This window comes from Euprymna scolopes, chromosome 2 (genome assembly GCF_053919585.1).
Source record: "Euprymna scolopes isolate OS-2025 chromosome 2, ASM5391958v1, whole genome shotgun sequence".
NCBI lineage: Eukaryota > Metazoa > Mollusca > Cephalopoda > Sepiida > Sepiolidae > Euprymna > Euprymna scolopes.
In genome coordinates, this window is record NC_136483.1 from 111,672,300 (window position 1) to 111,737,284 (window position 64,985).

Below are 64,985 nucleotides of genomic sequence, written 5' to 3' on the forward strand. Positions count from 1 at the left end.
GCGTAAATGCACAAGACTTGGAAAAATAAAAGCAAAGTAACAATAAACAAAAGGGGGGGGACAAAATAAAAAAGGAGCAAATTAAACCCGAAAAGTATATGAATTTATTCCAAGTTTTATTGAAAAGAAATAAAATGCAGTTTGCTTTTATTTTCCAAAACAAGTGTCAAAAATTAACCTTGAAGTAACAAATTATAAGAAAAAAATAGGAAAATATTCGTTTTACCTAAAAAAAAAAGATCTTGACACATAAAAACCTGAAAGGCAAGAAACATGTAAAAAAGAGTCTTTAAAATGTTCTCTTTTTCTTTCAGCCTTTTTCTTTGAGAGACACTTTCTCAATCTTCTAGAAACTTCTGGTTCTAATTTTTTTTTTCTTCTAAAATAAAAATGTCCTTCCATGAAGGGAACTTAAATTGTCTTCTAAGACAGTCTCTTCCTTTAAGTTCCTCAAACAAAGAGAGAATTTCCTTTCTTGTGAGAAGTCGTTCTTTTGTTGATCAACTTGTGAGAAGTCGTTCTTTTGTTGATCAACTTGTGAGAAGTCGTTCTTTTGTTGATAAACTTGTGAGAAGCCGTTCTTTTGTTGATCAACTTGTGAGAAGTCGTTCTTTTGTTGATCAACTTGTGAGAAGTCGTTCCTTTGTTGATCAACTTGTGAGAAGCCGTTCCTTTGTTGATCAACTTGTGAGAAGTCGTTCCTTTGTTGATCAACTTGTGAGAAGCCGTTCTTTTGTTGATCAACTTGTGAGAAGTCGTTCTTTTGTTGATCAACTTGTGAGAAGTCGTTCTTTTGTTGATCAACTTGTGAGAAGTCATAACAATGGTCCTCCAAACAAGTGGCTAGAAATCCAACAATCGTTAAAGGTCACAATCCTACTTCTCAACTCAGGCTGTTCATATACAGTCTATTTTCTCCATTTGCATGTGTGTGGCGAGATTTTGCGAGACCACAACTTATAAACCTAAAGGTGCTATCTTTAATCTCTTTCTTTATTACCTGGCGTCACCCGACACACACATGTGGTAAAACTTCTGTTTCCTTAACTTAAGACAACATGACCCCTCCCCTGATCTCTAGATCACATTTTGTATTCCCTCAAGCACTGTGGCGGTCATCTTTCCCTACTTGGCCTCCGGGGTGTCTCACCACTCTCTTGCTACACATCACTTTCCACTGTTTCACTTTCAACTGGCCTGATATCCAGAATATGTCTTGGTACTTTGTCTACCGCAATGTTGTTGCTTGTATTACTCCTGGTTACGCATCCTCTGCTCCACTGTGTGGTACATGGTGCCCCTGGGATTTTTACCCATACTTCATCCCCGAGTTTGATGGTCCCTGTTGCCTCTGTCTCCCTGCTTGCTGGAAGAATCCTGGGATGCCTCCAGGAGTACATGAATATCGACAGGTATGGAACTATCTCCTTGCACTTGTCCCGATCTAGGTGACATATTGTACCAGTAGACAGCTTTCTCGGGCAAAGTGCTCTCTCTCTCTGCCACTGCCTTTATTGTCCAGTGGTTTCTTTCCACAATCCCGTTGCCACTGAGTCTATAGGCAGCTCTGAAGAATTGATGGGTATTCCATTTCTTCAGTACATCCGCCACTGCTACCAATCTAAATGTGGTACGGTTATCGGTTAGCAGCTCTTCCACCAGACCTCACTCCAGAAACACCATGTCGAGGGCTGCCACTATTTCACTGACCGTTTCACCTCGCAGCCATAGAGCAAAATGCCCAGGGCCACAGTCGATCATTGTTATGTAAAGCCCACTCCTGTAATGGTTTACATTAACTGCCAGTCTTTCCCAGGTCCCAGTTACACTTAGTTCTCCAGCTTCATGCATGCTTGGAGCAGGGTCAGTTGACTGACACCTGTTGCAAGTCCTGACTACTTGCTTATTTATTCCTTGGTAACACTTGGGTCGACTTTTCTCACCAGGTACAACGTCCTTTCTATCCCCATATGGTGCAAATCGTGCAACTCATGCACCCCAGAATTATTCAGATCAAACGCTGCAGCAACATTCTCATTTTTGAGCACAAGCCAGCTCTTTCTCACTCTTGTGAGAACATCCGCTCTGTTCTTCTCAGAGGCCACTTTGATTACGCACAGCTTCAGAGAAAACTCCTGCATCAGCTCAGCCAGCATCCCAAGCCTGCACTTCACCAGCATCTCTGCTGTCCCTTTCCATCTTTACTCTCTTATCACTTGAAATCATCGATTTTAACCAGGCAATTTTCACACAGATGTCGTGTAGTCCCCTATCAAGGCCAGATTCACTCCTTTGGTAACTGCATCCAATTCTACCACATTGATATGACTAGTATCTTCCTTCTTCCTCAGCCAGACTGTGTACTCCGCAACCACTCCACCCATTTCCAAGACGACACCTGTTGCAATGCTGCTTGCATCACACCACACGACTCCATCCAGTGTTTGCAGCACGTTCCATGTTCCCCAAACTGGGTCTTGCCTTTCCTCTTCTTTCAGGACTTCTTCGATTAAGGTGGCTGTTCTTCCTCCCACTTTATCGTCCCATCCTCTTCCTTTGGCATGGCTCTTGATGTAACTGCATGCTTGTCTAAGCCAGCCGGCAATGGGGTAATACCCAATCAGCCTGCCACATATGGAAAAAAAACTCCCGTTTGTTGAGCTCTTTTTTCATTTGCGGGATCTCATGCCCTCTTTGAAATTCCAGGCCACCTGACGCACTTTGTTTCAGTTTTAGCCCCAAGGCTCCTTCCAATTTTTCAAGTGCCTTGGCGACCAGCCTGAACTTCTTCAAGTGACCCACCACTTACTTTGCAGTCACTAGAGTTTCATTTACGAGAATGTCATCGATGTATGAGCTCATAGCACCATCTCCTTTCCCATTCTCTCCAGAACCTTCCTCAGAATGGTCGACATGATCCTGGGTGCCGAGTTTAACCCAAACCCCACCTTCGTAAGGCAGTAGGTTCTGCCTTTATATCTGACCAACTGGTACTTTGAGAGTTTCTTGGCAACGTGGAGTTGCAAGTAGGCAGATTTTAGATCAACCAATGTAGTTGCACTGTTCATTTGCCTCCATTCTCTAATGGTTTCACTGCATACATCTACAGTGTCACCCCTAGTATGGCACTCAAGATGTTGGTTCAACTCTCGGAAATCTAGAACTGGTCTGACCTTCCCTTTTGTTGGTTGCAGAACAGCCATCAATGGCAAGATGCCTGATTCAACATCATCTGTTCACGGCAACAGTGTGCCCTCCTAATCCATCTGTCCACTTCTCATTCAAAATCCTCTCTTGCTCCTCCTCTGAGCGAATTATTGTAGCATGACACCCTGCTTGTTTGCGTTGGCATGTTATTCTTCCACACCCACTCCACTATCCACTGATTCCCATCGAATCCCGCTTGAAAATCTGGATCACTGATCGGTATCCATCTCTTTTCTTCGGCCTCTTTGAGCCCTTCGTTGACCTACTCTGTCACTGCGCACCCTGCCGGTCCAAACCTCACGCCATTGCTGCTGACTGTGACACCTCCATGTTGGCATATTATATCTATTCCAATAATTGCTTGGACGCCAGGCACCAGTTGGTTGGCGACAACCGCATGGACCCTTATCTGGTAATCCTCAAGTTCAATCATGACAGTCCTCCTCCCTTGACACTTCACTTGTGACTCACTGAATGCCACTACTTCGCCCTTCCCTTTCCATCCTCCAACCAGACTTGTGTGCACCATAGTGGTACAGCCAGTGTCGATCATGGTCACAACTTTTTGTCCTTCCACAACAATCTTTTGCTTGGGCATCTGCTGTGAATGCGCCATTATTCCTGAGACGGGTGAGCCGCTGGCGCTTCAGCTCCCCCTTGCCAGTTTCCCGGACTCATGCAGTTCACTGCCATGTGACCACTCTGGTTACACCTGTGACACACCATCTTTTTGTGGGACCTCCTGCAGTCTCTCTGCAAGTGCGGGCCCCCGCATTCAAAACATGCACCTCATGGTCTCGGACGATTTCTGCTCACATCCTTCCGGGCTGTTGCCGCAGTTCCTACGGACCTAGAGGGTTGGCTGCTCACTAATATTTTTGCAGTTGAGATTAACTCGCTCACCTCCAAAGTCTCGACACCCGGGATCTGCTGCAACCTCTGGGAAATCTCCTCTAGGAACCCGGTGACAAACGCCATCTTGGCCACATGACTTGCTGCCTGATTCCTTATTCCTGATAGCTCCATCAATCTTTTAATCTCATTAGCATACACATCGACGGATTCCCCCATCCACCTCATTTCTTTTAATCTGGTGAACGCCTCAAGCGGCCCCTCAGAAAATGCCTGGATCAATTCAGCTCCAAGTATAGGGTTAGTGCATCCCCCTCCAGGAATAATGGAATCACTGTGGCAACATCACCTATCTTTTGGAGCTTCGCCAATAGGTTCATTTTCTTTAGCCAAGTCACCACATCACCTTCGCCACTGAATGGCTTTATCATATTGTTCAGGCCAGTGGGCATAGCTGGAAATAGCTTGTTCTTTTGTTGATCAACTTGTGAGAAGTCGTAACAGCAGTCCTCCAAACACGTGGCTAGAAATCCAACAATCAGCAAAGGTTGCAATCCTACTTCTCAACTCAGGCTGGTTTTATACAGTCTATCTTCCCCATTTGCATGTGTGTGGTGAGATTTCGCGAGACTACAACTTATAAAACCATAGGTGCCATCTTTAATCTCTCTCTTTATCACCCGACACACACACGTGGTAAGACTTGTTTCCTTAACTTAAATCAATTTAATCAATTGAAATGAATGGCTCTCGTCTTGGGGTGGCCTCATGTTTTGACAAGCTTCTGCGCTTGACCGTTACTCCTGATCTTAAATGGAACACATACATAAAATCCGTTGCCAAGGCCACTGGAAAAATAGTGGGATCCTTCTATCGATCCAGTAGATATCTCACTGCTGATGCAATTCTCTATCTATATAAGAGCCAGGTACGTCCAAGGATGGAGTACTGTTGCCACATCTGGGCAGGAGCTGCTAGAAATGACTTATCCTGCCTTGATAGAGTTCAAAATAGACTTCGTAGCCTCGTAGGGGATGTCCTATTCTCTTCCCTGCAACCTCTTTCTCATAGAAGAGATGTTGCGAGTTTGTCTCTGCTGTATCGTTATTTTCATGGTAAGTGCTCGTCTGAGCTCCAATCTATGGTCCCCCCTTGCAAGACTTTCACAAGAAACACCCGTCTAGTAGAAAACACTATCACTAATTTCCCCCACTCTTTATCTGTGCCTAAACCTAAACATAGATTCTATGAACAAAGCTTCTTTCTTAGAACTACACGCCTGTGGAATTATCTTCCGTTTTCCTGCTTTCCAGCTGACTACAATATGGTTGTCTTCAAGTCTAACGTAAACAAGTTTTTGATGAACCGTTCCATATAAGTTAACAAATTTACCAAATTCCCATTATTAACGATTACTATATTGTCCAATTTCTACTGTACACTCTTTAACCCTTATCCTTGAGTGGCCTCTTGGCCCTGATAAGTGATGATACCTATGTAAAAAAAAAAAAAGACAACAACCCCCTCACTGACAGCCAGATAGTAATGATGATGATGATGATGCAAAGGATTCCAGCCACACCAGATCAAGAAGTGCTGGCTTTCCACTCTACAAAGGCCGAAAGGGCTGAACCCCCACCTCCATCCCGGCACCACTTGATAGTGCTAAAAATAAAATCCTGAAACTATCTGCGCCTAAATCTAAACGCAGATTCCATGGATAAAGCTTCTTTCCCAGAACTGGCTGTGGAACACTTGTGCAAGCCTTTTCTTGTCGCACACAAACATACGCGCGCATGTACACACGCGTACATATATTCACGTTCACGTACATACACTCACATTCACGTGTATACACACACACGCTAACGTACACACACATACGCGCACACGTACGCACACATGTGCAACTACAAAAGCAAGAGACCTAAGCTTTTTCCCTCTTTCGACCTGGCTCCCGACCTGAGTGGTCAAAGGACCTACCGCTCCTTCGGGGCGCGCTCGCACTTTACGTCCCCTGCCACTATGTGTTGGGCCCGAACCAACAGACAGTACGTACACCTTACACGCTTTCCCTCTCCATGGCCTGAATTGACTTTCTCACTCTCTCTCTCTACAACAACAGACTTTCCCTTTCACCAGCTAACAGGGAGAGACGTACGCCAAACTAAACATGTGCTGTACCCTTTCTTTTATTTGTTTCTTCATGAAATAAATTCTAGTTCGTTTATTTCAATTGAATTGAGAAAGAAAATGAATTGAATTGAGAAAGAATTAAAAGAAAATGAATTGAATTGAGAAAGAAACGAACAACGTGTTAAAACACGTTGTTCGTTTCTTTCTCAATTCATTTTTCCTATTTTGTACGACTGGGGGATATATATAATATACTATAGTCCGCCACACACTGTTCTGCTGACCTGCTTCCCGGTTGAATACAATATGGTAGCATTTAAGTCCAATGTAAACAAGTTCTTGCTGAGCCGTTCGCATAAGTAATCAAATTCTACCCAATTTACATCATTAACGATTGCTACACTAACACCTTACATTCATTAACTTTTATCCATAAGTGGCTTTCGGGCCTTGATAAATAATAACTCCCAAGTAAAAAAAAAAAAAATTTATACATTTTTAATATTATTATAAGAAATTGTAATATAATACTTAATATAAAACTAAATAATTTTATGAAAGTAAATGTTCGTTCATGAAAGAAATTTATTCCTCACATGGAAAGAGGGGGAGCATTGTTAACTATTCTGTGCTTTCATCTAACAAGTTAAATAAATTTCTTTCTGCCTGAATACTCACCTATAAAATTATGACTTTTCAAGGTTTTCGAGTACGCTGAAAACGAATATCACATTTAAATTTGGCGCAGACAAGTAGTTTTGTGCGAGCCTTTTCTAGTCTCACACAAAAACACGCGTTCACATTTCAAGCTATATTACTTGTCGCATACATACGCGCACACAAATGTACACGCGCACGTCCACACACGTACATATATTCACGTTCGCGTACATACACTCACATTCACGTGTATATACACACACGCTAACGTACACACATGTACTCACATACACGCACACAAGGACAATGTCACTTCCCCTTTCGAAGGAAATCCACACGTGCGCAAAAGACACACCGGAAATACCTATAAAAGGAAGAGACAAGCTGTTTCCAGCCTTTTTCAGACCAGCTTTCGAGCTGGTCAGTCTACGGACCGACCGCGTGCCTCACAACACTTGCTACTATGTGGGACAAAAAGCTAACAGACCGTACGTACACTTTATACACTTTCTATCTCCATGAATTGGATTGACATTCTCACTCTTTCTCTCTCTATCTCCCCTTTGCTTTTGGTCCATCAACACATCATGTGCACGACTCTCTACTGAGCTTAACCCTCTCTTTCTACAGGCCGGCTTGCCACTTCGTGTTTCTCTATTGCATTCCCCTTTCCTTCCACGCGCATAGTTCTCAACGGCTGAATGAACACGTGTACACCCAAGACTTTCATTTCTCAACAGAAAATAAACGACATGTTTATTTTATTCCAGCATGTGAGTTCTTTGTTTCCTTCATTCAATTCGTTTCATTATTTTTTTTTGTGGCGAGTTTAGGGTATTTATATATCCGAGTCCGCAACAGTTTCCTGGATATTAAGATATTGTGTTTTCAATGCATTACTTAATAAATGTCAGTGGCATTCGCCATTCTTAACATGGGGAGGAGGGAGGCTTTTTATAACACGCATGCGCATCAGTACTTTTCAGTTGAAAAAAAAACATGCATTACATTGAATAACGTCTTAATATACCGAAAAGTACTTGTCTGCGTCAAATTTAAATGTAATATTCATTTTCCGCATACTCCAGAACCTTTAAAAGTCATCAATTTAACTGTGAATGCTAAGGTGGAAAGAAAGTAAAAAAAAAAAAAAAAAATCCATTGAATTTGGTCGGAAACTGATGAAGCTTTATATCAAGAACTGAATCTGACCGAACGCTGACTTTGAGTCGGGTCACGACCTTGTCGAGCACTCTTGTAATTCACCACTAATTTTTATTTTAGAAAATATGTATATATACACACACATACATATTAAAAGAGTTTTAATATAAAAAAATAAAATAAAAATTCTATTAGTTTAATAATTTTTACTGCATGACACCGGAAGTTGGAGTAAATCATAATAAAGTAGTTTATTATTCATGATGTTTTATATATTAAAAAAATAATAAAAAAATAACTTAATTGTATTATTTATATTTAAATAGTCTAGATATTGACATTTAAATATTTATTTTTATTATTATTTATAAGTCAATCATTTTCTGCTGCGTAATACCGGAAGTTGATATCTCGACCCAGCGAAAAACATTATGAACTTTCCAGGCATGGATTTCAATCTATCCTCCCAAAATCGCAAGCCTGAGGCCCTTCCAAGCCCTGGAGGACCGATTGAGTTCATCAAAAGTTTGTGGTCGGACCCTTTTAAGTGGTAGGTTTCCAAATTTACTGCATTTTTAACATGAATTAAAAAATTTAATTTATTATAATCATATTTTTCGGTAGTCGCTTTGCATAGTCTGCTTTTCTCCATGTTGCTTTTCAAAATTGTATGATTTGAATTTAAAAGTGTAAAACGGATATTTGCAAAACTATAGATATATAAATTAAGCCCACCAATAGGATAAATGCTAGTTTTAATTTATTATAATATAAAAAAAATGTCAATTTTAATTTTAAAATATCGAATATTTATCAAAAACATTAATCTTTAGTAGCGGGTTTAGCGTTTTTTTTTTTTTTTTTTTGTTGTTTTTTTTTTACTGCTAAAATTTCTACCCTTTTTTTTTTTGTCTCCCACGTGTGAAAATGAAAATGAGATTCAAGTTTTAAAAAATTTAATTTAATTCTTTTACGATTACACGTTTATTATTATTATTATTATTATTATTATTATTATTATTATAGTTTATTGTATAAACTGAACTTAAATTGGTCCCTCTGTTTCTGACTACATGGCATTAGACAGAACGGATAATCAGTTTTTTTTTGTTTTTTTTTTGATGAATTCAAAATGATCGCCATTTTTTAATACAAAAAAAAAATGGTTATCCGTTTTGTCATACGTTGCGTCATCAAGAATGATCACTAATACTTTCTAGTCATAAAGTGGATGATGATGTTACGTTCATTTACAGTAAACTCTCCCATTAAAGTTAAAAGTATTCATACTTAAAAAAAAAAAAAAAAAATGTCTTCGTATTTCAAGTGTGTTGCCATGTAATCACTCCCCCACTCGAAGAAAAAAATAGAATCTCATGGTTATTTTTCAATTGACAGCGTGGGGGCAAAATTTAAGATTTTTACCAAAATGTTTCGATAAAATGGGGTGAAATTCTTGTAAACTTGTTTATTTTTCCAATTCTCCCATTTTGGGGAGCTAGAGTCATTCACATTAAGAATTGACCTTGAGTGCAACTTCTACCTCCTTTTAAATGCTTTCTCTACATTTAAAAAGGGAAAAATTTGGCAGGTGAATGTTTTGTTTTTTCAATTTTAATTCTCTTAATAGATATTTAATTTAACAACGCATTGTCGCATTACACAAATTATTAAAGACCAATCTAAAAAAAAAAAGTGTGTAGGAGAACACGTGGCTTGAAATGCCTGCCCTTAAGTAATTAAAAAAAAAAAAAAAAAAAAACGGGGGGGGGGCGAAAACAACCTTAACCGGACTATTGTATTGAATTTTTTTTTAAAAAAATGCGCTTTAGCATAATTAAAATCAAAATTATCTGGATAGGTAGAAGAGTACTAATGTACACTATCTTTTGTAGCGTTTATTTATTTATTTACTTACTTTTCCTCCATTTTTTGTAAAATATTGTAAAAGAAACTCTAAACCTGTAATTATTTTTTTGTCGTAAATTAAAGTTTAAAAGGCAAAAATTAAGTTCATTTGTGTTCCTAACAAGAATTTTCGCACACGCCCCCGTCATATCAAAGAACCGCGCACGCGCGTGTGTGTTACGTTCTAAAGGTCAAATAAAAGTAAGGATCATTCTTGAAGGATCGAGATCGAAATAATTGTTTAAAAAAAAAAAAAAAAGTTGGTAATTTAGAATTCTTGGAGAAGGAAGTGAACATGCATTGTGGGGAAGGGGGGGGGTCATATCCTCTGTAAGTAATGTGTGCAAGAACAAAGTAGCGCTTCAAATTACATTTACTTTTTATTTTGATGAACGACAAAAACACATGGTTACCATTTTTGGTGCTTGTTTACGTTGGTGATCTTTTAAACCGGTATTTTTTTTTACTACCTAACCCAGCGTAGATTACCTCCTAAATGAAATCAAAATCTACTTTTTTCATTAACCAGCGCATTTCAGGTGAAAACATTATGTACTTACGTATCATGGCGAAATTAGTATAAATTCCAAACATTGGGATGAATGGTCGATAGGGACTGCCAAAAGTCACCACACAGAATTACCCCACCCTATATGTAACACGATGTAATTATAAATTAATATTATCACTATAACTTTTGTACCATTTAAAAGAAGGGCAAAATAAACCAGTAATAATTAAACAAACATTCTTTTTCATCGAACGAAAATAATGAAATTGCGAGACGAAAATCGTGTTTACATTGGCGCTTTAAAATAACGTTCCCATGTAGTAGACATTCCGAACGTGAAAACATCCGTGTTTAATAAATCTAGCAAAAATCAACTAATGGTTAGATTTTCGTGAAATTTCCGATACTTATCCATTTTAGAATTAAATTACATATAAAATGCAGTTTTCGTAAAATATACGACGGGGAAATATTATTTTTAGTGTGTACTGTTCCCCTCCCCCATAATTATTTTTTCGAAATTCGAACAAAATATATTTAAATCTATCGAAATTTCTATTTATTATGAAACATAAGAGTTCAAATTAGTAAAAAATATTTATTTTTTAAAAATTTAAATACACATATTGAACAAAAATTTACCTTTAAGTTACAATTAAAAAAATTGATATAAACTTAATTGTTTTTTTTTTTAATAGCATTTTTTCGAATTAATATATACTATAATCAGTTGAATTGCTTAATGCTTCGTAAACATTAATCGATTTTTAAAAGATTAAAATTCCATTATTTCAAAATGTTCCGTTACAACATAGATTGTGTTTAAATTTTGTTTTAAAATAAACATGACTCTTGTCAGCTATTTTATTGCCAGATTAAAACCAATTTGAAAATATTATTGCACAAATATTAAGCGTTTTGTAGCCCCCCCCCACCTCTTATATTTTGTTTGTCTCTTTTTACCGAACAAAATATGGAACCCCGTAGCTAACCAAAAGAACATTCAGTAAAACCGTATTTCATATTTAATATACAAATGTTTATAATATTATTAATCATTAAATTGTGTAAATCTTAAAACCTAACAAAATTATAACAAAAATTATTAATTGCAGTTTGAAGATAAACAAAGGTTTTAAAAAATCATTAAGTCGCTTCTGCTTTTCCATAGTTTGTATAGTTAACACAAATCTGACGTCACGGAAACATGCGGTCCAATCTTCACAATCATTTGGCAGTCCCTATTGAACGTGAAAACATACCCGTATTTAATAAATCTAGCAAAAATCAACTAATGGTCAGATTTTAGTGAAATTTTCGATACTTATCTATTTTAGAATGAAATTACATATAAACTGCAGGTTCTGTAAAATATACGTGCCCCCCCCCCATATTTATTTTTTCGAAATTTGAACAAAATATATTTAAATCTATCGAAAATCATAAGAGTTCAAATAAGTAAAACATTTATTTTTTTTTAATTTAAATGCACATATTGAACAAAAATTTACCTTGAAGTTGCAATTAAAAAATTTATATAAATTTAATTTTTTTTTTTTAAATAGCGTTTTTTCTAATTAATATATACTAATCAGTTGAATTGCCAAGAAAAAGAAACTTCCTAAAAATTAATTTTTAAGATTAAAACGATTAAAATTCCATTATTTCAAAATGTTCCGTTACAACAGATTTTTAATGAATTGTGTTTAAATTTTGTTTTAAATATTAAGTTTTAATATAAACATGGCTCATGTCAGCTATTTTATCGCCAGATTAAAACCGATTTAAAAATATTAAGCATTTTGTAGCCCCCCCCCCCTCATATGTTGTTTGTCTCTTTTTACCAAACAAAATATGGAAGCCGGTAATTAATCAAAAGAACATTCACTGTTGAGAAGAAAACCTTTACTTTAATAGTTTATTCCATCAAACTGCTAGACTTTGGAATTTTCTCGCTGTTTTCTGCTTCTCTGGCTGTATTTAACTGCAGAAGTTTAAATGTAATGTGAACAAACATCTTGTTGCTAAACTCGCCAGAGTCCATCATTAGTCACAATCCCAAATAACAATGCCTTACATACAAGTGGCAATATGCCTTGTTTAGGGTGAAAAGAGTTTAAAAAAATAAAAGTACTTTAAGCTGAAGTTAAAACCTGATCACTTTTATCAGTTTAATATACGAAGTGAAATCTAAATGAGTATATATATATATCTGTCAAGAATGGTCTATTAATTGATGAAAAGCTATACATTATCACAATGGCTGGTGGTATATGCTATAGTCATCAAGACAGTGGTTTCCCTATCACAGTTCACTTTCCTTAGTAGTCTAAAAATATAACACAAAAAATATACTTATCGCAAATTCCCAAACGTAATCACTAAGCAACTTGCCATATTTTTATATATATTGCACTCTACTTATATATTGAGCACTCAAGCACTAAAAGAATATATGTATAACAATAAAAGAATATATGTATAACAATAAAAGAATATATGTATAACAAATGATTTTATCTGAAACATATGCATCTTGTGTTAACAGAAAAAAAAACTATCAAAGTGCTTGATTATAAGCCAAAAAAGAACCTTGCCAAACATCCTTGTTGGTTCGACAATGCCCTTTGATGACATTTGGGTGACTTCATCCATGAAGTCATTAGTCCTGTATTGCTACCAGGCTGGAAGAAACATTGTAGTGGCTAACTCAAAATCTGGTTCAGGACTTGAAGCAGGATGCTGAACTGATTTTGGGCTCTCACCTCTACTGGGTCCATTGCTGGAACTGCAAATGACTTGCACTCATAACAGAAAAGGTCTTGGACCTGGTCAGTCAGTGTTTGGAATGTGTTAATCTTGTTGGAAAGTGCCAACCCAATCACTCCAGAATGAATGCTGCAACCATGACCAAAGCAGAACCAAATATTTTATTGTGTACCCTGGAGATGTTCAGGATTTGTTATCTAATCATACGTAAATTAGGGATAATTCTGAGTTATGACAAAATTAGTCTCATTATTTGAATTCTTTGGCTACTGTTTTCCTCTTAAATGTTATTTTCACATTTCTGTTAATGTAACCTTCAACCTTCTACAGGTGTATCTTGTCAAACTCTAGTCACAAGGACCCGTGATATAGTGGATAAAATATTTGGTAAAATTCAGTTGTAAGTTACACTCTACTGGAGGTTAAAGGTTCAGTCCTCAGTGCTAGTGACTCTCAAAATATGATTGCAAATTAAGACTTCTACCCAGTCATCATGTAATGAGAGCATGCTACCTCCATGGATTAAATAAAGGGTTCCATTTGAAATTCCATACAGATTCCCGAGTTCGACAAGATACATCTGAAGATGGTCGAAGATTACAGTAACTAAAACATCGTGAAAATGACACTCAAAATGAGAACAGTAGAATCCAAGTAGTATGAATAGTCAATCCTCATCTTGAAAAATTCAGAAACTTAAAGCGCGGCCAAACATGCTAAGCAAAACTGATGAGTCTGGATGACCAGACAGATGAAATCTGGGTACCTCCAGCAAGTGCAATAATGTATAATCTAATTTATAAAACTCGCTTTGTCTGTCTGTCTCCATATTTTCGAACTATCTCTTCCGAAACTAAAAGTCACAGAGTGGTGCTAGGAACCTTACAAATGATGGGGTTTTTTTATGGACAGTGTTTTTTATGGGTCTTTAGCTGGTTAAAATAGTTTTTAAGGGGTCCAAAATGGGTCAAAATTGAAAAAATCATGAAGCATTTTGTACATTCATCTTAGTTTATTTTTAATTTTTAATCAGTTTGTATGCGCGTCATGTTGGTACACTGGTAACGTCACCAGCTTTGAATGCTACAGTTTTGCTTTTGGTTTCAATTCTAGCTGATGGCACCCAGATACTTTTTTTTTTTAACTTTTGAAATCATAACTGTATAATAATATGTATGAAATCTAAACAAATTAAAATATCATTTAAACATATTTTATGATCTGGGGAAAAGCCATCCCCCTCCCCTGCTAGTGTGTGTGTGTGTGTATATAAAGCAGATACAACAATGTATAGTAATATATAAATGAATTTCTTGAAATTTACACAGAAGTTTATGCAATAGCTCAATAGTGTATGATACAACTAGAGCTAATAATTTATTAATTATTCAGAAATTATTCCTGATTTCACCCAACACATTATTAGACAATGATTTCTGCCCATTCTAAAAATATATATTTTCATCATATAAAAAATGTGAAAAACACTTACGAAAAGACTTCATCAGTGTATGTTACACCACAATCAGTCCGAAGGCAATAAAATGTAATTATATTCATTTAATTTATATATTCTTTGTTCACAATTTAAACCTATTCACTTGCAGTTAAAACTTCAAACTATATTATGACAAACAAATCTTTGACTTTACCTTTAAAAATATTCAGACTATCAACAAAAACATAAAAATGAATAAGACCCATCACAACAGTGTATAGTAGAACCCCAGGATACGGCATTAAAAATTAGTACCAAAATACAGTACAGTTTATAATACACATATTTATAATCAAATAACATTATAAATAACACCATAAGGTGGGGTAAATACCATAACCAGGGTCTGGAAAAACATTGTATTCCACATCATAACCTGAAAAAAAAAAACATATCTTAGGGCCACTGTATCCCAGGATTATCTATTTTTGTTGTTTTTATTTTTTGTTTGTTTTTTTTTTTTTCTTTCTTTTTATTCTTTCTTCTGATATATATCTATTATATAAATCTCACCTATCTGTTTAAATGTGTGTGTGTTTGTATGTCTGCCTAAAACTTTCGACAGAGGCGATGGATTTTCACAAGATTGGTATCATTTTGAAGCTTGACCCTTTAGACGATAAATATCGAAAAATTGGTTAAAAACATTAAACTAGTGAAGCATGCATGGTCCCCCGCGAGTGCACAGTGAATGATGCATAAAAAAAATTTCCCAAGTTCAGCATTTAGCCCCAAAAGTCCCCAGGGGTCGTCAAATCCTGGTGAAAACAGTGCAGTTGTAGGCCTTAAAATATGTAAATTTGAATTCTGCACCATGCAAAAAAAAGAAATGGTTAGATTTTTTTTTTTCTTTTTTTTTAATCTTTTGAAATCAGAACTATGTATGAGGTACAATATAATACTTAATAGAGAATTGACTCTGTAATAATAAATACAAAATCTGTATGAATTAAAATATAAGCATATTTTACAACCGGGCAAGATCGGGTGCCTCCTGCTAGTTCAAGTATGTGTTCAAGGCTAGGGAAGGCATATGTAGGCATCCTTATTTGTTTTTGAGCAACACCAAAAGTGTTTGCTAGTTAATATTAGAAAAAAAAAAACAACAATCATTCTTAAGATTTCATAATTAAAATTATAATAAATATTTATCCTGCCTATTAGCGATACATCATTTCTGTAAAAGGAAAAATTGGTTCATAGTTCAGATTTTTCTTTACTGTTTACACATGAAGTGACCCCCCCCCAAATGGGATTGCTGAGAAAGCCTGTTATTTTTCTTTGCCCTTGAACAAAATCCCACCCTGAACTCGGCCTTGACATCCTTGCCCTCATGAATAGGTAAGTAGATGCCAACTTGACTCCCCACCCCTTTCACATTCCAACTGATAATGGGTTTTACAGGGGTTGTAAAGATTATGTGGTAAAATTTTCTGTTTTTCTTGGGTAGAGAGATATTTCCACTGTACCAAAAGGGAAGTGTCATGGGGGGGGGGTTATAATGATTCAAATTTGTTAGTTTTTTTTTTTTTTTAATCTACACAATTTATCTCTGGTTTAGTTTTTGTAGAAATCAGATCAGAAGCACAAGATGCAAAGGTAATCATTTCTAGCAATTCTTGTCTTATGGCATATTGACTCTTTTGGATCGCTGTTAACTTGTCTTCTCACAAGATTTTTTTCTTTTCATGGGAAATACTCAGAAAATACTGAATGAGATAAAAGTTATTCCTGTCAAAAAAGATCTTGTTTGACAGAGGACATAAAATATTTTACATCTTGATCCTAGCTTTATGGATGATTTAATGGTGGAACAGCACACCCATTGTAAATAACTATGGCGGGGGATCTTTCTACTGCTCCAGGAGATATCTCACTGCTGATGCAATTCTCTATTGATACAAAAGCCAAGTGCGTCCAGGAATATATTGTATTGTTGCCACATCTGGGTAGGGGCTGCTAGAAGCAGCTTATCCTGCCTTGACAGAGTACAAAATAGACTTCGTAACTTAGTGGGGGGGATGCCCTTTTCTCTTCCCTGCAACCTCTTTCCCACAGAAGGGAAGCTGTAAGCCTCTTTGTTTTATCGTTACTTCCATGGCAAGTGCTCGTCTGAGCTCCAATCTCTGCCCCCCCCCTCGCCAATTTTTCTCGATAAACACCCGCCTAGCTGAAACCACTCTCAGTAACTTTCCCCACTCTTTAACTGTACCTAAATCAAAACATAGATTCCATGAACAATGCTTCTTTCTTAGAACTGTACGCCTGTGGAACTCTTCCGTTTGCCTGTTTCCCAGCTGATTACAACTTGGTTGTCTTCAAGTCCAACATAAACAAATTTTGATGAACCGCCCCCTAAAGTAATCCAATCTACCAAATTTCCATTTATAACAACTACTACGATATAATCCCATTGATTACTGTACACGCAATAACCCTTATCCTCGAGTGGCCTCAGAGCCTTGATAAGTGGTGACTCCTTTGTAAAAAAAAAAAAAAAAAAAAGTCATTGTTTTACCTATAGCGTTAGTTTATGCCTTTTCCATTGTATTAGTGTATAATTATCATGTTAGAACTGATAGCATTTGAACTCTGTATCACCAATTTCCTTGTCCAAATCATCATTCAGTTTAACATTCGTTATATATGCTGGCAAATATTGGACAGCTTTTATAAATTGATTTTTAAAGTGATCTATCTCTGGCCAGGTATTTACTCCTCACTCTTTCTCTCAAGTCCATCTTTATTGTTTCCTCCCATGTTGTTTCTTGGTTTTCCCTTTTTCAACTGACCCTACTATCTTAACTTTTCTACATCTATTCACCCAACCATTCTCATCGATTCTTTCAATGCAACCATGTCATATTTTGCAACCATATGGAGGCAAATGAAGTAGAGAAATGTAAGAATGTTAATGATATTCTCTCCAAAAGACGTTTTATCCCCCTCCTCCCAAATAATAATGTGATTTTTCAATTCAAATATGCTTGCAGTGCCAACTACATGGGTAGGACGATGTTGAGATTAGATAGTAAAATTCAACAACACTTAGCTAGCAAAATTAGGAGTGGAACCTACTGATCAACAGGCATTCTAAATAATACATTTGTGTCTTCTATAACAGACCATTTACTTAAAACTCCATCATGCACAATGAATTTTAGCATCAACTCATTTTCTATCCTGGGTCATGCACATTCACATTCATTTAAAACAACGTCAGGGAGTATATCTTAGGTTTAAACGTGATTAGTTTCTTAGATACTGCTCCATTGTCTGTGTGTATATAACACTGGTTTTATTTTAAATATACATAGTTTCCCTTTTTTTTTTTTCTTTTTTTTTTTAGAGGATATGGGTTGATGAGTGTGGGGTGGCCTGAGACAACAGCATAATGATTGGTAGTGATGGAAATTCGATAAAATTTTATTTAAAGGGATGTAGCTCAACAAGAACTTGTTTACATCGGACTTGCCGATATGTTGTAGTCAGCTGGAAAGTAGACTCGATACAAAGTTCCACTGGCGGGCAGATCTAAAAAAAGAAGCTTTGTTCATGGAATTTGCATTCAGATTGAGGCACATATAGTGGGGGAAGTTATTGACAATGGTTGTAACTAGACGAGTGTTTATTGTGAAAGTTTTGCAGGAGGTGTGGGAACCATAGATTGAAGCTCAGTCGAGCACTTGCCATAAAAATAATGACAGAGCAGAGATAGATTCACAACGTTCCTTTTTGTGAGAAAGAGGTTGCAGAGAGGAGAAAACAACATCGCTGACTAGGTTTCAACAATGAATTTTGTACTCCCAAAACATGAAATGTAAAAGAGTAAACTCTGCTAAAATCCCAGCGTAGACTAGTGCTTCAACTAGTATTAGTATGAATAAAAGAAGAAGAAAAAGTGGGGTTCTCATAAGCTGAGAAATGCGTTTAATGATTTAAGAACAAGAAAAAAACATTCTTATTTCTTCTTTCCCCCCCCCCCGCCTTGTTCTTTGTATTCTGTTTTATGAACTCCATGCTTGGTATGCATAGTGCAAGTAGATACTTGATATTTTCATAGTTTCTCATATTGTTGAAGAGATGCTGATGACACTGTGCCCTACCAAACAATTTACTGATTTAATTTCTTCTACTTAACAGGAAGAGATGGCCTCTCTTCTGTTGTATCGGGCTTATTATTTGCACAGAACCCATAAAAAAAATAATTACATTTTCGGACGGATTTGTACACTTTAATTTTTTTTTTATTGCTCTGTTGTTATTAAACTTCAATGTGGTCTTAAAAACTTATTCATCTGGAGTACAGGATCATACAGTTACATAGTTGAGAACCTATGCCTGTAAGTAGCAATTAAGTTAGCTAGTATGAGTTTTGACAGGAATCATGTCAGAATAACCTAGCTGCAAACAGAAGTGTACCCAGAGACAAATGCTACGAAGTTGAAGCAGGTAAGGGACAAACTCCAATGATGAAACAAGTTTTATGATCATGACATAATGTCATGTTTTTGAGCAAGAAAAACAAATGTTTTCTAATTGGTCTTTTCATTGAAAGTCAAGCGAACGAACACACAGGATGATTTAGAAATAATTTAAGCTGATCTTATCTTGAGTGTGATTTTCACGTTTTGGTCGATATAACCTTCAACCTTCCTCAGGTGTATCTTGTTGAACTTGGGAATTTGGACGGAATTTTTATTTTACATTTAATTTTTATTTTATTTTTATTATTAATCTTTTGATTATTCAGGGGGTTTTTTTTTTTGTTTTTTTTAGGGGAGGGGGGTTAATGTTTTTTGTGATCTTCAGATCTAAATAATACAACTTAAAAAAAATCTAGTGACAGTTGGATTTTTTTCTGCTTTTTTTTCTGCTTTTTTATTTTATCAAAAATCTTTTTTTGTGATTTTCATCATTTTACTTGCATAAAGGGTATCTGATGTACTTGAGTTATTAACACATGACGCTTGACATGCAATAAAAAGCAAAAACCAAAATGTTAATAACTCAAGTACATTGCATACCCTTTATGTAAGTAAAATGATGAAAATCACAAAGAAATTGTTTTCATCCACGAGTGATCAAGAAAACAAATAAATCAAGTCTTTCTACATACATGCACATGTTTATGTGCTGATTTTTTGATCTGTGCAACGTTGTTGTTTCATATGGCCAATGTCATCCAGTGGTTCCTGATAATCTGTTTAATTAAACTGAATAAACTTAAGCATAAAAGATGCAAATGAAAATCTTGCAAATTTTCTGAGCTGTTGAAAGAAATGGGTTAAGCATAGCATCACATCTGATTTCATTCAGATGCTACAGTAATGTTACGGCATATATGGTTTGTGATTGATGCATCTGTTCAGTCTAAAGAGACAAGGGATAACCTCTGTAAGGGTTGCTGCGCAGGTAATTGTGAGGCAAGGGTTTCCCAATTCCTAACTACACCTTTCCTAAATTGGCGCTATTCGAATCCAGTGACAAGGAGACGTGCTAGACGACTGGGAACAATGGCGAGATAAGCATATACAACACCTGAAATTCTTAAATGGCACCCATTTTAGTACTACCAGGCTCTATGTTGCTTAACTTCAACGGGAATCTGTGTGTCAACATGAATTATGCCATACTGTTTCTGATATTAGGTGATCAATTTTTTCAAACTTAACAGATTGCCAGTTATCTTGTTGACACAATGTAAGTAGTCTGCTCATTAGGTGGTGATGTTTCTCTGTAGTAACAGCAGTGGCGGTTGTCATAATGGACATATGACAGAACTTTCTATGCCATTCCCTTTCAGTTATGTTATCTCCATTCTTTACTGATTTCCAAAATGCAAAAACTATTGCAGTAAAAATGAATCAAAAACAATGTTTTTATTGCTTACATTTTCGTGCAGTAGAATTCCATATTGAATATCTTTTAACCAGGGTTGCAGTTTCAAAAAGTCTGGCTCAGATTCCTTATTTTAAAACCTTCCAATATTCAGAAGGTTGAATCTTCAGTAATTAAAAAGAAAAACAACACCCATCTAGATCTACAGCAAATGTGCTTGAATCTCTCGACGGAGGCTTCTTTTCTAGGGCAATTACCCTTGACATATCAAAAGCCTTTGATAGGATATGGCATAAAGGTTTACTTTACAAGATCTCCAGCTATGGTATAACTGGAAATGCCTTTTCAATTAAATTTCTCTCAGATAGGTTTATAAAAGTAGTGGTTGATGGGCAGAAATCAGAAGCTCATAGTATTAATATTGGAGTCCCTCATGGGTCCATCCTGGGTTCAACTCTCTTTCTGATCTATGTGAATGATATTCCCAATCACATCCTTAGATCATTCATAAACATTTTTGCTGACGACATAGATGGCAGCACATCAAAGGCCGTAAACGACCAAGTTTTCTCTGATCTTGAGCATGTAGTACAATGAGGAAAAAAGTGGCTGGTTACTTTTAATGCATCTAAAACCAAGCTTCTATCTTTACATAATCAACGTTCTCATCCCCATCTGGCATCAATTGAAGTAAATGACTCTCATCTTGGGGAGGCTCTATGTTTTGACAAGCTTCTGGGTTTGACCTTTACTCCTGATCTAAAATGGAATATGTACATCAGATCTGTTGCCAAAGTTGCTGGAAAAATGATGGGATCCTTCTATTGATCCAGTAGCCAGGTACATCCAAGGATGGAGTATTCTCTTTTCTCTTCCCTGCAACCTCTTTGTCACAGAAGAGACGTTGCGAGCCTTTCATGGAAAGTGCTCGTCTGAGCTCCAATCTATGGTCTCCCCTCACCAAACATTCACAAGAAACACTCTTTGGCTGAAAACACTATCAATAATTTCCCCCACTCTTTATCAGTACCTAAACATAGATTCCATGAACAAAGCTTCTTTCTTCGAACGGCAAACCTGTGGAACTCTTTTCCGTTTACCTACTTTCCAGCTGACTACGATATGGCTGTCTTCAAGTCCAATGTAATCAAGTTCTTGATGAGCCGTTCTCTTTAAGTAAGCCAATTTTACCAAATTTATGCTTCTAACGATTACTATGATATTGTCCTTTTGACCACTGTAGACTCTTTAACTCTTATCCTCGAGTTGCCTCTGGGCCTTGATAAGTGGTGATTTCCTTGTAAAAACTTTTACATAAGTAATAATTTGTAAGTCAATTTCTAAAAGCCATCGAATGCTTGTAAAACAGCTGATGATGAAACCTAAGCCCGATATTTATTTGGAGCAATCTGACCATACTCTTTCTCTTTTCCTTCTTCAAAGTAGCGTGTGTGCAAAGCAGATGTGCAAACGGCAAAAGATCTGATTCTAATTGTGTTTTGAATTACAGTCGCTTTCGTAATCATTCTCTTATGTGGGCGGTGTTTCTACTAGCATTCTTGAGACTGCCATGTGTGCTCTCTAAAAATCCTAAGTGAAACAGAGGCAAAAGTAAGAAATAGGTGAAAAGGTCTCTTATTTTATTATTTATTTTTTTCTTTATTTTTTTAACTTTTGACTTATGTTTTTTTATGTTTTTTTTGCTTCGGGTTTTTCACAGTTCATCTTTCTGTTTAATTCAAGGTCACACATTTTACCTTTAACTTATGACCAATAACTGGATGTAGCTGTTTCAGCTTACAATGTTTCTTCCTAGCGAAAACTGCTTTCGATACTATCTCTTGCCTGACAAGTGCTTATACCAAATTCTATTTTATTACTTGTGCAAATATTAGCTTAAAAGAAGGATTTTGAAAGGAAAATTTTCTCTTCCAATTATTTTTTGTTTATCTCCAGCCCTGTAAATTAAATTTTGTTATATTACTTGCACAAATAACCCCCCACCCCACCAAAACAAAAAAAAAAAAACGCATACATAACGCATATACTAATGTACACTCTTTGTCAACAATGACTGGGGAATATGCTTCGCTGGTGTTCCCACTCCCTATTTGACTAGAAATATCACTAAAATTTTCATATAAAATCATAGAATTATGTCAGTAATTTAAATTTTTACATATAAATTATAACAAATACCTAAAAAAAAAAGTCTGTTGCACCATTAATTAAAAAAAAAAAATCCATGTGATTTTTATAAAGTACTAGCCTTCAAATGGCATGGGTGAAAATTTAAACTGAGTTGGATTATTAGTTTACAAATTATAGTTATGCTATTGTTGCAAGTTTTCAAAACCATGGGAAAATGTAGATAAAATTTGCTTTCTGGGGGGGGGGAAAATACTGTACAAACAACACAGTAGCTTTGTGTTATGCATACTCTGCTCCATCTGATATAATGGTTAAGAGGTAATATACTGACTTGAGACAAATTCGGCAGTTGTCTTGGAAAACCTAAGTCAACAGGAGTTAAAGATTCACCATTTTGCATGAATATTTGTCAATAAGAAAGCTATTCTCTTAGCGTTTTTGCAACTGTTTTAATGTGACAAAAAGGAGCTTTTTTGAATCAGTATATGACAGTGGATGAAACCTGGAAACTCTGACTCTGAAATCGGCAGCCAGCTAAGTGAATAACAGCATGTGAAAGCCATCCAAAGTGACAAAAGGCACAACGGAGAATAGAAAGTGAATCGTGGGTTGACTTTCGAATTCTTGCTTTTCTTTGTCTTTTAGTCCTCACAGATCATAGACAATGTTTCTTACAAAGAGGCTGTTTTCTGGGTAAGAGTCTGTCCATTAAACACATTTTTTCTTAGATCTTACACTAAGTGGATTCATGCTATGTCTGAAGCAATTTCCATAAATAAATAAAATAAACATCAGCAAGGAAGGTTTTAATCTCTTTGGAATACACAATGTATTTTGTTCAACTTGAGAACAGAAGGACCATAATATTAGCATCATTAGTGCGTTTGAAGGAAGAAATTGACAAAATAATTGCCAAGTGTGTGTGTGTATATATATTTGGGGTAGAGAGGGCTCCCGTAAGCCATGGTGAAGGCAACCTTTCTAGGAGAAGCAAATCTCTGATTTAAAAAACCATAAAGCGGGAGACCAGTACCCGCATTAAGCTGGTCTGCAGTTTAATTTGTTGCTGGCTATCTTGCTCTTGCTTGTTGCTGGATCTCAACATTTTGAACCGAGAGAGAGACTTAGCTGTCGTACAAAGCTAAGACTCTGTAACATCATATTTGTATAGATACTCAGACATTTGGGCTCATGGATTTTAAATGTCTTAGGGAGTGGCACTCGTCTGACAAGATGTTGCAATCATCATATATATATATATATATACACACACACAAATAAATTACATATTTTCAGTACACATAATTTATTTTGGTGATAAAAATAAATTCAGGTATCTATGGTGAAACATTTTCTAATGGAGTCATCTTCCTTTCATTGTGTCATGCCCTATATGGGAGAGCATCTATATTTTTATGTATAAAATACAAGAAGTATTCCAAAAGTAAAGCCTCCAATTTTTTTATTCCACCTGAATGAATCAGTGAGTTACAAATAGGGCTATGACAACAGCATATTCTTTTCCTTGTTTTGATTCTCGGGTATATATCCATTGATATCTCGTGTTTTTATGTAGAGGAATGTGGTTCTCTTCTCGGTTGATTGTGTCTGTGTCGGATATATATTTGAGAGTCAAAACAGTGAAAAGAATATGCTAGTTACAAATTACATTTTGTTATGACTGAACTTGTGCATTCATGACCTGAAAGTTTAATCTCTCTGTTGCAGATATTGACATTGTGAGACTCTAAGAAAGTAACCCCTGTCATGTACATGCATCAGAAGCATCGTTGAATTTTTGGCAAAAGTGTATTGACAATGGTGGTGACTGTGTAGAAAAATAAATACTAGAGCACAAAAGGTTGCTTGTTTTAATGGTACCACTCCTGTCTTTGTAGCTCTTCAACTTTTTTGAGTTATAAAAAAAAAAAAAATAGGAATCTTTACTTTTTGGACGACCCTTGTATGACAAAGTGTGCTCTGGACGCCCATGCATAGCCATCATTTGTGCATTGAGAAACGTGACCATATAGAAAAATAAATCCTGGAGCATAAAAGATCTCTAGTTTTAAGGGTATGACTGTCTTCATAGCTCCCTTTTTTTTTTTTTTAGTTAAAAATAGGAGGCTTTACTTTTGGAATGACTGTTGTATATTTATCCACAAATATTTCACTCATATGCTAAATTCAGTCATGCTGGGGAGCCATATGTCTGCAAAACACATGCTCATGAATAATTATGTCACTCTTTACATAGGCGTTTATATTCTCTGCTTTAATGTCATCTTTTCATAAAGGATCTCTTTCCAGCATCTCTTTTTTAGTGGATGATGAATTCATCATCCAAAAATTAGTTAAATATGAGTTTTAAGCTTAATTATTTTTGTTGAGGGGAGGTGGGATAACTTTTTAGAAAACGTTTGTTTAAGTATACGTTTGCCCTATTTTTATGCCCAACTGCCAATAATGAAAAAAAAAAAAAATTAGCTTAATCTGCATGATGTCATGATCAAGTTTTATCTGCTCTTCTGTATTGTTTCTGCGCAATTTTTTGTGACATGTGATTTTCACCAACATTTAAGACTAGGTATAACTAAAAATTATTAATTCTGATTGTATTATCTTTCATTTAAAGAATTATGAGATTTTATAAGGATTTTAAAAAATTATTTGATGTTTTTATCTTTATCTGCTTAAGTTGGCCCTGCATTCAGTATCACACAAAACGCAATGTCCGACTAATTTTGAATTACCATAACTCGGATATTAATTGAAATAGCAAGATAGGTTTTGAAATAACTTGCAATATTATCTATTCATACCTACAGTTTTTTTTGTTTTTTTTTGTGTATGTGTGTTGAGAAGAAAACAAATTCAGTTTCAGATGTTTATTCATGCGGTATTCATAGCACAATTAAAATAGTAACATGGGTTGCGGGGATCGTTTAGTTAACATATAAAATCATAGATTGTTATTAAAAATGTTTAATGGAACATTGCTTTTCTAGTGAGGTAAGCATAAAAATATTTCTTAGGCGAAAGCAATTACTAGAAACTCGGGCCTCTAAATTTGCCACATAAAAAGAAACCTATGCAAGTTGTATCTTCTGAAATGAACATTCTTTCTTTTCATCTTTTCCATACAACTATTTCTGCTACTTTAATCTCTGTTTATATAAACCGATATCCTCACATCATGGCATGTGTATACGTAAGTACAAGAAACGTTAACACATGTTTGTGTCTTTTCCTCTCATCACTACGGAACACTATGTAACAGGAAATAATGAAGGGCAAATTAGGCAGGAGGTGATGGGTTGGAATAGCAGAGGGGAATGTATTAAACATAAAATTTAGTACTTCTGCAGTTTACGATCCATGCTGAAGTCAACATCGTCTAGCAGTTTATGTAAACATCCGTGAAAAAGCTGAATGAAAATTTTGTGATATCAAAATGGATTGATCCTAGCAAACAAGACAAATTAATGGAATATATATATTAGTCCTCGCGCGAAAGAGCAGGACACAGAATGTTTTAAATAATAATAATACAATAACAAAACCTTTCGCTGGCGAGGACTACCATTGACAGTACTTTTGAAATTTTCATCTCTATTTTTCTCGCTATGTACTGAGTATTTGTTAATGAAACCTATATGAAATATGTTATTAAATTTTAAAGATTTTTTATTCTGAAAGAAGTTTAAAAAGATTTAATCTAAAAAAGTTATTTTAAAGTTTTTGTTAAAAAAAAAAAATTCAGATTTTCTCATTATTCAGACCTGTATTACAAAGAGGGGGTTGCAAAAAAATGAGTTGTGGTGTGAGCAGAAATACAAACTGAAACAGAATATTCAGACCTGTAATAATACAAAGAGGGGGTTGCAAAAATGAGTTGTGGTGTGAGGAGAAATACAAACTGAAATAGAGAGGAGGAGAGTTTTAAAATATAATCTTAAAAAGTGAAGATACAAGTTAGAAAAGCATTTCATCCGAGGCATGAAAATTGTTAAACAAAATATTTTTACTATAGGCTTTAAAAATAAAGGTACAAGATTCAATTTGAAATTTATTTATCTTCAAAGTGCACTTTTATAAATTTTACAAAGTAAGGTATAAAAATTTAATTCAAATTGAATAAAAAATTACCTTGGATTTATTTTATGTAATGTACATTTTGATGCACTTTAAAAACATTATCTTTCATCTAGCAATTAATGATATAGATATAAAAGTTTCAATGATTTTTTTTTTTAAAGTGCAACAGAATGTACATTGCATAAAATAAATCCATGGTAATTTTTTGATTCAATTTAAATCAAATTTTTATACCTTACTTTGTAAAATTTATAAAAGTGCACTTTGAAAATAAATAAATTTCAAATTGAATCTTGCCTTGGATGAAATGCTTTTCTAACTTGTATATATATATTAGTCATCCACATACAGTACTGTTTCGCTGTATCACAGCTCATCAGTGCTGCTAGACAGGCAACTACCTAAAGCTAGGATCGAAACTCGATCGCTCGAACGACAGTCAACGCTTCCTACCATTACGCTATATGGCTGCTGCTATGTGGATAGTGAATTAACAATGTTCTGACATCGTTCAAGCTGCAATATCCCTATAAGAAATGTGTGCTGTCCAGGCACCTACTACAACCATTGGAAGGAATTACAGAATCTGTGATCAAGATTATGATAAAACGATTGGACAAGTGTTGATTTGATGTTTTGAAAGCATGCTATAAATAACCTCTAATTTTCTGTCTCTGCATTAAATTGTCGCAAAATAATAAAGGAATTTTGTGATAAATTTGAGTTGAGTTATCCTCCAGTAGAAACAGCAAGATTGTATGACCATGATGCATCTAATGAAAAAGTGTAAAAAAAGTTTTTTACTTTTTTTTTTTTTTTTTTTTTCTTAGTTAAATTATGAAGGAACAAGACTTCATTTTTGGACAAGAGAAAGTTTAGACTTTGTAGAATACACAGGAAAAAAATTGTTTTCATTTCCTAATAGTGCCATGTTTTCAAGGCTTTCTAGTCATATAGCCAAATGTAAGCAAACATGTATAATAGCTCAAAATCGGATGATTTTGAGTTTTTGGCATTTTCAAAATTTTCTTGATAGTCGATGCTTTCAGTATGAGATTCTATGGGGGGGGTGTAATTATTTTTTGATGATTATTTAAAAATATTTTAGTTTTCTGGGCTGGAATAAATAATTTTTAAAAGTCAGAATCATCAAAGTTTGGTTTGTCAGCTTAAATGCTATTTGGGTGTAATTTTATAGATCCTAGAAGATAATGTTTTGTTAGATTATTTTGTTGAAGTGATATGATAGGGGCAGATGGCAATTAAAAATAAAGTAGATATTGCTAAGGATAAGAAGAAAATAAAGAATCACTTTTATGTGGACAAACGTTTTTGTAAAAGCAAGAATTAACTTTGGGTTTCTGTGGTTTTAAGAAGGGAAAGAGGAAGGGGGCTTCTAATAAAAAAACATGATAGAAGATAAAATGTCTTTGATGTGAATAGACTACAAACCTTCTTGGTTTTATGAGAAAGATGCTTTAAACCCGAAGTGGTATGGTAGAATTCCCCGAATTTCGGTGAAAGTATTCAGCTAGTCATAGATATGTGATAAGTTTATTAAGTTGCAAGTACAATCTCGGTTTATGAAGTGTGTCAGTAAGAATTCTATTTTTAAAAAAAAATAGCAAGGAGACCCAACGTTACCCAGGATTGCATGATGATCAATGAATGTTTCACACTTCCATTTTTTTCATCGATTGATTGCCTGCTGTAGATGGAGACTTATCGCAGTGTACTAAGGAAGCTTCACATGCCTCCTCGCAGTGACTTAGTCTACAATATATTGTAGTCTACATTGCACTGTAGAGAACCTACTGTTGATTTTATAAAATTATTTTTTATATATAATGGCTTGAATTTAAGTTTAAAATGCAGAAGTCAAGTATCATGTTTAGTGAGCATGATACTTGACTTTTGCATTTTAAACTTTAATTTTAAGTTGTGCTCTAAATAGAAACATGCATTTCAAAGAACCTAGTGTTGATTTTATGTCAGGCCTTTTGGCTTGTGTGGTAATAAAACTTCTCAAATGCACTTTTGATGTTAGGCTGTGTAAGGTGTTAACTTAGTCAAAAAAGTCCTTTTTTCATCGGATTATTTTGGTTATCGGTATTGAAGACATTCTGATACAAAACCTATCTAAGAACACTGCCAGGTGCATAAAGTATCTTCGTATGAAATGTCATAAAAATCAGCCCAGCCATTTTCGAGTCTATAGGAAACTAACTCATACACACAAATTTCCTTTTATATAATAGGGATAAATAAAATGTGATACATGATGAAAAATTGGCCAGAGCAAAAATGTATTCAAAAAGCTTTTCTCATTATTAATCACGCAGTTTATTTCATAAAGCCTTGAAAAACATAAACTCTTTAAAAACAGAACTAATATATATTTATTTATTTATTGAAATGTTAAAGTTTAGCCCATTTATTGCACTAACGGTAAAGTCAAAACAACCAATTTTATTTTAATTAAACCTCACAATATATGCACTAGTTTTTTTTTTTTTTTTTTTTTTTAAGAAAATTACAGGGAAATATTTTTATTACACAAGTATAAGTTTATTACAAAGATTAATTTTTGGCATTTAATACAATTTCAAGCATATGCCCCCTGCGGTTCACATATATGGCATAATCTAGATGTTCAATTTTCACAAATTTTACCCATTAAATTAGGCAGCGTTTCAAATGTGGTCTTCCAAGTGGTCTATTGTGTCTGGTTTATAAGTGTAGCCATGGGACTTTACATAACACCATTAGAATTTCTTTGGGGATAAATAGCAGAAATGAGGTGGCCAATTGATGACTGATCCGTTTTGTGAAATTATTTGTTCAACAAATTCTCTTTCTGTAAATTGATCGCAACATGCATTGGGTGGCATGTGGCTCCATCATGCTGAAACCACGTCTGCAACGTTAATGCCTTCAAGACGCAAAGAAATTGGTAATCATTTTTCTATATCGCTAACTGTTGATAGGTTCTGACTGACCATCATCACATTTAAAGATATATGGACCAATGATTCCACCAGTCAATAAAGCCCACCAAATAGTGACTTTTTTCTGGATGTAATGGTTTTTCGACCATAGCTTGTGGTTTTAATCGATTCAAGTTCAGCAATTCTATTCATTGACATAGCCATTTAACCAAAAATGTGCTTCATCACTGAAGAAAACGTTGAAAGGAAATTGTGAATCAATGACAGTGTTTCCTTCGGCTCCTTCACAAAATGTATGGCATTAACAATGATCATTTGGTTTCAACTTTTGCACGTTGGATCTTGTTAATATGCAAACCAAGATCTTTATGCAAAATTTTCCATAAAGTCGAAGGGCGCAAGATTAATTGTTGAGCATATTAATGAATTGACGCCATTGCAGCATTATTAACTGCGCTGTGCAGCAGTAATCGCTTGTGTGTGCACTGAGCAATGTCTTACAGGATTGGAATTATCATTTAACTGTTCTGATCAATTATGAGCACTATAAAACTCACATAATGCATAAGGTATTGCTCAAACTGAACCGTGATTTTCAAAATAAATTTGCACATGCTGTTCAGGTGTCAGTCTCTTCATGATGAATTGCTAAACTAAGCTGAACTCAAAATAATTGAGTTGCCAAGCCTGCAATTAATGAGAATAGAATTGTCAATTTGAAGTTCTCTGCTCTAAAAAATACCATTTTATATATGTGGTATCAGCTGCATGGCTAACTAATCTTTATATTAATTTTGAGAAAGAACTTTTTATTATTTCTTTTTTTATTCAGTAATTGTTTTGATTTTATTTGTAACGAATGTTTTATATCCTGGACAAATATGTAACATTTATGTTCAAATGCTCCTTTTTGAGATCGATTTTATTTTCAACAATTTTTTATTTATTCCCATTCATTTTTTTTTATTTATGTTTTAAAAGAAATAATTTTTGTATTGAAATTACCAAAATAAATGACAGTAAATTTTTGTATTTACTAGTGCTGGGATGATTAATCGGAATCAGGAAGAGAAAAATCAGGATTTCTGTGCACATAAAAATTGGTATCGAAAAATGTTTTTCTTATTTTCCGATGCCAAAAACGATGCTTTTAATTGTTTCGTTTTTTACCTTTGTTTAAAACTTAATTTTCCATTGCTGGTAATAAAATATATATTTTGAACTGCCAGTAAAAGTAAAATCTATAAATTCCGATTACCTACATATGTACTTTTACGTTACCGCAAATGTATGTACATATCATACAGGTATTTACGATAATTCTGCCCCACCCCACCGCCGGAAAAAATTCAACTCTATAACAAAATATTTACTGATTTATAAAGAATTGGAATCTGTAATTCCTAACAAAATCGGTAATTGTATTGGAATTGTTAAAAATATTGGAATCGTCCCATCACTAGTTATGCATGAAATGTTTATTAATTTCAATGTTTCAAGTATTTCAAGTAGCAAACTTTGTAAAGTTAACTAGTAAAATATATATATTATTCTTTATACCTACAGACACTAGTGTTTCATGTTTTTCCAATCCTCAGTGCAGGAAGTGACGCTTGTCACTAATCTAAGAATTCAAACCCTGCTATGAAGCCGCTTTTGACTTCTTAAACAAGGAACATTATCCCTAGGTTACCATCACCCTCAACAAAAATCAAGGGAAATTTAATATTTATAAAACCAAATGCAGGCATGACCTTATTAAGACGATCTCTAGTGATTGAATGACCAGAAATCCGTGATCTCGCACAAGGCCAGTCGACTGCCTTTTATTTTCCAGACTGCTCAACTTTTAAGAACTTGCTTAAACGGGCAAAATTATTATAAATTACTAGTAGGCCGCCCGGTTATAAAATACACTTAATGATATTTTAATTAATGCAGATTTCATGTTTATTATTAAATAGACAATTTTCTATCAATTATTATATTAAAGCTAATGTAAGTTCACAAAGTTTTATAATTATATAAATAATTATTTTCAGACCTACAAGCACTAGTGCTTTATGCTTTCGCAAGCATCAGTATATTGATCCCAAGGTGGATATAGTCAATATATAGATTTAGTTTTTAGTGAGGTGGATAGAGTCAATATATAGATTTAGTTTTTAGTGAGGTGGATAGAGTCAATATATAGATTTAGTTTTTAGTGAGGTGGATAGAGTCAATATATAGATTTAGTTTTTAGTGAGGTGGATAGAGTCAATATATAGATTTAGTTTTTAGTGAGGTGGGGACATGCTAAAAGTTTACAGAAAAATGTTTACATTACTCGACATTGCCTAGAATACCTATTCCATAATTTGTTCAGTTAATTAGTTTAGAAGCCCCCCCCCTCCATTATACACACGTTGTTGTACATACCAGTTTGCTTAACATTTAATTTAGCTTCAAAGTTGATGTAGCGTAATGCTTTTTCTATTAAATTTTTGTATCTTGCTTGTTTAAAAAGTTAAAACAAAATTGGAGGTTTGAGGGATAAACTCAATGGTAAAGTTTACAAAACAAGCTATGCCAATGTTGCTCACTATGTAGCCTAAACTGTTATATTTTGTATGCTTTGTTCATTAGCTTAGAAGTGAATCACACACACACATTGAGCATTTAAAGCAGTCAGCAATATAAATTTAGGCATGAAGTATTATAGGTTTCCTTACTTGTGTAATGTAGGGGATAAGTAATACTGACTTGTTACACTGAAGAACCATGCCGCACATGCAGCTGTTTTATTTTTTTTTTTTTTTTTTTTTTTTTTTTTTTTTTTTTTTACACAGGCATCACCACATTATCAAGGCCAAGAGGCCACTCGAAGATAAGGGTTAAAGAGTGTACAGTAGAAATTGGACAATATAGTAATCAATTCGGTAAATTTGTTAACTTATATGGAACGGCTCATCAAGAACTTGTTTACGTTAGACTTGAAGACAACCATATTGTAGTCAGCCGGAAAGCAGGAAAACGGAAGACAATTCCACAGGCGTGCAGTTCTAAGAAAGAAGCTTTGTTCGTGGAATCTACATTTAGGTTTAGGCACAGATGAAGAGGATGGGGGGTTATTGATAGTGTTTTCAGTTGAACGAGTGCTTCTTGTGAAAGTTTGGCGAGGGGGGGGGGACCATAGACTGAAGCTCAGTCAAACACTTTCCATGATAATAACGATACATCAGAGACAAACTCGCAACATCTCTTCTGTGAGATAGAGGTTGCAGGGAAGAGAAAAGGACATCTACGAGGCTACGAAGTCTATTTTGAACTCTAGCAAGGCAGGACAAGTCCTTTCTAGCAGCTCCTGCCCAGATGTGGCAACAGTATTCCATCCTTGGACATACCTGGCTCCTATATAGATAGAGAATTGCATCAGCAGTGAGATATCTACTGGATCGATAGAAAGATCCCACCATTTTTCCGGCGGCCTTGGCAACAGATTTGATGTACGTGTTCCATTTAAGATCAGGAGTAACAGTCAAGCCCAGAAGCTTGTCAAAACTTGAGGCCTCCTGAAGACGAGAGCCATTCATTTCAATTGATGCCAGATATGGATCTGAAACCCAACTTTTAGTACAGTAGTCGGCATTCTAACCGGAGTAATCTGATGGTTGGTAAAGAAAGATAAAGAAATACATTTAACTGTTATTAGATTAGCCACCATTCTATTAAGTGTCTACAGACATGGAAAAGCATGTTAAAGGGTCAGCATGAGAATGGACCGACAATGTAATTGATTTTGGAAAAAATAAAAGCAAATCAACTCATTTGCCAAAAAGGAAGTTTGCTATGTGTCATTTTTGTGTTTGTTTGGAAGAACGAAAATCGAAAATTTGAATTTCAACTAACAGCAATGTTATCTACTTGATGGTCGTGTAAAAATAAGTAATATATTACATAAAACATTGACTTTCATGATCCAGCGATCCACCATTATTATTTTGAAATCCCCTAACCTCATGCAATTATCTCCCTTGCTATCTTCTGGTTATTATTCAAGTAAAACTTGCATTTTTTTTTTTTTTTTTTTTTTTTTGTTAATTTTCTACTTTATAATTTTTGGATATGTTACTAATTTCGACAATGTTTTTTTTTTTTTTGTTTTTTTTTTGTACTCCAAAGAAGGCATATTGCCACTTGAATGTAAGGGGCTACTATTTGGGATTGTGTCTAGAAGGGGACTGAGGTGAGTTAAACAGTAAGATGCCTGTTCACATTACATTTAATCTTCTGTGTGTTAGTAGTTAGGAAACAGGAAGGGAATTCCAAAGTTCATTAGTTTGAGGGAAGAAACTGTTAGAGTAGAAGGCTTTCCGACATTTAGGAAACTCAAAGTATAAGGGTGGGATTTTGTTGCTTGTTAGTTTAATTGGAGTATGTGTGTTGAGGGGGCACGAGTGTTGCAAGTTCATCAAAGCACATTCCATTACTTGTAAAACAGTCAAATGGATGCAACATTGCAGTGATGGGGCAGGGGTTGGAGCTTTGTTGACAGCACGAGACCTATTAGTTGACTTTTTTGATCCATGTTTAAGAGTGAAAGACTAATGGCAGATGCTCCACCCCAGATGTGGCAACAATACTCCATGTATGTGCGAATTGTGGCTTTATAAAAATATAGGATGCTCTCTGATGTAAGTCATTTTCTTGCACTATAAAGGAAGTCCACCTTCTTTGCAGTAGCCTTGGCAATATCCTCAATGTATTTGTTCTTATATTATCTGTGAATGTTAGGCTGAGGAGTTTGAAATATAGGCTCTCGACTAGGGTGTTATTTGTCGTTGCAATTGGTGGTTGAGAAGTTTTTTGTAGTTGTCAAAGGAAACAAGCTTAATCTTAGTAAAATTAAATATTACCATCCACTTGTGGCCGTATTCCACCACAGACTGAAGGTCGTTTTCTAAGGTTTCTGCCATTACTTTGTATATGTGTAGATTCTTTTTACCTTCATGTTTGTTATAGACTGTAATGTCATCAGCAAATATACCGATTTTTATCAGATTATTTATGAATATCAGGAATAAAGATCTAAGAATCAACCTTAGGGCCACACCTGCATTAATGTCATGTTGTTTGGACATAGTTTTTCCCTTGTCCAGAGAAGATCTGATTATGTTGAGTATTTGTCTAGAACTACCATAGCATTTAATTTTCACGAGAAGCCCTTCATGCCAGACGTTAAGCTTTAGATATATCTAGGACTACATCTGTCTTGTTTTCGTTATTATTCCAAATGAGCACCATTATTTTTCAAAATTCCTATCCATGACATTTTATCCTGATTTCTACTCTATTACCTTCTAATAGAATGTTCCATTTTTCTTCTCATTCTAACCTTACGTGGCAAATATTTTTATATTTTTGCACTCCTATCCGATCTTGTTACTACATTGCTAAGTAATATGTAACACACTTTTAAACGTGATGTTTTGTTTGCAAGATAAACGATGTTATCCAATGTGATATGCTGTATATTTTTAGGATGTTTATTAACCATCTCCAAAGTTTATCGTATCTTTGTTGCCGTGATGCATGCAGTTGCATAGGAGGATGATAACCAGAGTTTATCAGTTCACGATTAAAATACATTTAGAATCCCATTTCCTAGATTGAAAAATGTCTGGAGTTTGGATTTCCACACTTGATAAGGGTCTTCAGAACTTGTTACCTATTTTTATAAATAATATGCTGAAATATGTGTATTCTCTGCTAGTACTTTTTAGTATGTAATATGTATATATAATCTCACTCTAGACTGTCCGATCATCCTTGCTTGCATCTTGTCTATCAAAAACATTGTCGTCATCAAACGAGCTTGTATTTAATAAAATTCACACTCCTTTCCACAGTCCAACTATATTGAGTACAAATAAACTTCAGTCCTTGCTTAACTTGTAGACACAGTTTCAATTATGAAACTGTTTCAGTTTCAATTCTAGCAGATGGCACTCAACTTATTTTATTTTCTTTTTTTTTTACTTTTGAAATCATGACTATATATTGGGTACAATATAATATGAAATAATTGACTCAAATATAAAATCTGTGTAAATTAAAATATATTTAAGCATATTTTACAACCGGGCAACTCCATGCGCCGTTGCTAGTGTGTGTGTGTATATATATATATATATATATATATATATATATATATATATATATATATATATATATAATTTTTTTTTTTTTACTTGTGTTCACCCCTTACAAAGCATATCGCCACTTGGACATAAGGGGTTACTATTTGGAGCTATGTCTAGGAAAGACTAACAATATATTTGTTTATCTTACATTTAAACTTCTTCAGGCAAACTCTAGCTGTTCGAGGGAAGAAACCATTAGAATAGAAAGCTTTCTGGCATTTAGGGATAACAACAGTAAAGAGGTGAGATCCTATTGCTAAGCGGGTTTGTCAGGGATATGTACGTCAAGGGGTACAAGTGAAACAAGTTCATCAGAACACATTCCATTAAAATATTTGTAAAACAAGCACAGTGATGCAACATTGCGGCGATGAGACAGGAGATGGAGCTTAGTTGATAAAGCAGGACCGATTAGATTGACAACTCTTTTTTATACTTTATCTAAAACGGAGAGACTAGTGGTAGATGCACCAGCCCAGACGTGGCAATAATACTCCATGCATGGGCGAATATATATATATTGTGCAAATTTTAACACTTTCCACGCCTATTTCTTTTAAATGAAATCATTTCAATCGTCAAAGATAAAATGTAAAAATATAAATGAAATTTAATTAGTTACTAAAGTAAAACAAATTTCTGACTTTACCCTTTTTAAAATGAATTGTGCCAAAATTGAATTCTTTCATCCAGTTAATTAGTTTTAAAAACCTATTCTTTGCATGTTAATGTAATTGTAATACATTGAACTGTTGACATGTGAAGTGTTTAAAAAAAATTTAAGGGACACTCGTTTAAGGAATATTTAGCTGATATTTTCCTTTTATAAAAAGATTTATTATCTATATATCTATAAAAGTGAGAATGCGTGTGAGGACACTTCTCAACAAATTTTTGATCTCCAGACTTGAAATTTGGTAGGTAGGATATTCAGACATGTGGACAACTTTTTAACCTGGTTTCATCTGGAAAAAAGGACTGCTAAAAAATCAAAATTGAAAAATTGGTACACAGGAATCATATGTTTATCTGTTTAATGAATGCACATGCAACACTATAAACCTGTTGAATCTTCTGAATTAAATTTGTATTTTACTAATTCCAAAACTTCTAACCTAATTGTTAAAAAAGAATACATACCTCCACCTCCAATCGTTCTTTAATAAAACCAACATAATGTACACATTCACTAGTTCATTTCAAGTCTTCCTTGAACACATCTAGAAATCTAAACACATATGACACAATCAGCATAATCATGTTGACTCACTAGTTCTCATTAAATCATAAAAGTTAAGCAACATCATACCTGATCAGAACCAGGAGGGTGAACATTTGAAAATATCTGGCACTGTATATGTGAGGATAGCAACACCTCGTGACTGTAAATCAGTTATGAATTTAATATTCATTAGAAGGAAAACAGTTTTCCAGCATTAAATCCGTAAAACTTCAAGGATAAAAGAAGGTAATTGGTGCGATTTGATCTGAAGTGGCATTGAGTCCTAGAGAATGTCTAGGGACAGCCCAAATATATTGCCAACATGATATAAATTTTAAAATAACAAATTTTTTATGATGATTTTTATTATTTTATTCAAAAGGTGAAAGATATTCATTCTGCATCCCATTTTAAAATAAAACGAAACAAAACATTTGGATAAAAAAATAATTCATAATTATTTAAAGTTATAGGATATTTATATTAATGTTTTATAATGTTCTTTGTCTTTACCTGGCAGGCAACTGGTGAAGAGCTTTGTCGTTTTTGGTGGTGCAATCTACATAGCAAGGGAAATTAGCTCTTTTCAAGCCACCATCAAAGCTGAGGGACTTACGTAAATGAGATGCAACAAAAACGGAACATGCAAATATTTCAAGGTAAGCCTTTTTATTCATTTATCTTTTCCTGTTTACTTTTTTAATAAACAAAACGTTTTTTCAATAACACTGTAGTGACAAGAGCATACTGTAAACTATTAAAAAATATCGCAGTGCCAAAGCAGATGTTGGTAAATTATGTCAAGTCTGTCTCAGTTGAAAAGTTAACTAGCAGTCAGCTAAAAGATGAGCATTGGAAAAAGAAAAATGCATGCACAAGGGTGGAAGGGAGAGTATGTTGTCAGCTGGGAAGCAGCCCTTTGGTATTGTTTCACAAACAGGCAGTTCTAGAAAAGAAACTTTGCTCATATAAGTTCTGTTGTTTTCGGTACAGAAGGGAAATTATGTAATCCACTAGAAATAGGAAATCCTGAGTCTGGCACCATAAAATGTACCCATTTGGGCACTATAAATTATGGTGGGTTCACCAGGGCCCGATCGTACACACAAGAAACTATGCACTAACCCTAAGTCCCTATGGCAACACTTTTAACTTTGTCTAGTGCTGGACCCCTCAAAATGTAACCAAACACTTATTTGTCACTGGAACTACCACTCTGATGCTCAGAGTGCACAAAATGTGCATGCCCACAAGTTCGTGTGGCAGTACCTTTTAGAGTGCTGGCTGGCTGTTCGTCATCAGATGCTGCAGTTTGAGTTCTTCTAGTAGTTGCTTTGGTGAATGACTGGTTGTGGAGTCGGCGCTATAAATAACTGGGTTTTCAGATCAAAGCAATTCAATAATAACTGAGAGATCATTTTTTATAAACAAGAATGATTATTCATAAGATATTTCAGGGTACACTTTGTGCAAAGGAAAGTTAATTCTTCAGGTTCTTAATGGTTTCAAGATGCAGGATGTTTTCAACTTAGCTTGGTTCAAACAGCTTCTCAGTCAGAGGTGGAAGAGCTTTTCAACTTAGCTCTTTTGGAAAGGACAGGAGTATGTTTTTTTTATTTATTATTATTACATTTTCACCCCAAACAAGGCAAATTGCCACTTTGGTGTAGGGGGCTACTATCAGGGGCAACAACTACTGGGGTACTATGTAGGGATTTGGGCAGCAAGATGTCGGTTCACGTTACACTTGAACTTCTGCACGTCAGTACTGTTGGGGAAGCAGGGACCTGGAATGGAATTTCAGAGTCTAGTGGTTCTGGGGGAGAAACTACTGGAATAGAAAGATCTTTTACATCTAGGGATCTCTACTGTGTGGGAGTGGGATTTAGCAGCCTGTCGGGTTTGTCGAGGGTGCTCACGTCGTGGGGGCACAAGTGCTTGCAGTTCATCAGAGCATTCACCACTAAAATACTTGTAGAAAAGGCAGAGGGATGCGACATTTTGTCGATGGGACAGAGGCTGAAGCTTAGATGCCAGTTCAGGGCCTATCAGATTGGCGACTCTCTTTTGAACCCTGTCAAGGAGCGAGAGACTAGTAGCAGATGCACCAGCCCAAATATGACAGCAATACTCCATACATGGGCGAATGGTGGCCTTATAGAGGTACAGGATACTTTCGGGTGTTAGTAGTTGTCTAGCACGGTAGAGAGAGCCCACCTTTCTTGCAGCGGCCCTGGCAATGCCTTCAATGTAATTGTTCCAACTCATGTTTCCTGTGAACGTTAGGCCAAGGAGTTTGAAAGATGTACTCTCAGATAAAGAGTCGTTGGCCATTGCTATAGGTGGTAGAGAGGGTTTCTTGTAATTATTGAATGAAACTAGTTTAGTCTTGGCAGCATTGAACGCGACCAACCACTTTTGTCCCCATTCCACCACAGATTGGAGGTCTTCCTCTAGTGTTTCTGCCATTTCTTTAGAAATGTGTTCATTCGTCTTCCTGTCATGCCTGCCATAGAGTGTAGTGTCATCAGCATATATACCCATCTCAGAGGCAATTTTGTCGGGGAGGTCATTTATGAATATCAGGAACAATAGAGGTCCAAGGATAGAACCCTGGGGCACCTCCGCATTTATATCATATTGTTTAGATGTACGACCGTCGAGGACAACCTGGATTTTTCTCTTATCTAAGAAGGATTTAATTATGTTAAGTATTCTACCAGTGATACCGTATGATCTAATTTTCCTGAGGAGACCCTCATGCCATACCCTGTCAAAAGCCTTAGATATATCTAGAGCTACCGCAGAAGTCCAGCAGAAGTTCTCTCTTCATTTGTCAAACACAGTGTTTTTTTGTTTTTTTATGGGATGCTAATTCTGAACACTATCCCTTTAGCATCTCATCTATCGTTTGGGGATTATTCCTTCTCTTCTATTGTTTTTCTCTTTTCTTCTTTCTTTCAAATCTATTTTCTTTTTCTCTCTGTCTCAATCCATTTTTCTATTTAATTCTCCTTTTCCTTTTTCTTTTTCTCTCTCTTAAATCTCTTCCTTGCTCCAAAGAAACTTTATTATCACTATGCCGGTGGTCTTTCCATCTTTCAAGATAATTCTTATCACCTTCAAGGGTGGTGTCTTGTCGCTTAGCATAAAACACGTTGTCTACTGCCAATATCTTCATGGATGTCAGCTAGACTTCCTGTCTCCAATGTCAAATTTACTTTGCTAAGAAATTACTTGTTTTATCTCCCATATCGGCAATAAAAACATATTCTAGGCTTTGGAGAAAAGAATGAATTTCTTTAACTTAGTGTCAAACACCACGCCTAATCCTTAGCCCATAAGCAAGGTGAGTTGGTATTACTTAGCGCATGCAACAGTGTCACATTTACAGTATTTTAAGCTAGGTAAGATTTTGTTATGAATGTTTTACAGGGTGAAACCATACGTTGTCAAGCACCTGCCATGAAAATGATGATAGAGTAGCGAAAAACTAGCAACAACACAGAAGCAAAAGATGAGTAGGCCAGGAAAAGGCAATACTACGCCTTCTGTGAGAAAAGAGTTTTTGAGTGGAAAGAGGACATCCTTAACTAGATTTCAAAATCAGTTTTGTACTCTGTCAAGGCAGGAAAGGATGCTCTGAGTGACACTTCAGCATCATCTTCACTACAACCACTTTTATAATGAAACATCACTATCCAGTGAGCCAATAACTTGCATGTCTAAGACAAATACACATTTATGTCAGCAAAGATGATGAAACACATTCGGAGATCAAAGAAATTCCCCATGCTATTCATGTTTTCTGTAACATATTAATAAAAAGTCTTTTTTTCCATTTCAGGTTGGTGGAAACCTGTGGACCGTGTTGTGGTGTGACTCTTGGTCTGCTGTGATGTGACCCGTGTGTGTCCACAATGTTGTAAATATCTCGGCTCTAGCTGCAGCGTAGTTGTCTGTCACAAAGTTTATTAATAAATAAAAAAAAATGCTACAAAAAAATAGAAAAATTATAAGCTGTTTTTTGTTTTGTTGTTTCCTTTTCAGGTTGTAAGGAAATGCTGCATGCAACCAGTTTTTCAATAACTTTGAGCTAAAATCTTGGAAAATGAGCAGATTTGTTTAATTTGAGGATGATGTGTGCGAGAAAAAACTCCATCACCAATAAAATACAGAAATTCAAATTGGTTAGTTGCAAAAACTCGTATACTGGTGTACCATGACCATGTGTGAGACCCCCACCTTCCCACACCAAAAAATTGCCACCCATAGAATTATTAAAATTCAGTCACTTCTGCAATGCAATGATACAAATAAACTTCAGTCTATGCTTGATTTGTCCACCAAGTTTAAGTCATGAATGTCCAACACTCTTTTATTTGTAGTTTAATTATCTACAGGGACATTTTGTCAATCGTTTCATCAGGAGGTGCAATTCTAAATGGGCTTCAAACCATATCCCTCATTTATACGTGGAGTTATCTCAAAGAGAACGTCTATCAAAACAATCCACAGGTATTTTCTGAACCAAAGATGGCCATCGCAACCAAAATTAGAGCAATGCTAAGAGTTAAGTACACTTTTGCAGGTGTGTTCGTCATTGAACGGCAATCAAACACTGTCGAACATTCAAAAAACTAAAACTTAGTAGACAAGTCTGACAAGTATGCTTTGCAAAAATGATTGAATTTTATTAACAATTCCATGAATGGCAATTTTAACCGATTCCATACTTGCATTCTTTGTCATTCACTCTCCTCTTAGGAAGTTATTCGATCACCATTCCTTGTTACTTTCTTCTCTCGTCATGATCTACTAACTGAATGGCACTCGGAGGCAGAAGTCTTCAACTCAATTAGATGAATGATGCATATTCTGCCAGATTGAACCAGTAAAGGGAAAATCTTGGGAATTGATACGTTCATTCACAAAAGTCTACTTAGTTTATTTAATGCTTCAGAAATGGTATATTGATTCTCTAGTCCGTGTCTGTACTTGTGCGTCACTTGTTATCATCTAATTCTAATCTCATAGGATGCCTAATTATTTTACATTTTTTTAACTTAATAATTATATAGTCTGTATAATTGTATATTGCTTCTATGCTTGAAAGACTGAAGACTTGTGTATAAAAATATAATATATTTTTAGGTATTTATGTACTTATGTTATTGTGCTGAAATAATATTTTGAAAGGGGGGGGTTATAAGTATTCTGTACTTCCACTTAACAATTTAATGAAAGAAGATATTGTGAAACCTGAATAGAACTTGAAAATATTAAAAAAAAAAAAATAGCACAGTAACATAAGTGCACCAACATTGTTTTTTTTTCGTTCAGGGTGCAGCATCGCTACTGGCATGTCATCTATGCTGCTTGCAGACATGCCTCCCTTCGGTTTCATATTTAGCACAAAGCAAATACATTTACTGGTATGATCATCTTGTTGATTTGAAATGTTTCAGAGGAATACTTGCATCTAAAAATATGGTATGTTGTAATTCTCATTAATAGTAGGTGAACCTTGTGGAGGTTTAGAATGCAATAAACAGAAATTGACAGAAGACTACTTTAACAACTTTTTTAATATAAAAAATCTAACCAGTTAATATCCTCCAATTACCACATCCCTTCAGATGGGTCACTTGCACAACTTACCCTAGCTATGCTTTCTTTCAGTTACATATTTTTATGTAGTGAAGAGATGTATTTCTTTCAGTCTTATACAGATGCATCTGTTTTTATTGTAGTCACCTAACATAATTCTTCCACTCTTACAGGTGATATCTGTCTTGGTGTAGCCACTTGCATCAAATATTTTGTTTGTTTGCACTCAGTGCAACAAATTATCTATTATGTGTGTGTGTGTGTGTGTATATATATATATATATATATATATTATATAAGAGTAAATAGTTAATAAAACATGTTAAAAAAACACTTTGAAAAAGAGTTAAAAACATATTTAATCTGAAAAGGAAACACTTAATAAGTGGATAGTCCTTAATCCGCTGAGTTTTGAAGAAATACTTTCCTTCTCATCAGACGGTAGGAATTAGCAAAATGCGGGATCGGATTTTGCATACAAAAGTATTTGATGAAACTGCAAGTAAGTCAAAGATCTTGATAACAAAAAGTGAAGTAGAGGGAATATAGTGAAGAAAAAGGTGATTTCACGTGAATGGATAGTCAGATGAAAGGTAAGGTCTCCAATGATGGTAAAATCCAAAAATGTAAGTCCAAGAAAGTTAATTTAATTTTCCATTCGCACAAGAAAAATCCAAGGAAATTGCGTAATTGGAATTTTTATTTTTTTTTTATTTTTATTTTTTTTAAAGAGTGTAGCCATCAACAATTGTAGGTTTGTCAGCCTTTTATCATATTTTTATTTTTAAATATTTTTATAACGTGTTTCAAGCTTTGTTTCGCTCTCCTCAGATATTTTCGTAAAAAGTTTTTTTTTATTATTTTATTTATTTATTCATTTATTTTTTATTTATTTTTTTACCCCCAAACAAGGCACATTGCCACTTTGGTGTAGGGGGCTACTATCAGGGGTAACATCTACTGGGGTACTATGTTGGGATTTTGGTAGCAAGGTGTCTGTTCACGTTACACTTGAACTTCTGCACGTCAGTACAGTTAGGGAAGCAAGGACCCGGAATGGAATTCCAAAGTCTAGTGGTTCTAGGGAAGAAACTACTGGAATAGAAAGATCTTTTACATCTAGGGATCTCTACTGTGTGGGGGTGAGATTTAGCTTCCTGTCGGGTTTGTTGAGGATGTTTACGTCGTGGGGGCAAAAGTGCTTGCAGTTCGTCAGAGCATTCTCCATTAAAATACTTTCAGGGAGAGGGATGCAACATTTCGTCAATGGGACAGAGGCTGAAGCTTAGATGCCAGTTCAAGGCCTATCAGATTGGCGACTCTCTTTTGAACCTTGTCTAGGAGCGAAAGACTAGTAGCAGATGCACCAGCCCAAATGTGACAGCAATACTCCATACATGGGCGAATGGTGGCCTTATAGAGGTATAGGATACTTTCGGGTGTTAGTAATTTTCTAGCACGGTAGAGAGAAGCCTACCTTCTTTGCAGCGGCCCTGCAAATGAGTTTGAAATGTTATTTTTACATCTGCTGATACTAAATGTGTTTTTTAGAGTGATGTGGTCTCAGACATTTTGTCCCCAACAGTAAGTGTTGGTAGTGTCCAGTCAGTTAAATTCAAAGAGGGAGCTTTTGGTCCATTTGGTGAAGATTTTTTTTATTTTGTTTTTTTATGTAAAGCACATGTACATATATGCACACAGGTATATACATATATACACGCATATACACAGAAATATATGTAGGAGCATACATATATACATATCCACCTATACACTCACACACATCCACCCACTAACGTATCACACACATTGGTTAATTTTTTTTTTTTTTCCATTCTTTCCCAATCAAAACTCACATGCATACATGTACTTAATCATTCAAACATAAGTACACGCACGCACGCACACACACACACACACACACAAATAAGATGGAGAATAGGTAGGTGGTGATATACACACACACAATCATACATATACATGCACGCACACACACACACACATATATATATATATATACATATATGCACATACATACGCAAACGTATGCAGGCACACATATACATGCACACACGTGCATATATATAGACATATGCAGGGGCTCACACATACGCATACATTCATATACACACATACACACGAATACATTTACCCACCCATATATATGCATACATATATATATGAACACATGCACCTACCATCACACATACATATTCATACACCCATACCTTACATATATATCGGTTGAAGTTTTCTTTCTTTCCTAATCCAAGCACATATGCATACATATATTTAGTCACCCAAACATAAGTGCACGCACACACACAAGCAAGATGGAGGATAGATAATAACAGATGATATATACACACACACACACACACACAATCACACGCATACATACACATACACACATATGTGAGTACATACACATACACATGTATAATTTCTAATTGTTTAGTTTAGGGAAATGGTATTATGCTGAATATGGATGTGCGCACACATGAAAGTGTGTGCGTGCTTTATTGTGCTTCGTGTGAGAGTGCATATTTACCCAAGTATGTATGCGTGTATTTTGTGTTTTGCCTATTTATGTGTATAATTATTGAGATGTTCAAAGCAGGGTTGAACTTTGCTATGAAGTTTTTTTCTTGTGTTAGTAAGTAGAAGTAGTTGTCAGTTTGGAAGATGGGCATTATCTCGAATTTGCCTCCACTGCATGTGTGTATATGCTGTGATACATGCAGGTGTCTATTTTCCGTGATTTTGATGCTGGATCGGTGTAGGGCTACTCTATTACTAAGGTTTTTTGTAGCGCCTATGTAGGATTTATCGCATGCTGCACATTTTGTTACATAGATCACGTTTTTTGATGTGCAATCTAGGGTTTTTTTAATTTTGAATGTTTGTATGGGGTTCGTGAATGTGTATGTGTTTCCCTCTAATATTATGTTGCAGACTCCACATCGTTGTTTGTTGCATTTTGTGACTCCTTTTGTTGTGTCTTGGTTAAGTTTGGATGAAGTAAGAATGCGTTTTGGGTTGGCGTTTGCTTTTTGTTGTTTTAAGGAAGTTGTTTAGTTTGCTGTTTTGGTTAAGTAGGACGAGGTTTTTCGTTATCTCTGTGGAAAGCTCTGGGCTGTGTGTGGAGACGTATGTTAGGATTTGTTCTTTGTTTCGTTCTTCAGGGGTTCTCAAATCTTCTGGTATATTTATCGCAAGTTGGATCCCTTTGTCTATAAGTTGTGGTAGGTATTTTCTTTTTCTTAGATTTATTCGTAGTTCCTTGAGTCTGATTGTCCAAAGGTTTTTGTCCGTGATTATGGTGCAGATTCTACGTGATAGGGTGTAGGGAATGGCTTTTATGCAGCTTTTAGGGTGGTGACTTTTAAAGTGTAGGTATTGTTGGGTGTCTGTAGGTTTGCAGTAAATGTTTGTGATAATGTTATTGTCTTTAATCTTTATCAGTATATCTAGGAAGTGTAATTCTGTAGAGCTTTGTTCTATGGTGAATTTAATTTTTGAGTGTAGGTTCTGGAGTATGGTGTGTAAGTCTGTGATGTCCCCCCATGTGGGTTTCCACAGGATGAAGCAGTCATCAAGGTATCTTTTCCAGGATTCTATAAGCAGTTTTCCTAATTCATGGGGTATATATAAACTGCTAACGTCAAATGTAACTAATAGTGTCCCGTTTTCTACTGTACGTGGTAAGGTAGTAAGAAAGTAAATGTCGTCCCATATGTAGCTCTTAACTTTATCTGTGAAAGGTTGTAATAAGATGTCTATTAATTTGCTAAGTCTGCGTGTCGGACAGGCTGGTCCTGCTACAATGGGTGTAAATGTAAGGTCACTAGAGTTTGGGGCGCTAATATATTCTGAGTTTTGTGTATCGATGGCAAATTTTATTACGTCAGATTTGTGTATTTTGGGCAGTCCGTAGAAGTTGTTAGTCTTGGTAATGAAATTCGTGAGGAAGTCCTTTTCTTTCTTTTTTAATATTTTGTTTTGTGTTGTACAAAGTTTTGTGATTTTTGAGATGGTGGTGTTATCTATGTTGGTACTAATGGGTTTATAGTAGTGTTTGTCATCTAGTAATTCTGTAATTTTTGTTTCATAATAAATTTTGTCCATGATTACTACGGCACTGCCTTTGTCTGCTTCTTTTATTATTATGTCATTATTATTACGGATCTTTTCGAGTGCTTGGTTTTGCTTGTATGTGAGGTTGCTGGTGGTTTTGTCTTTTTTGGGGAGGTCAAGATTCCAGAGATTTTCGAAGTAGGTGTTTAGTTTTTTTGTGTTGTCCTGTTTGTTAGGGAAATATGTTGATTTATATTTTACTAAAGAATAATCTTTGTCCCTTTTGCTATCTAATGTTTCTATTAGTCTAAATGTATATGTACATGTAAATGTATATGTGTGTGTGTGTGTGTGTGTGCTTTATATCAAAAAAAGAAAGTCATAAAAACCTTCACCAAATGGACCAAAAGCCCCCTCTTTGAACTTAACTCTAACTGGACACTACCAACACTTACTGTTGGGGACAAAATGTCTGAGACCACATCACTCTGAAAAACACATTTAGTATCAGCAGATGTAAAAATAACATTTCAAACTCTCATTTTAAAAAAAAACTTTTTACAAAAATATCTGAAGAGAGCGAAACAAAGCTTGAAACGCATTATAAAAATATTTTTAAATAAAAATATGATAAAAGGCTGAAAAACCCACAATTGTTGATGGCTACACTTTTTTAAATATACATTTTTTTCTCTTGTTGGAATTACACAACCATCACTTTATATACATATACACACACATATATATATATATATATATATATATAAAATCTTCTAATTATGCGATTTCCTTGGATTTGGTGCATGTGTGTGTATATATATATATATGTATGTATATATATATATATACACACACACACACAAGGTGTCTTCAATAAGTTTCCAGACTTTGTTGATATAGACACTTTTATTTATAGTACACACATGAAACTCTAGTCTATTTTGAAGTAATCTCCCCCGAATGCAATACACTTGTACCATTCCAACGACTTCTGGAAGGTTCCATGGAAGTTCTCTTGTGTTAGAGTGTCACTCACTCTCGTCACAGCCTCTTTCATCTCCTCAATTGTCTCTAAGGTTTTCCTCGAGCTTAGGAAGTAACCAAAAGTGACAGGGAGCAAGTCCTGAACTGTCTTGATGGCCATCTTGGTCAAATAGTCTGTGTCACGCTTTCCGGCAAATTTCATTGATTGAGATTTAAGAACGCACATGCTATTGTATTAATATATAGATTATACTAAATGTGAGTTAATGGATTTGATGACTGTTTAATGAGATCCCAGGCATAATCTCCTCCTTCTTTTCGAGTGGGGAGGGGGTGATAGTCTGATGTGTTTACTTTCGATAATAATGTCATTATCTTGTTAAAAAAGATCCATATAATATATTTATGATGTACTACATTGACATAAAATGTCATATTCCAAAAATCACATGGATGTATTTCTGATTCCACGCTAGGGGTTTATTTGTAACATTCCAAAAATCACGTAAATATATCAAGTAATCTTGAGTTCATATTTTCGTCCTTAATGTCCTCATGGCAGTAATTGCAAAAACTCTTTTTAAGGGGGGGGGTAATGTTGAAGTAATGGTTGCCTAATCTCTAACTATGTTAATGTTTTTAGGTATTAAGTTTGAATAACTGCTGAAATAGTTTGATTTAAACATTAGTTTATTTCAAGTATATTTTTAACAGTGGGGTGGAGAGGATATAAAGCCAGTCCCAGAAATGGCTGAAACCATTTACGATTTAAACATTACTTTATTTCATGTATATTTGTAACAGTGGGATGGGGGATATGAAATCATTCCAGGAAATGGCTGAAACCGTTTACGCATTAAACATTAATTCATGTATATTTTTAACAGGAATACACAGCATTGCCCAGGATTGAATGAGATAGGTGGAAAACCTATAGTGGCAGAATACCCAGCGTCACCCGAGATCGAATGAGATTAGTGGAAAATATAAACTAGCAGAATACGCAGTGTCACCCAGGATTGGATAAGATAGGTAGAACATATATACTATAAGAATACCCGGAATTGATTGATGTGTTTGTAATGAAATAATCAGCCCAGGCATTATATCCAAGTTATTATTTTAGTAAAGGGGGGGGGGATAATGTGGGTTAAAATTATGAAAAATGATTGTCGAAATTAGTAACATATCCAAGAATTATGAAATGTGAGTTAATTAATTGGTGTGTTTGTAATGAGATAATCAACCCAGGCAATATATCAGTTATTATTTTAGTAATGGGAGAGGGGTCGATACAGTTTTAATAAAAGGGCTAGAATAATATGATGGTGTCTTCATTCATGCTGAACACATACAGAATGCCCAGCAGCAATATATTACATATGAAAGATGCCGCTGTGGAATTTCCATAGGTCCCACTAGTAATTTATAATTACTTCAACAAGTCACTCATCTTTTTTCAGCAATCTATGTATTTCTCACTCCTCTCACTCTTTTGTTTTCACTATATTGGTTAATGTCTCTTAGCATTTAAAGAAAGTGACTTTTTTTCCTCGTCGTTGTCATCAAATTTACATAAGTGTATCTATATGCACCAAACATGTATGTAAACTAGATGGTAAAATAATTAGTTTCTTTAGTTCTCTCTATCCTCCACTCTATACTAAATGCCAATGTGTAAGTAATCTGTAATATAAATCTCACCTGTCTGTTTAAATGTAAAACTTTCGACAGAGGCGACGGATTTTTTACAAGATCAATATCATTTTGAAGCTCGACCCTTCAGATGACAAATATCGAAAAATTGTCCAAAAACATTAATTTCTTCACCTAAACTGGGCACTTTCTATTGGGTGGAGGTCGTTGTTTTTGCCGATATTTTTGAAAGTCATCGCCTCTTTTTGATTGTCTAACCTTAATTTAAACCTATGCCCCTTTCGGTTTGGCGATAGGTGCAACAGTGAACGTTTCAGGTTTTTTTTTGGTTTTTTTTTTAAACTTTCTTTTCCTCCTTCACAGTATGGATTCAAGCCTGCCTGCCCGTTTCCACTTTTTTTTTTTTTTTTGGCTCAACACACACCTCCAAACACCCGGGCAACGCTGGGCACCCAAGCTAGTTTATAATATAAATTCTTACTTGTCTGTTTAAATGTATGTATGCTTGTATCTCTCGTAGAAACTTTCAACAGACGAATCCTGACAAGATCGGTATCATTTTGAAGCTCGACGTCTCGGATGACAAATATTGAAAAATTGGCCAAAAACATTAATTCTTTCACCCTAAACTCAGCCGTTTTGTACAAGGAAGGGTCGATTTTTTTTTTTTTCACTGACATTTTAGCAAATCATCGTCACCATTGGATTGACTTTGGTTAATTTCAATGCTTTTGACTTCCGGTCGTGTCATGGAGACATCGGCTAAGACTTTCTAAGATTTTCTTTCACTTCCTTTTCCGTCTTCCTGGCACAGATCCGAGCATGCCTGCCTACTACCGCGTTTATTTTTGTCTCAACACACACCTCCAAACACCCGGGCAATGCCGGGCACCCAGGCTAGTTGTATATAAATCTACCGCATTACACCAAAGTTAACAATAAAAAAAAAAAAAGTGATGAGGACAAGCAAAAAAGCATAATAATAATAATAATAATAATAAAAAACATCAACACAATATAATCATAGAGTTAGGGATGAACTTGCTATCAACGTATTATTAAAAAATTAAAATAAATACAAATGTCATATCCAAGTTAGTACACTAAGTATTAGACTCTGCCTCTTAGACAAGGTCTAAAAAAAAAAGGCCTCTAATCTAATAGGTCCTATACTGTCTACCAAGCTCCAGCCCCTGCTGCATCACCACGATGTTATATTCCTGTGCTTGTTTTACAAGTACTTTAATTGAAAGTGCTCCGATGAACTTGCTACATTTGTGCACCACTCAACATAAATATTCGAGAGTCTAGAGGTCCCCTGTTACCAGAAAGCTTTCCACTTTAATATCTTTTCTTGAACTTCTATAATGACCTGAGGTGGATAGATCCTGATGCCGACTCTTCCTGGATTTACACCAGAGCTTTGTTAATAGGGTTGCAGCATAATATCACTGGGTGCTATACGTGTTTGCCATGGGTGACTCTTGCAAAAACCGTGGTTCCAGATGGCATGGCTCTGAAACTACCATGGTCAGGAAGAGGTGTTCATGTAGCTGGTTGTATCGCCATTGCATCAAGTAAGGTCCATGGTTGTCTTCTTTTTTTTTTTTTATATATATACTTGTCTTGTCCAGAATCAATTAATCGTAACTCGTCTAATTTGATCCAAATTAACCAGACAATATTGTAATTAACAACTTTTATTATTTGTGTTAATATTACTTGGTATAATCTATAGTTTGTATTTAATAAGATTAAATTTTGATTTATATATTTCAGTATTTCACCAGAACAGGTTTAACGAAACAAAATTGGGCACAAACTAATCATGAGTCGTCCTACTTAAGATTCCTAAATGAAATTGTTTTTTTTTTTTTGTTTTTTTTTAAATAAAATATATGAATATAATTTCTGTAGCAAATAGAATTTTATAAAATTCAAGAAAAAATTTCATTGGCATAGGGTGGTCGGGGTAAACAAACAAAATGTGTTAGTAAGGCCTTCTGGTTGGTAGACCGCTCACTGTTTTCTGGTTCTCTGGGGGCCGAAAACAAGCAGGTCAGTCTCTAAATGGAACTAAATTCGAGATGGAAACAAAGAAAAAATGGGGTGAAGAAGTTGGAGAGGTGTATATCATGTCACTCCAAGATGAGATCAATTCGTGGGGTGGCCAGGGGCGAAAAAAAAAAAGCTGGGGTGTGAGAATCTTGGAGGTTTCCTATAGCTAAGAACCTAAATCTTTCTATTTTGGCAATAATTTGCCAACTCTATGCAGAAATCAACTTTTGTGTTTAAAAGGTCGGAGATTACATCTGTTACATAATGTATAATGTAGGAACCCAATCTTAATAGCAAGTAAGTTAGCTAGTGTGGATTTTGACAAGGGTTGCGCTAAGTACATGTCATGATGACATGGAATTTGCAAAACAGAATCAAGATTAAATAGTAGATGGGTGACACGAAATGAGAGATCAGATAAGTCGAGATGACGAATGATATCATGTTTTGTCAAGCTGAGAGAAAAACATTTCCAAATCAATCTGTCGATAGAAGACAGACGACGAATTAAGGTACGTCGCAGGCACGCATATACATAATGAACATTTGGGGTTCCATAGACAAAAAAAAAAGTGACAAAATCAATACTGTTTATTGACGATGTAATACATCAATTAAAATGGTGTGAGAATAACATCCAATAGTTCAAATAATTCAAATTCTCTATTCAGCTCAAAATCCATAACCTTTCTGCCCTGGTTAGCTTGCTAGCTTCTTTGCTTTATCTAAGGTTCAACATTTGTATAGATTTTTACATTTTATCACATCTATTACTAGTGGGGAGGGGCAGCTTTGCCCGAGCATAAAATACGCTTAAATATGATATTTTAATCTATCCAGATTTTGTATATATTATTATTAATATTATAGTCGTGATTTCAAAAGTAAAAAAAAAAAGTATTTAGGTGCCATCAGCTAAAATAGAAACTGAAACTGTAGCATTCAAAGCTGGTGATATTACCATTGTACCAACGTGACATACATATAAAGTAATTAAAAATAAACTAAGATGAATTTACAAAATGTCTAACGATTTTTTTTTTTACAATTTTGACTCGTTAAGAAAACAATTTTAAATCATAAAAGAACGGCTTGTAAAAAATCCAATCATTTGAGGCCCCTAGCGCCACTCTGCGACTTTTAGTTTCAGAGGAGATAGAGATTGAAAATATGGAGACAGACATATACCCGTTTATATATGAGATAAATGAAGATTTGGTATCTCCCTGTCTGTCTGAAGTCAAATCTATACTTTTGAATTGAAAGCCATTTTTGGTTTCAGAAGAAAAAGTCTTTCAAAACAAAATGACAGTCGTCAATCAAAAAAGTTTTGAATTATAAAAGCCAAAACGAAGATGAAGAATAAGGTTTTCCATTGAATAGCTGATTTGTACGAGTGTTAGATTGTAAAAGTCTGTATATGGAGAGCAAATTCCTTCTTGTGTTGGACACGAAAACATCATGCACAAGAATGCTGAAAGATTCAATATTTTTATGGAGCAATTTTGGTTTCTGATTGGTCCCTAGCAGAACGTGGCTCCATTTAATTGGTTAGTTCCTATTACCAGTGTCTACAAGTAGAACCTTCCAACTTTCTGTAATCATACTTCCTCGCGTATAAATATTGCAACATATACTATTACTTCTATTACTTGCAGGGAAGAGAAAAGGGCATCCCTAACTAGGCTACAAAATCTATTTTGAACTGTGTCAAGGCAGGATAGGTGGCTTCTACCAGTTCCTACCCAGATGTGGCAACAGTGCTCCATCCTAGGATGTACTTGGCTCTTATACAGGTAGAGAATTGTATCAGCAGTGAGATATCTACCGGAGCAGTAGAATGATCCCACCATTTCATCTGTGACCTTGGCAATGAGGAGTAAAGTTCAGACCCAGAAGCTTGTTCTGGTATCAAAATAAATTTGGTATCATCGATTATGTTTTGCTCACATTAAATTTTTTTAGATATAATGAAAATAAAATTTTGATTTTGGATACCTAGTTTAACCCTCAAGTTTTTTTTGTTTTTTTTTTACTTTAGTTGTTTTCTTTTCATTTCCAACGATAATGACTAGGGCTAGGACAACAGCATATTCTTTTTAATGTTTTGACTCTTGAGTGTGTATCAGTTGATATCTTATATGCTTTTATACAGAGTGATGTGGTTCTTGGTTGATTAACTGTGTTGAATTGTGTCAGATATATACTCGAGAGTCAAAACAATGAAAAGAATATTCTGTTGTCATAGCCCTAATAATGACACAGCTCAAAATTATGGAAAACTAGCAGGACCTGTTAACCAGCATTGCCCGATGGAAGCATGTCCCCCCCCCCTCGTAAAAAATTAAATTATGGTTGTTGTTGTTGCCCAATCTCCAACCTTCTCATGTTAAGAACAGCTTTCAGAATAGACACCCCTAACCTCCTCACGTTAAGAACGGCTTTCTGAATGGACATCTCCAACCTCCCCCTGTTAAGAACAGCTTTTGTAATAGACACCCCCCAGCCTCTCCATGTTAAGAACAGCTATAAAAATAGACACCCCCATTTTGTGAGGGAAGGGACAAAATATTTGCCCCAAATTTAACCTTGATAATCATTGTCAGGATACCCACCTACAAATACTATAAACCAACAAAAAAATTGAGGGGTGGCAGTGTTGGTCGGATAAAAATAGATTTGTTCCTCGCGTGTGCGTACAAATCTGGCAGCCACTGATTTAAAGTGCATAATACAGGACTTTATATTTGGTAAACTACTTGTATATGCCAAATATAAATGAGATTTTCTTAATCAGCATAGGCAAAAACGTATAAAAGTTGTCATTTTAAAGAAAAATGTGAAGGTGAGGTAAAAATTTACCTATGAAAAAAACGTAAACAAAGACAATGTATGTGCAGTGTAATCCCCAAAAAACTACTTGTATATGCTAAATATAAATGATATTTTCTTAATCAGCATAGTCAAAAACCTACGTGGACAAGATAAATAACATGATTGAAATGTAGCTAATCGTAGGAAAATATATAAGTAATTTAAATCGCCCACATTAAAACAAAATGTAAAAAAATAATTGTAAAAGGATTTAAAAAATGCTCTGTTAGAAAACAAAATAAAAAAATAAAAATAGCATCATGTAAGGTTCGCTAAGCTGCTCCGAAAGTGAAAAATAAACAATGGTATCCATATATATATTTTTTTTCAGGTTTGTTTTTGTTTGGAGGGATGGTGGTGTGCTGTTAATGTGTGCATTCAGTATTTCATTTTCTGTTTATGAGCGAATATAATGTTTGTATTTGGTTTATTTTTTGTAAAACGATTGCCTCTTGTAGAGAGTGCCACCATATTTAAAAAGTTCTGGAGCATTCGTTTAGGTATTAAGAGGTAGATTCTGGAATAATCGAATTCTCAGCCCTCAGCCAATGAGAATGGGCAGAATTTGAGAAGGGAAGATTTATTATTTTGAAATCAGGAAATGGAAAGATTATGTTATGCCTATGAGTTTATGATCCAGTTACAATATCTGTAGAATGTGTATATTTCCTCCCAGTTTTGGTTGGGGGCGGTAGGAGGACTTAATATTTAGGAGAAAAATAGGAACTACTCCCCCTAAAGATACTGCGATTGTGATGGTGTTGCTCCTAGAATGAAATGTAGGATTTTATTATAACAACTAAATGTGTCTAAAATGTTGTTCTAAAGTTGCATAAGCTTGTGGCTAATAGTTTAGGCATAATAAATTTGTAGGTGGCATCTATTGTTGCAAACCTATGGTAATTTGGTCCAGAAAGAAATTTCTGCAATCTAAATATTATATATGGAGATGGAGATAATGCCAAATTTTAGAAATATTTCACGTAATTGCATACAAATTGCTATCAGTATTTATTTTATGCTCCACTAGAGCAAAATGTGACACAAGGTCGTTTTTAATGTGGGGGAAAACCAGCTCCCCGAAAAGGAGCACTCTGGAAGTAGGTAAAACTGAAAATTGCCTTATACATATATATATATATATATATTTCCCTTACATTGATTAAACAAATTAACTTAAGTGTAGCATCAAAACAGATACTACATTATGATCTAATATATTTAGTTTATTGAAACTCAAATAGATATTACAATAATGAAAACATTAAAGGAATACAATTTAACATGAATTACAACAAACTTAGGTATGAACCTCTAAAATATTTTGGGGTGCAGTGGGTTGAGGGTCTTTCTATTCATCTATGAAACTTTGAGATTACTCTTAGTCTGCACCTTTCACCACAATACCGCATTCACACTGTGGAGTTAAAACTACTTAAAGCACCCCAAACACTGTGATCTTAGCCCGAAGGACAGATCAACTTACAAATTGCTGAACTGGAAAAGAAATTGCGGTGTCATACTTTTTCTTTAGAGGGGGAGAGGAAGACAGAAGACAGTCGTCCGTGTGACTGACCATCGAAAATGACATGAAGAATTGGAATTATATAATAACAGATAATATTCAATAGAGAATTGTCTGTGTAATAATAAATACAAAATCTGCATGAATTAAAATATGTTTAAGCGTATTTTATGATGCATGCCTACCTGGGATGATTATTTCAGCTAGTTTAATTATATTTTAGAGTTGTGTGATAGTTGCTTCAACTGCAATGGAAGTTTGAAGTAAATTACATGAATATTGGTTTCTGTGATGAACTTGCAGATTTGCTGTTGGCGGCATGTTTTGCCTCGTCGTCAAGCAGTGCACACTTTCATCCATTTTTGAAGACGAGGCATTTAATCTACGCTTATGAAAAATTATCTTTCTTTACTGCCGATTGGTAAGCAGTTTGACAAGCAAATGGCATCCGTGTTTGTCACTCGATAAACAACGGTGAAGTCATGTGCTAGGGTAGTTGGAAAGGGGAGGTAATTTAAAAAAAATTTTCCTCTTTGCTTTTTTTTCTCTCATTCTCTTCTCACTCAGCAGGTGTAAATTCCAACACAAATATAAATATCATTTTTGTCTTAGTTGTGTTTTTTTTTTTTTTTAAGTAATCTGATAGTTCCAAGCAAAGAGGCCTGACTAATAAATAAGAAAATCACTACAGAACACCTCTCCCTCTACTCTTTAAATAAATAATACAGGGTGACCCAAAAAAAACAAAAGCTAAATGGAGGCCATTTAGAACATATGCTGTAGAACGGAGAAAAAAAAGGCCAAAAACCCTAGTGTTTTGATGTGATGTTTTGAATATAATAAATTAGTTATGACCAAAGTTTCATTTCTTTCGGACAAAACACTAAGAAACGAGGCCTAATTAGAGTGTGGGCCCGTTTTTTTGGGGGGTCACCCTGCACACACACACACACACACACACACACACCAGAAGGCTGCCCAGGGTTGCCCGGTCGTAAAATACGCTTAAATATATTTTAATTCATGCAGATTTTATAGAGCCAATTCTCTTACAATCTATGTAATCTATGTAAGGAATACATCAAAGGTCAAGGGAGTGGATATGTACGTCGTTACATAAAAACCAAGCCCTAAAATTTGTGTATGACTGCAACCAACTAATAATTATTAATTATTTATTTTTTAAGCAAGTGATTTCAAAAGGCTAGTTTAATATTAAATCTTTCTTATCTATTTCTCGATAGCAACATCAGTAGGAGATGCGACTGGAGCGCTAAATATTTTGGTTTCAATATATCTTATATTGTACCCAATATGTAGAAGTGATTTCAAAAGTTTGAAAAAAAAGAAAAAAAAAAAAAAGAAAAGAAAAACACCAGAAAAAATGCTATTAGGTAGAATCAAAATATTTAACTCTCCAGCGGTATTTGCTATGATCTGACCTAAGGACATATGCATATCCAAACTTTACAAGTAAATGCAGTTAAACATATAAATGTATATTTGTGCATGCGTAGATGATACACATTAGCTCAACTTACGACTACCAAGTTTCAATTTTTGAATTCAAACCCCCTTAGCAGGTTTGTTTTTTTTTTCAGCAAAAACTAAAATTGAATTTGTTCCACAGGTTCGAATAACCCATATATCAAGTTTCAAGTCTGTAGACCAAAATTTGACGGAGTAGTTTGGTAGAGACCATTCTGCACACACACACACACACACACACACACACACACACAGACAGGGTCACTTTTATATATACTATATATATACTAGCAGGCCGCCCGGCATTACCCGGTTGTAAGAGATGCTTAAATATATTTTAATTCATGCTGATTACGTATTTATTATTATGGAAACAATTCTTTATCAATTATTATATCAAACCTAATATATAGTAGCGATATCAAAACTATATATATATATGACTTGGGAGTCATCAGCTAGAATCCAAATCAAAACATACAACTCTCTGCCCTTATTTCTTAATCTCTGAGCCACACCCATATATTCACCTGCCATCCCTTTTTGTGATGTGAAATAGCCTGATCATTGAAGACAAGATTCAAGTAAGCAAGAATGCCTAAATGGCTGTTTATATATATATATATATATATGTATTATTATTATATTTCATGTGTTCGTATTCACATAAAATGTTATAAAAATATAGTTTATGTCTCGATTTTCAGTATTTACTTCAATAATGCTCTATGCATGAATAGAGCTAGGTGGTAAGTTATGAAAATACATATGGCAAGTAAGTTACACAGAGGCTTCCGTGTTTCATCCTTGTAGGGAATCGTCAGGCTGAAATGCCTGATAACACTCTATGGGGATGAAACATGAAGCCTATGTGTAGCTTGATTGCCATATATATTTTCATAACTATGAAACATTGCTATGATCGCCTGCCTTCTTCGCATGAATATGATTCATTTCTCATCAAATTGTGTAATGATTGGAGTTACTCTCATTGGTTAAGACGTGCGTAATTAGAGTTAAAGGTGACTTTTGTTCCAGAGTTTGAAGTATACGATTTGTTAGAACAGTTATTCCTACACTGATGATTCCGCAAGGATGAAGCATATGCATATGTAGATAATAATTAAATATTTATCTATAATAGTAGATGTATGTGTGTGTGTGTGTCTGTCTGTGTGAAAATATTTAACTGATAAACTCTTAAACTACTGGTAACACAACACTGAAATTAACAGGAAATAATAATCATGAACAAAGGATGGTTTATAACGAGTAAAACTTGTTAGGAGGGATCAATAACGCATATAGACATATTGGCAAGTTGAAATGTAAACTTCATTTCAACTTACCAACATAATTTTATTTTTTTCTGTGCATGCCCAAATTCAATTCATTTCTTCAAGTCATCTATTATATAAATGTCACCTGTCTGTTTAAATGTATGTATGTATGCTTGTATGTATGTTTGCATGTATATCTGCCTAAAACTTTTGACAGAAGTGACGGACTTTCACGAAATTTGTATCGTTTTGAATATTGAAAAATTGGCTAAAAACATTAATTCCTTCACCCTCAACTGGGCACTTTTCTACAGGGACGGGGTCGCTTTTTTTTCGCTGATATTTTCGAAAGTTATCTCCTCTTTTCGATTGACTAGCCTTAATTTAAACCTTTGCCACTTCTGGTTTGGCGATGGATGCAGCGGCAAAGACATCACATTTTTTTTTTTTCACATTCTTTTCCTTCTTTGTAGTACGAGTTCCAGCCTGCCTGTCTACTACCACTTTTTTTTTTGCTCTACACACATCTACAAACACCCAGGCAACGCCGGGCACCCAGGCTAGTTTAATATTAAATCTTTATCTATTCCTCGATAGTTACATCAGTAGGAGATGTGACTGGAGCGCTAATTGTTTTGGTTTTGATTCTAGCTGATGGCAACCAAGTCATTTTTTTTTTTAAACTTTTGACAAAATAGATATTTTTTTAAAAACTTTTGATATCAGTAGATATTTTTTTAAAAACTTTTGACATCAGTAGATATTTTTTAAAAGACTTTTGACATGAGTAGTATATAATAGATAAAATTCAATAGAGAATTTTCTCTGTAATAATAAATACGAAATCTGCATGAATTAAAATATATTTAAGCTTATTTTATGATTTAGCAAGGCCGGGCATCCCCAGTTAGTTATTAAATAATCATGAATACACATTTCAACCACAAAAAGCAATGTGGTTAAATAATGTGCAGGTGTTGCAACTGTAATTCAAAACTCAAATGCACGTTCAGCAGTCACATTCTGCACTGACGAGCCATTTCTCTTTCTCTATATATATATATGAATAAAATAAAATACACGTCAGGTGCACTTGAAAGCCAAATCACAATGCAATATTACAAAAAATAAGCAAATATTTTACTTGTTTGAAATTTATAATTTAAATATATTCAAATGAAATTTATAATTTAAATATATTCAAATTTGTAATTTAAATATATTCAAATGAAATTTATAATTTAAATATATTCAAATGAAATTTATAATTTAAATATATTCAAATGAAATTTATAATTTAAATATATTCAAATTTGTAATTTAAATATATTCAAATGAAATTTATAATTTAAATATATTCAAATGAAATTTATAATTTAAATATATTCAAATTTGTAATTTAAATATATTCAAATGAAATTTGTAATTTAAATATATTCAAATTTGTAATTTAAATATATTCAAATTTGTAATTTAAATATATTCAAATGAAATTTATAATTTAAATATATCCATCCTCAGTATTCTGTACATCTTTTTTTCTTTCTTCTTCTTCTTTCTTGCTTTGTAAAGTTGGAGAAAGAAAAGCCAGTTAGTTAAGATCCGCGTGTTGTCTCTCAGTGTTTGTAATTTGAAATGCTGGAATTAAAGTCAAGGGTGTGAGTTCCATTATAGAGGCGCTGATTTAATTTAATCATGCACAGTTCTGACATTTCAAAATACAACTACTGAGAGACAATGCGTGGATCTTTACTAACTGACTTTTCTTTCTCCAACTTTACAAGGTGGCAAAAAAGAAGAAGAAAAAAGGTGTACAAAATACTGAAGATGGAGTTTGGCTTCGAAATATTTTTAAATTATAAATTTTAAACAAGTAAAATATTTGTTTATTTTCGTAACAATGCATTGTAATTTGGCTTTCAAGCGCACCTGATACACATTTTATTTTATTTAAATTAAATCAATGCCTCTATAACAGAACTCACATCCCTGATATATATATATAGAATTTCAGTTGTCTATACATATATAAATATAAGCCAATCTTTGACTTAACTACAAAAATCAATCAACTTATAAACACCAGTATCTCAATGTTTATAGTAAGATAGAACTGAGTATCTATATTATATTCCCCTTAGATTGTCCGTCTGACTGTCCATACCACTTTTTCTCAGAAACTACTGGGATTTTGAGATAATGATTAACAGTTTTTATTATTTACTGTTCTCATCTTGAATGTTATTCTCACAAAGTTTTAGCTGATGTTACCTTCGATTTTGCAAACTTGTGGTGTAACGGATATAAGTGCTAAGTATAATCAGTTCTAAGTATAGTCTTCCGAGGTGGTGGTGCATGCTCAATCGTCTGTGAGTGATAGTAAGAATGCAACCATGAATTACTTAAAACTTTTATTCAGTCATCGATGACAGAATGAGAACAAGTTAACCCCATTAATTAAATAAAGGTTTTCGTTTGAAATTCTATACAAATTTGTGAGTTTGATGAAGATTATTGAGTTCTACAAGAGAAGTTTGGAGTTTACATTGACTGAAACATTGTGTGAATAACATCCAAGATTAGAATTGTAGTCCAAATAATCCACACTGCAATAGATCAACTTTCTTTTAAAGAATTTTTAGTAATCTCAATTGAATCAAATACGGAACTAATAAATCAGGTATACTCCCAATTTTCATTAGAATACAAAATTTCAAGAAAATATTTTTCTATAAGAACATACCACCAAAATAAATCTGCATATATATATATATATATATATATATATATATATATATATATAATCTTTGTGTGTTCTCTATAGAAAAATAAAGGTTAGAGAATCTATACTCCTATAAAAAATTTTTTTGTGTGTATGGATATTCATATTAAAAACCCTTTTTTCTATTTATTTAGGTATTTATTTGCTTCCCCACAAAAGAAAATTAGTCAGAAGGTCTTTTTTTAATGTGGGGGAAAACCAACAACCAAAAAAGGTGGAACTCTGGCAGTATCCAAAAAAATAGTAATTGTCTCAGTATGAAGGGTTTCCCCTATATTGACCAATTAAATTAAGTGAAGCATCAGAACAGATATTACACTCTAATCCTGGTCCGAAGGCCAAGAATAACAGAAAAAAATAAGCCCTTTTTTTCTATTTATTTAAACAAAAAAAAAAAAATTGCAACTTTGTTATATATGGGTTATGAAATTACATTCATCTGCAAAAGATCTAGCTAATTTGCATATTCTTTTATACATTCATTTTAATTCCTTATTAGTTTTTTTTTATGGAATGATCATCTTTAGTTAACTATTACATGCAATTATTCATGCAGATATTCTACATGATTTATACATGTATAAAGTTTATTGTAAACACAAACCTCTTTCTATATATATATATATATATATATATATATATATATATTTAAAAAAATTTGCCTAACAAAATTTTTTTTTGGTCTACAGACATGAAACTTAATATATAGGATATTCAAACCCATGCAAAACTTTATATTTAGGTTTTAGCCAGGGAAAAATCGGTGCAAAAGTGTGAAAATTAAAAAATGGAATTTGCCAGGTGAAGGTTGAATGACAGCATTACGAATATGCATGCGTAAAATAATAACTATTGGTTCATGTTTTAATTTTTAGCCTTGCAGCAAACATGTCTTCATAGCTCAGACATTAATGTCAAAGAAAAAAATTGTAAGCTAACCGTTTTGGTTTCAATTCTCAGTGGTGGCAAGTCATTTTTTTTTTTTAAACTTATTAAATGATTACTATATATTGGGTTCAATATAATATAATAAATACGAAATTTGCATTAATCAAAATATCATATTTAAGCATATTTTACGACTGGGCAATGCCGGGCGGCCTGCTAGAATATATATAACCTAAAATGTATTGTATTGTTATCGGCTCCTGGAAAATACTGATTAGTCTGCTGCATGGTCGATTGTTAGTGTTTAGGTTAGAAATATTTTGATAACAAAGAAAAAATGTTTAAATAAGAAAAACATGTAATCAAAGCAAAATAAATATTGTAAAGATAAAATATTTACATTAAAATAGTTCCCAGAAATTTTAACTTGGGGGAGAGGGAAGGAATTTGATAAGTAAAAATAAACACAGACGACTACGTGCCAGATATCAGATGATGGCCATGTGGTGATACATGTTGATGACATCATTTAGAGAGGGGGATGGTTTTTTGAAAGACACATAAAAATAAGTTAAGAGTTGGCAGTCAGAGTTGAGAGTCGGTAGTAAAAGGGAAAGAGACGGTCAACTGAGCAGGGGAGACTGTTGGAAAGTGTTGATAGTAAAAGCCAAAGACCAGCTTAACGACAGGGAAACATCAGTAAATAAAACTGCTGTAAGTACAATCAAGACTTTGGTTCATACGAATCTTCAATTGCAACTTTTTCAAGGATCCGTCAAATCCAGATCAACCCACATGGATAATGTAGGTTTCTCCATTGGCCAATATTATTCCCCTCCTCCAAAGAAGCATATCTGTCCCCTATTATTGTAAAGGCTGTCTGTCATAAATGTTATATGTACTGTTTACACAATCACTAGATGATCAGATATACACTAAACATATTAGAGACTTAAATATATCATACATCAAAAAGAAAATAGATGCAGTCAAATATATTCATAAATATATGAACACATTATACAGATTATATTCTTATGTAAAATATATCAGAGAAGACAATAGAACTGTTCCCAAATCTGTAAATACAATCCTAAGGATGGTTATGAATGCATAACCTCCTTAAAACTTCAAATATATCCTATTTCTATGAAATTTATATAATTTGTATTAAATTCTCCAGACAATGAAGTGGTTCTAAATCTCTACGTTATCCATTTCAGTGATAGCCAGCTGTATGTACGGCCAAGGTTGTGGCCAGTTGAGAAAGGATGTTAAAATTAGGGAAGTTCTTTAGGTGACAATTTAGTACCAACATCCAAAAGTTTCCACATGCTGTATTTCTGGGGTAGTGTTGTGCTTTAACAAGTTTCTTCAGCAGGCCCCACTTCAGTTGAGAGTGAACAGAATTAACAAGTGGTTATGCACTCATTTGGTGAACCTCAACCAAATGCACACAGCAGAAGTACTTCAAAACGTGGAGTGCAGGTTATTTATTGAGTACTATTGTCATATTTGGGCTGCTAAATCTGTCCATTTGAGAGGTCTCGATAAAACGCAGTAACATAACTGTAATTTAATTGGCCACACCCTTTCTGCTTCTCTGCCCCATCTCTCAGACATGATATTGCTAGTCTCAGTTTAGTGCTAGTTTCTATAAATACTATTATGGCGCATGTTCTTCAAAATAGTCTTATTTATTCCCTGCTCCCTTTGTCTAGTGGTCTCCACTCAAATTCACTGTCTTAATGCCTCAATGTAATACAGCTTCCTACTCTAATAGCTTCTTTCCAAAAATTGCATGCTTATGAAACTCCTTTCCTCCTACTTATAGTCTTGACCTTTTCAAGATTAAGGCCAATTGGTATCACCTGTCTTTGAAATAATCATCTTTTGTTAAAGTGCTTTACATCAGGTGGCTTCATGCCTTTTCTGGGGTGATTTCCATAAAGACAAAAAAGAAAAAATTAATGTTCACAGATTGAATGTATGCTTTATGATCTGATATTTACCCATATACATATGGTTTAATATTGTCAGGTTGAGAGATGTCACGTCCTTGTTTGAGATATGTATCTAATATTATGTTTATTAAAGCCAAATTCAAATTTTCTGTTTGCAGAAACTGCAGTAAGATTGTAATAGGAGCTATAACATCCATCATGAGATGCCAATGAATTTATGATACAATCTTTTTTACGCCATTAAATACTTCAGCAAAGTATGTCATCAGACTATCAATCATAGCACATAGAAATGAGATTGATAATCGTAAGTCTAGTCTTGAATGTACTTGAAAAACGGTCCATTGATTTTACTTATACGTCAATATTGGTAAATGGTGAGATATTGCGGTGGGTTCTCCTGATTTGGCTGTTATTTTGATGATGACACAGTTCTGTTTAAGGAGGTGAACAAGGCCATGGCTTTTTGGACAACTAGTCCTTCTAAATAATGCATTCAGGCTGCAAACAAAACAATGAGCATTTTATAGTTCAGGGTTCTGCTCCATATCTAATATGCCATATCCAGCATCTGGAGTTAACAACTGGTTACGTGAATCATGCAGGAACTATGAGAGCTCACCTATAAAAGCTGACTCGAGGAGTTTAA

At 34.6% G+C, this 64,985-nt stretch overlaps 1 long non-coding RNA gene across 2 annotated transcripts; it reads left to right on the forward strand.

The window, feature by feature from the left end:
• The first annotated feature begins 8,409 nt into the window (after positions 1 to 8,409).
• LOC145294211 (uncharacterized) lies at positions 8,410 to 41,169 on the forward strand. Of its 2 annotated transcripts, none has more exons than XR_013869843.1 (3): positions 8,410 to 8,569; positions 37,671 to 38,752; positions 39,937 to 41,169. It is a non-coding gene; the product is annotated as an uncharacterized LOC145294211 (long non-coding RNA). The 2 variants fall into 2 exon arrangements; XR_013869842.1 differs by having other exon boundaries at positions 37,671 to 37,809; positions 40,998 to 41,169.
• Positions 41,170 to 64,985: the final 23,816 nt, after the last annotated feature.